General features: G+C 38.3%; 1 protein-coding gene across 1 annotated transcript; it reads right to left on the bottom strand.

Annotated features, from left to right (window-relative positions):
• Nucleotides 1-23,400: 23,400 nt before the first annotated feature.
• VIRMA (vir like m6A methyltransferase associated) lies at nucleotides 23,401-63,325 on the bottom strand. The gene is made up of 13 exons (XM_068983403.1): nucleotides 63,263-63,325; nucleotides 50,214-50,329; nucleotides 46,384-46,470; nucleotides 45,181-45,229; nucleotides 43,550-43,718; nucleotides 37,695-37,817; nucleotides 36,849-37,121; nucleotides 33,762-34,902; nucleotides 29,719-30,210; nucleotides 28,556-28,710; nucleotides 26,428-26,510; nucleotides 24,142-24,235; nucleotides 23,401-23,999 (listed from the first exon to the last, which is right to left on the bottom strand). The coding sequence occupies exons 1-13, from the start codon at nucleotides 63,323-63,325 to the stop codon at nucleotides 23,401-23,403; spliced, it is 3,444 nt and encodes a 1,147-aa protein (XP_068839504.1).
• Nucleotides 63,326-72,089: the final 8,764 nt, after the last annotated feature.

Genomic DNA, 72,089 nt, shown 5'->3' with positions numbered 1-72,089 from the left:
CCATCCTAACTAGTCTTTATACAAAAACAATTCCAAAGATGTTATGTATGGTCTAACAAGGTATAACTGTAATATCAAGTCTTTTCTTTTGTTCCTTTGGCTATTTTAAACATATACTTACTTCCAAAACTCCATAATAAAACCAGCTTGAAATGTATTAGCTGGATTATTCAAGAATTCCAACTGTGGAAAATTCTGAGAGATGGGAATACCAGACCACCTGACCTGCCTCTTGAGAAATCTGTATGCACGTCAGGAAGCAACAGTTAAAACTGGACACGGAACAACAGACTGGTTCCAAATAGGAAAAGGAGTACATCAAGGCTGTATACTGTCACCCTGCTTATTTAACTTATATGCAGAGTACATCATGAGAAACGCTGGACTGGAAGAAACACAAGCTGGAATCAAGATTGCTGGGAGAAATATCAATAACCTCAGATATGCAGATGACACCACCCTTACGGCACAAAGTGAAGAGGAGCTAAAAAGCCTCTTGATGAAAGTGAAAGAGGAGAGTGAAAAAGTTGGCTTAAAGCTCAACATTCAGAAAACGAAGATCATGGCATCCGGTCCCATTACTTCATGGGAAATAGACAGAGAAACAGTGGAAACAGTGTCAGACTTTATTTTTGGGGGCTCCAGAATCACTGCAGATGGTGACTGCAGCCATGAAATTAAAAGATGCTTACTCCTTGGAAGGAAAGTTATGACCAACCTAGATAGTATATTCAAAAGCAGAGATAGTACTTTGCCGACTAAGGTTTGTCTAGTCAAGGCTATGGTTTTTCCAGTGGTCATGTACGGATGTGAGAGTTGGACCGTGAAGAAGGCTGAGCACCGAAGAATGGATGCTTTTGAACTGTGGTGTTGGAGAAGACTCTTGAGAGTCCCTTGGACTGCAAGGAGATCCAACCAGTCCATTCTGAAGATCAACCCTGGGATTTCTTTGGAAGGAATGATGCTAAAGCTGAAACTCCAGTACTTTGGCCACCTCTGATGCTGGGAGGGATTGGGGGCAGGAGAAGGGGACGACCAAGGATGAGATGCCTGGATGGCATCACGGACTTGATGGACATGAGTCTGAGTGAACTCCAGGAGATGGTGATGAACTGGGAGGCTTGGCGTGCTGCGATTCATGGGGTCGCAAAGAGTTGGACACAACTGAGCGACTGGACTGAACTGAAGTGAACTGAACTGAAGTTGTTTCATGTTCATACACTCACCTATTTACTTTCTTAAAGACAAGAACAAAAACTTCACACACACAAACTTGCTTATGTGATTGTTTTCTCTACTAGATTATGAGCTTCTGGGGGGCAGAAACTGCATTTTATTCGTCCTTATATTCCCTAGACTGTACTAGGGAACATGGAACTCAGTAGACACTTAGAAAACATACTCTTGTTCCTACATTCTGAATCTCGATGTTTTTGCCATTTTTTTACACTAAGCAATAAAACTAAACTGGACCTCGTGCTGCTTCGCGCACCCTGATTACTACCAGCAACACTGCTTCTAAATAAAGCAGAGCAACATTTCAGGGCATTTTTTTCTTCTTCTTACAAAACAAGTATAAAATCATTCTGTCAACTCCTTGTGTTACTAATAGAGTATCTTATCCTCAAAGGTATTTCAAGTTTTTCATTAATTTCTAAACACTAAAACTTCTTCTAAAATCTCTTATGTAAAAAAGTAAACCATTCTAGCAAAGTATTCATAAAACTGCCGTTCATTTTTGAAGGTATGAGGTCCTACACACAAATCTAAATGTATATGACAAGAACCATCGCCCAGCACCTCTCTCCCCCTTTTCTTATTTTGGCTGCACTGGGCGTTCACTGATGCACACAGGCTTTCTCTACTTGTGGCCAGTGAGGGCTCCTCTCTAGCTGCAGTGCGCAGGCTTCTCACTGTGTGGGCCTCTCTGTTGCAGAGCATGGGCTCGAGAGCATAAGGGTTTCAGCAGTAGTGGAATATGAGCTTAGCTGCCCTGGGGCAAGGACTTAACTCATGTCCCCTACATTGGCCAGCAGATTCTTAACCACTGGACCACCAGGAATTCCAAGAAATACTATTTAAACAATTATTTTTACATATATTTGTGTCAGACATTAGGGACAAACTTCAATTTCTATCTAATGTGAAAAATGTGTATTTAGAGAAGATGAGTTTATTAGTTTCAGGATTAAAAGGGGTTTAGGGTATCTTGGGTTTTTGAGGCCATTAGTTATGAAAAGATTTCCATTATCTTTCATTTAAATATCTTTAGAATTGAGCTTTACTCCAGGGTTTTCCTGGCAAGCAAATTATCTATTCACTCACAGTTTTGACAAAACAGTGTGAGAAAGGGATGGAATGAGACTCATATACACTCCTTCATTGTTTAAGGGAACTCTGTATTTTATGCCAGATTATATAAACTCAGTATGTTATCTCTTGGGAAAAATATGACTATTTTCTCAAAGTGTAAATTTTATTTCTGTATATATAAATACAGATTTTATTAGATGTCTGACTCCCGAAATAACAGTATTAGGATGTGCCTTATTTTAGGTTCTAAAAAACTGCATAATAAAATAGTATGCTGCTAAGTCGCTTCAGTCGTGTCCGACTCTGTGTGACCCCACAGACGGCAGCCCACCAGGCTCCGCCATCCCTGAGATTCTCCAGGCAAGAACACTGGAGCGGGTTGCCATTTCCTTCTCCAATGCATGAAAGTGAAAAGTGAAAGTGAAGTCACTCAGTTGTGTCCGACTCTTAGCGACCCCATGGACTGCAGCCCACCAGGCTGCTCCTTCCATGGCATTTTCCAGGCAAGAGTACTGGAGTGGGTACCATTGCCGTCTCCGAATAAAATAGTACAAGTAGATATAAAGCTAAAACACAAAGCATGTATGTATTTCTGACTAGCATAAAGGAGAATGGCGTGTTTCTTTTTTGGAAGCCAAAAGGTTTCCAAAACTGTGCACTCAGTTACCCTAGGAAATTAACAGGTGTGCCATAGGACATTTTAAATTTCTGCGTAGAACACAGCTGTTAGACATGACACAAAATGGTAACTTGCGGTAGTTGACCTCTTCAGTATTAGACCGCATCCTTTCCATGACAGTATGTCTTTGCAAAACTGCATTTTCAGCGGCTGAGGTAAGTACTGTACAAAAAGCATAGTGGAACAGAATACTGGCAGTCTTTAAGCTGATTCTAAGGTTTGAGAAATTGTGTAGCAACCACAATTACTTGTGGTCACAACATAAATTCTTATTGTTTGGACCTAATAGCTTAATAAGTGGAATTATTAGACATTTCTTTTGGCCTAGGTATACTGTAATACAACTGAAACAGTAAAGGGCACCATAAGCTGATAAAGTATTGAGGACGTCTGTGGTATAACCGAGATATACACTAAAACAAAACTGTCATTTCACTGTTCATTTTTAACCTAGGAAATTTTCTAAACAGCCATTTAAGAAGAGGACAAAATATATACAAACATACATACAAAGTTTCGATTTTTATTGAAATCTTGTGTTAGGTATCAAACAAAATTTGCTTTCTTCAGATAAAAATATTCTCTCAGATGTATCCAGGTAACTGCTAAGCCTAAATTGGTCCTCAATGTCTTGTTTTTTACTGTCCTCATGAAATGTTCATATGCACTTAGGATGTTCCCAAGAATATTTATCGTGTAAAAGACCGTACGTGGCGACCTCTACCACTGCCTCCACTAACAAACTTTCCTCTCGACCCTCCACTGCCGCTATTTGCGCTTGCCCAGGAAGGCCCAAGCCCCCCACGACCTCTGGAAGCACGCTCACGAGGACTTGGGCGGTAGCCTGTAAAAGAAAGAATATGATTTTCAGTTGCAACATCCTTTCCTTTCCCATCATATAAATACGAACCCGGAACACCAAGCTCAGACCAAGACTACAGGTTGCTCCTTTTAATATTCAAGTGCAAGTTCTGTGACTGTGTTGAAGCTCACTTTAAATAGTTAAATTGTCTAAACGTTAAGAATTACATCTCAAATAAAGCTATTATTTTAAAAATGTGTATTTGGGACTTCCCTGGCAGTCCAGTGGTTAACAATCTGCGCTTCCACTGCAAGGGCACAGGTAGGGGAATTAAGATCTCCCGTGCCTTATGGTGTGGTCAAAAAAAAAAGTGCATTTGAAACCAAAAGCTACATCTGACCACAGAGTTTCAGACTTGATATAGGAATGTTTTAGAGGGGAAAAAAAAGGTTATATACTTACATACATAAGATAATCCTGTAACAGAAAAGAATACAGTTGACCCTTGAACAACTTGAGGGTTAATCCAGTATAATTTATGTTGGCCCTCTTACCCAGAGGTTCCTCTGCATCCTTATTTCAAACCATGAACCGTATTTATTGTTAAAAAAAATCTGCCTATAAAAATGGACAACCCTTGCAGTTCAAACCTGTGTTGTTCAAGAATCAACCTGTATACTCTAAGAAGAAATCTCAGTTTAGTCAACATGAAACCACTCAGATTATACACACAGTTCAGAATCTAAAATTTTGAGAATTTATATAGACTATGTACACTGGGCACTCACTCACAGACATAAAATTACATAGACTTCAGAATTATATGCCTACATTCTAAAATATTCTCTCCCAGAATGAGAATATATGAATTTCAACAATCTGGAAAGGATAATTCACCTCCCTCCTCCTCAGCAATACCAAGAAGGAAGAATGTGTACCTGTGGAACTAAGTGGTCGTAATGGTGGAAGAGGACCCCTGTTAAAATTGCTCTGGCCTCCACGACTTTCATTGTAAGTTCCTCGAGGAGTATTCTGAGCACTCCAACTGGAGCCTCTTGTTCCCTCCCGACGACTGTAGTTTCCTAAACATAGACAACACGATCAAAATGTACTTGTACCACAACTCAACTGGATTAAGGAAGATATGACATGTTTTTCTTAAATTTTCAAAAGCAATGGAAGAGAAAATATGGAATTTTGTACATGAAATACAGGTTACGAGTGGCAGCATTATAAGGAGAGGCTCTGGAACCAGACTGCCAGGGTTCAAATACTAGTTCTGCCTGTTATATTTTATGTGTCCTGGTTAGCTAACTGACAAGTTTTCTCTTCTGTTAACTGAGGGTACTAAAAGAATCTACTTCATGAGGTTGATGAGAGTATTATATGTCAAGTGTTTAAAATAGTTCCTAACACAGCTGTGTGTTTACTAGTACTGTAAATATCTATTCTCTTTGGCTCTCATCCTCTCAACTCAAAAGCATGAAAACTTGTCATCAACCCACTAGTAGAATACAATTTCTATAAGTTTATATTGTAGAAATTCAGCTTCTAAAATCTTGAAACACTGAAAATAGATTAAATATAATATTAGGAAGCACGTAGATAAAAGAATCAATGGTGAACTACACAGAACAATCGTAAGGGAACTGTTGGTAAGGACAACTGTGAAAATAATGTATGGATATTATTTAGAAAGGATACACACAATTCTCAATGCAAATAGGAAAAGAGGCAAGACTTTTTTAAGTTCAACAGCAGTTATGTAATTAATCAAAAGTTAACTTAAAAAAATATTTTTTTCACAGTGAACAACAAAATTCTGTAAAGCAATTATCCTTCAATTAAAAAAATAATTTCTAAAAAAAGATTTTTTTCTATCCAATAAAGTACTTTGCAAATGGCACCAATGGTCTAGAGTTAGCTTAATTATAGCAACAAAAAAATGCTTTATTTGAATCACTTCTATTCAATAGTCTAATACTGGTAGAACTCATTAGAAAACATATATTAAGCAGTTACCTTTAGCTTAGTCTCCAAAATTTACAAACAGCTTATGACACTTAAGAACATCAAAACAAACAATCCACTCAAAAAATGGGCAGAATACCTGGAGAGACATTTCTCCAAAGTGGACATACAGATGTCTGACAGGCATGGAGAGAAAGATGTTCAGCATCACTAGTTACTAGCAAAATGGAAATCAACACTACAGTGAGGTATCACCTCATACCAGTCAGAATGGCTGTCATCAAAAAATCCACAAACAACAAATGCTGGAGAGGGTGTGGAGAGAAGGGAACCCCGTACACAGCTGGCGGGAATGTAAACTGGTACAGCCACTGTGGAGAACAGCATGGAGGTTCCTTAAAAAATGGAAAACAGAGCTCCCATTGACCCCGCAATGCCATTCCTGGTCATATATCTGGAGAAAAACATGACCTGAAAGGACACATGCACCCAATGCTCACTGCAGCATTGTTTACAGTAGTCAAGACACGGAAGCCACCTAAATGGCCATCGACGGAGGACTGGATAAAGACGCGGTACGTATGTGTACGTGTGTGTGCGTGCAAAGTCACGTCCGGTTCTTTGCAACCCTATGGACTACAGCCCTCCAGGTTTCTCTGTCCGTGGAATTTTCCAAGCAAGAATACTGGAGTGGGTTGCCGTTTCCAACTCCAAGGGATCCTTCTGACCCAGGGATTGAATCTGTGTCTCCTGTATCTTCTGCATTGGCAGGCGGGTCTTTACCACCAGCGCCATCTGGGAAGCCCATACACATACACACACATATACACATACATGCATATATACACATGGTGTGCACATATATATACATACACATATACACATACACACACATACACACAATGGAATATTACCGCCATTAAAAGGAGTAAGATAATGCCATCTGCAGCAACATGGACGGAATTAGAGTGTCACACTGAGTAAGGTAAGTCAGACAGAGGAGAAATATCATATGACAGCGCTTATATGGGGAATCTAACAAGGAATGATACAAATGAACTTACTTACAAAACAGGAGACTCAGAAAACCAACTTATGGTTGCCAGGGGAAGTGACAGATAGGGATTCTGGGAAGGTCATGGACACACTGCTCTATTTGAAATGGATAACCAACAAAGACTTATTATACAGCACATGGAACTCTTCTCAATATTATGTGCCAGCCTGGATGGGAGAGGGGTTTGGGGGAGGATGGAAACATGTGTATGTATGGCTGAGCCCCTCTGCTATTCACCTGAAACTACCAAAACATGGTTAAACGGCTACACTTCAAAACAAAATAAAAAATTCAAAGTTAAAAAAAAAAAAAAAAAGTAGTTACCTTTGGAAGCAGGTGGTGTGAAAAACCTATTCTGACTGTGAAAAGCACCCCGTCCTCCCCGATTGCCTGAAAATCCACCACGCGACGAGATCTTCTGCGACACTTTGAGTGGCCGTTTTGGTGGTGGTATTCCATCTTGAGGGACCACTTCTTTACTTTCAGCTGCAACAAAGTCATCCACATGCATAGATGGTGGTCTGCTTGTGTTCTGTTTTCTCTGACGAAAAATATCATGGGGTCGTATACCCTGTCCAAATCCTCCCCTGCCCCTTCCTCTTGGTGGTGGCACAACATGAGCTCGCTTGGCAGGTTCAATGTATTCAGATTTTCCACTATTAAAACAAAAACATTCCATGAACACCTCTCTTTTACACATTTCCAGCGAAAACATAAGTCAATCTTTGCAATATTGAAAACTGCACTATCAAATATTTCTTATCCTAATTGTATTAAATTTGCAAATATCCCTACCACCTTCCAGGGAAACACAACAAAACGAGCTAAGAATGGTACTCAACATTTTACTGACATGACTAACAATTTTTAAGAAATAACCCAGTTTGCTCTTTTTCAAATCTTCTAAACTCTCATAAAGTATAATAATGTAACAAATGGACCAGGTATGTCCTGGCCAAATTATTATCTTTTAAAAAAATTCAAGATGATACTTATGACTCAAGTATTACATCAGTGTCCTTTTTCCTTTAATAGTCACGTGTTTTAAATTACACTAAAATAAATAAACTTACTTGATTCCAATCAAGATCTTCAGCAAAGTATATTTTACCTTGAAGTTATAAAGGTCTCGTGCTTGTGCTTCCCAAGTTTGAATCCTTTAGTCGTCTTGGTTCTTCCAGGAGATGACGGCTCTGACAGAAACGAGCGCTCTAATTCTGAGTGTAAGTCAAAGTCACTACAACATTTTTCAGAAAGCTCAATTAAGTCAACCTTTACCTGCAGTCATAAAAACGAAACAAAATGAAAAATGACCTTAAATGCAGCTGTTCATGCAGCATTATACTTTAAATGTAACTATTAATATAACATTTGAATATAGCAATTCCAATTTCCTATTAAATATATTTGATTCTCATAAGAAATTACAGGTCAGCCTCTTTCCTTCATCTTTTCAAAAAGCAACATCACTGGTAGTTTAAAAAAAAAAAGTCTTAGGAATTCAGCTGCTTTTAATTCAGGGGTTGGGAGTGGGAAATTAGCATTCTTACTCAAAGGAGGGCTATTAGTCTGAGATCTTTGCTCCCTGACAAAGAACTCAGGGTTTCTCTATATAAATTAACAATGGAGTATCTCCAGAACTGTTCCAAAAGAATCTGAAATAACATAGTCCACAAGCCTTGTACAGTCACCATGTTATAAAAGAATTCTGTACCACAGATCCCCAAGTTTTATGAATTTAATGAGGTTCCAACTGAAGTCAACTTTCAGAGGAATGAAAATTATGTTTAACTTAGGTTTTATCCAAATTAATTACACCTAAAATACCAAAGTTGTGGCTGCCATCATCCTCCCTAATACATCTATGAGAAGCACAAAACAGACTCCATTAAAATCTTTATTTATACTTTTACCTATTCAGTATCAAGGTAAAGAATGTCAATTCCCATTCGCACTATATTCCTGTAGCAAATGTCTTTTTTACATTTCCCCAAATTAACAGCAGATACCACAACCTATTCCTCTCCTTAAACCGAAATACAGAAATCAATTATAATTTTGTTGGATACTATTCTATATCCTACAAATATAAGAAACCAAAGTGCTTCAGAGTACTTATGCAAAAACATGATTTTCCCCTCATTCTCAAATATACAGACCATTAATTAGAAAGAGGCAAAATCAGTAGCATAAAAAAAATAGTCCTGGACACCATTAAGTGGGCATCTGACATAAAAACAGTGCAGTATAGTCCTGAGACAGACTTTTGACAGCCATATAATATGTCATCTATTTTAGTGCTAACATCATGCAAAGGAACAAAAAAATCAACAATCTTTCCCTAAATATTTAGTAATAAAATTATACCAAATCCAGATCTGTATCAATCTCCTCAGCCTGAAATGGAGTGAACCACATAGATTTCAATTGATCATCCATGACATCAGCTAGCACATACGCAGTTCTAGAATAGAAAAAGTATTTCTTAAAAAGCAGAATTCCAAAATCAAGTATTTTGGCTTAACTTTTAAGTAAAACCTGTGAACAACAGAATTAAAAATATTACCCTCTAAAATATTAGCAAAATTAGCACTTTTAAAAAGACTCCTTCAAAAAAACTACTTAAGAATTAAGTATCCTTAAAAACTAGCAACTTGGAAATTAATCCTTTTGTAACAAATTTTGATTTTTCAATAAAATAAAACAGAGACCTAGCTTTCTTTCCAAAAAGCCAAATTTATAACAGTATACCAATGTGCAATTTTTCTAAATTTAGAGAATAATTTCAACACATTAAACACTCATTACCTCTAGAAGGGCAGTCCTCCAAAGATCAAGAGCAATAGACTCTAGACCAGGGATCAGTAAACTATGACCCTATTCGGCCAACCTGCTTTTGTACAGCCTGCAACCTAGGAATGGGTTCCACATTTTTAAAGCTTTTTAAAGAAAAGAAACAAGCAAAAAGCTATAGAAGTGTGTGCAACAGAGACTGAGCTTGGCCTACAAAGACTAGATTTTTTTCTCACCAGCCCTCGTGTGCGTGCTGTGCCGTGTGCTCAGCTGTTCCCGACTCTGCGACCCCGTGGACTGGAGCCAGTCAGGCTCCTCTGTCCATGGAATTTTCCAGGCAAGAATGCTGGAGTGGGTTACCATTTCCTCCTCTAGGGAAATCTTCCTGACCCAGGGGTCAAACTCTGTCTCCAGCATCTCCTGCACTGGCAGGCAGACTCTCTACCACTGCGCCACCTGGGAAGCCCCTACAGAAAGTAATCTGCTGGCCTCTTCTAGATCCCAGACATTTGCATGTTTCCCACTATTACTCAACTACAAAACACTGCTTGTTTCACCTGTTGTTAAACAAATTCTGGAGAGATTCTGGAGCTGAAAGTACTGGTTCCACATCCTGGTCACCAAGAGGTAGAGGATCACCTGATGACTCTAGCATCTGCTTAAGTCCAACCACACTGTCCAACAGAGAATCCAGACTGTCATCATCTTTTGAATGCTCCTAGATACAAACAAAGGCAGAATAAGAAAATGCAGGTAAAACTTGAACATGTATGCCCATAATCTACTGACTCTTTAGTAGAAAAGGTGGTATTCCATTACTAAGAAATTTGGAACACCATCAAGAAATTAGCAATATTATACATACTAAAGTAAAACAAACACCAAAAACACTTGCCATTTTATTTCTAAGTAATGGTATCAGGGGGCACTCTGCATTCAAACAATAGATCATTCAAAAAGTACTGCCTTCATATACTCCTTAAAATTTATAATAGTATGGAGGACTTCACTCCAAATCATTAACTCAGAGTATAAACACCCAACTGAGAGTTCACTATTTTTAAAAGTCACTAGGAAAACTTGTACTAGTCAAATTGAGAAGAAAGTATGTCTTAGGAAGGAGCTGTTTTTGTTTCTGTTTTTGTTTTGTTTTGTTTTTCTTTTTTTTACCAAAACAAGCTTCTCTAGTTCAAGGAACAAATTTTCTGGACTTTCTTCTTTGCTTTGTAGAAGCTGTTTTAACTCTGCAGCATTAATACTCATCGTCCGTGCTGAATGAGCTCCCTCTACTTCCATGAGACCACTATCGTCTCCACAACATCCCTGTAAATGTCACACACAAGTTAAATTTGAGAGCAGAGAAATTTGCAAAAATGCTTCCAAAATTTCTCAGATATTTAAGATTGCGGCAATCTTCCCCTCAGTGTTTTGGTTTTTACATCAGTACAAACGGCTGGTTTTAAGAATTAGTCAGCTCAAAGCCGAAACAAGTTTTTCTTTACAACTCACAAAATAAACAAGTAAACACATTTCTCAACAAAAGTATCCAATGACAAATACACTGGCACTTGCAGGAAACAGAATATACTAATTGATACTCAAATTAATAAGAATGCCTGCTACAACAGCTAAAAAAATCTGAACTTCCTTTTCTGGAGACAAGGCAAACAACTAAAGAAAACAGTAACCATATATTTAAGACTATGTGCTGTCTACAGATGTCATAAAGTTATCATTTTCTGCTTTAAAAAATATGCCACATAATAAAGTGAATGTGGGAATGGTGAAAAAAATTCACCACACAAAGCAAATCTCAGTTCATAACAATAAATCCATCCATATTGTCATATATGAAAGAAAACTTAAGTAGTTTCAAATCTTTAGAACACAGCCCTATTTTAAACATCTCAGCATAAATATTGGTCCCACCATTTCCGATTCAGGACTTAGTATTTTTAAGTTAACAGTAACATTAAAATTTGTTTGTAGCTCTTACCATTTTTCCTTTAACTGGACACATTTCAGTGAAAACTAAATGAAAATTATTCTCCACAGATTTCCGCTCAAACTGATACAGTGCCTGAAACACACTTGCTCCTTTCAGTAAACACTAGACTAAGGAGTCATTTACATGACATTAAGGAAAAGGACATGCAATTTTAATGAGAAATTCAATAAACCATATGTCTACAAGGGTTTTACCTGCTCTGTTTGGAAGCGGTGATAAAGGGTATGTTGATGATGGTCTACCTTATACTTTATTTTTTTTAGATGTATGAATTAACAGACTAAATATATTTTACAGAAAGTAGTACATTAATGAGATTACAAATTATTAAGGCATCTATCTGACTTCTTTTCTCATTTATTCATACCACTTTAAACAGGTGGGAAGTTCAGTACAGCTGAATCAAAAAGTATTATATGTTAAATGTTGGCTGCTCAGTCATGTCCAACTCTTTTGTGACCCCATGGACTACAGCCCGCCAGGCTCCTCTGTCCATGGAATTCTGCAGGCAAGAATGGTGGAGAGGGTAGCCATTCCCTTCTCCAGGACATCTTCCTGACCCAGGGATCAAACCCAGGTCTCCCACATTGCAAGCAGATTCTTTACCGTCTGAGCCACCAGGGAAACATTATAATGATTGTTATTTTTCAAGGTCAGGAAAGGCAGAATAAAATAATCAAATTTTGAAAGAGAAAAACTATGAATGAATTAAAATATTTGGAATAAAATTAAAAAATAAAATATTTGGAAGGATGTAAAATTTCACCTCTCCCTCCTACCTTGCTTCTTCATTATTATAAACAGAAATTGAACAAAATAAAATGTTTTAAATTCTTATCTACTTGTTATTAAAAACAACCTTAGAAAACCTAGAATCAAATTTAGCTTAATTTGAAGATTGCTCTCTCTATATATATACACATACATTACTGTGAAAAGTAGTAAAATAATTTCTAAGGAGATTTTTTTTAAATGATGATCTACAAAGTGATTTCAGGAAAATGAAAATTCTGTCAAAATATGTGATACCACTTCAAATCTCCATAATCATTTGTCAAACTCTTTAGCTATTAAACTATAGAAGATACTATGCAATTACACTAGGAAAAAGCCAGTAAGACATGGTCTCTGACCTAAGTGACGTAACACTCAGGTAGTGGAAGAGGAAATGCTAAGTAGGCATATAAATGATCTATAAAAAGAAATCCAGTAACATGATGTGAAGTATACAGAAAGAAAAGTAATATTAACAGGCTTCGCAAATTGGGCTGTATTCAAATAGGTACTATAAGCAGATGACAGTTTGGCCAGGAGAAAGAGAGAAGGAGAGAGAAAACAGCAAACTAACAGAAGCGTGGCCAAGGAGACACATGTAAGTAGAGGAGATTATGGGTGGCGCCTCCCACTAAGGGAGAAGTGGTTGCAAAAGTAGCTTTTTGCCCTACAGTGAATAGTCCTGAATGCCATACTAAAAAGTCTGGAATCTATTCTATAGACACCAGAAGTTATTGGAGAGTAGAGTGATATGATCTGCTGTCTGCTTTAGGAAGTTATGAACTCATACAGAACTATTCAGAATGTACCAAAGAAGTAAATGCTTAGAAGGAAAAACTGGAAAGAGAGTTGATACAGCACTCTGCAAGAAAATATCAATAGACAGCTAAGAGTTATACAAAAACTGAACATAAATTCTGGACTGGGAAAGGACAATAAGTCAAACAAAAAATTCACTAGAGGGGCTCAAGAGCAGATTTGAGCTGGCAAAAAAAAAAAAGAATCTGTGAACTTGAACACAGTCAACTGAGATTATCCATTTTAAGAAACAGAAAGAAAAACATGAAGAACCATGAGCACAGCCTCAAAAGATGCTTGTGGAGATACTATCAAGAGTACCAAAACATGTATAATAAAGGGTCTCAGAAGAGGAAGAAAGAGTCAGAAAAAATATCTAAAGAAATGGTGACTAGAAACTTTTACAAATCTGATGAAAAACATTAATTTACACTTTCAAGACGCTCAACAAACTCCAAGTAGAACAAACTTAATCCACTCTTAACACATGATCAAGAGCTAAAAACAAAGAATCTTGAAAGCAGTAAGAGAGGTGACTCAACTAATAAAAGATTAACAAGTTATTTATTGTCAAAAACCATGGAAGCCACAACGCAGTAGGAAAACATATTCAAACAGCTGAAAGAATTAAGAATGATACCTAATAAATTCTACTCTTAACAATCTATTTTTTTTATAAATCAAAAACCCATACTTTTAGTGGGGTGAGGACATATGAAAAAAATAGTATTTAAGTTCCAAGTTCCAAATAACATCATTCCAAGATATTTTTGAACCCAAGTGATTTTTCTAACATATGCATGTTTGTAAATATGAGAAATACCAAATATATATATATACACTTACCATTGTATCAGAATTAAGAATTTGTCTCATAAATTCCAAAAATGAAGATGCAAGTTCACCTGTGTCTTTACTAAATGTGCTGACCACTCGTTTCAGTAAACTATGCAGAGCATTACTATTTTTCCTTAAAGAACTGTAAATAAAGAAAATAGAGAGGCAATGTTTTAAAATTTGAGCATATAAATCTGGCATGAGAAATGAACTATCTCAGTTCTGACAAACAAAATTTAGTAAATTAAAATGCTACATTTCAAGAAGAGTAAAAAAGTACTTTGGTTTATCTGTCATACAAACCATGTAACAAAGCATTTCTTTTTATAGTTGACATCTCCTTTTGAAGAAGATAGACTTCAAAAGGGTTGCCCTCATAGCTTCAGTGGTAAGGAATCCACCTGCAATGCAGGAGGCCCAGGTCTGCTCCCCGAGTCTAGAGGAGAGGCCTGACGGGCTACGGTCCATGTGGTCGCACAGAGCTGGACATGATAGGCATGCATGTACACAAACTTTAAAACCACAGAAAGAAAAAAACTCCCCCAAATAACAAAGCTACAAAACTTAGCAAATACATTCTCAGGTTCCTTTTAGAACACTTTTTTATAACCTGGGGATTTCTCTAACATAAGGAAGTTATAGCTGTCTTGAAAGCCTGCTGCTGCTGCTGCTGCTAAGTCGCTTCAGTCGTGTCCGACTCTGTGCGACCCCATAGACAGCAGCCCACCAGGTTCTAACATCCCTGGGATTCTCCAGGCAAGAGTACTGGAGTGGGTTGCCATCGCCTTCTCCGCTCGAAAGCCTAACTTATGTAGTAACTACAAAGGATGATTATCTTTATGACACTGTAATCTGACAGAAAGAAACCAAAGGTATAAAGTAAGCATCAGTACACTTTTTATGTAAATATTTTAGGCTTTACAGGGTTATACAGAACTCAATCTGCCCTCTATACAAAACAGGAGTCTCAGTCACAGCTACTCAATGGCCAATGTAGTGGGAAAGCACATAAATTTTGACTATGTTCCAATAAACGCTGGATTTGGCCTGTGGCCCACAATTTACCAACCTCTTATACAGAGAGGTTTCAGCGTAAGATATAATCATGCTATGTGTCCAAAATCATGACAATACATAGTCCTGCTAAAATTATGCATTTACATAGTTCTTAGTTGATCAAAATAAAAGTTCAAGACTTGGATAAAGCAATACAAAATGGAGAAAGATAGGACTTGTGCTCATGAGAACTTTATAAAAATAATGAAACGGACAAAGCACAACAAACGGAATGAGATTAAACAAAGAGATAGTACAATCAACGGAAAAAGCTTAGCTTAAAAATCGGATTATACCAATTACTAGCCTCTAACTTTAAGAGAATGAGCCTTATTTAGATGGTTTATCAAAAACTGGGGTCCACTGCATATCCTTTAGAATGTCTACTATTAAAAAGGAGGAAACTAGCAATACTAAAATCTGGAGTTTTGTCAATCAACTTGTAGCAAAGTTGTCTATAAAAGGGTGGCACACGACTGCTGGGGTGATGGCTTTGCATGGAAATGTGATAGTAGATACATGACAGTCAAAATCCACAGAACTGTATATCACAAAACATGGATGAGGTTACAAAGAAAGGGGGAAAGTTAGAATCCACCCTCTGATACTGTATTAGAATCAAAATACTGATTTTCCAGGCAAGTGTACTGGAGTGAGTTGCCATTTCCTTCTCCAGGAGATCTTCCTGACCCAGGGATTGAACCCGGGTCTCCTGCATTGTAGACAGATGCTTTACCATCTAAGCCACCAAGGAAGCCCTTTAAAATACATACACACAATAAATAGATGGGAAAAAAAAATGTTGACTTTTTTGGTAAATGCATGAGTTAGGACACATATATTTCCCAGCCCTAGTCAACGAGAAAAACCAAAATTAGTGATGTAAGTTGAACAACAAAATAAATAATGACATACTGTTCAATTAGTACACAACAAAAAAACTTAATGTCCACAAGTCTGTATGGATATAAATATCCACATAAGTAAATAAATGGGGAAAAGTAATGAATTCATCCTTACAGAGGATAATGAAGTGAAAAAGGAATAAGAAAAATAGGGTATCACTGTTAAAACACCATGGGCTTTCCCTGATGGCTCAGCTGGTAAAGAGTCCGCCTGCCGAAGGAGGAGACGTAGGAGACACCAGCTTGATCCCTGGGTCGGGAAGATCTCCTGGAGAAGGAAATAGCAATCCACTCCAGTATTCTTTCCTGGAAAAATCCATGGACAGAGGAGCCTGGCAGCCTTCAGTCCATGGGGTTGCAAAGAGTCAGATATGACTGAGCGTGCATGCATACACACACACACATTAAAACACCACGGTAATAACTGACATGTGCCAAGATTCACTGATGGACAGTAAAATGACTGGATGAAAATTTTAAGTAGAAATAGGACATTTACATAGTCTTCAAGTATATTATTCAAAATGTTTAGTATTTAAAAACAGAAAATTTGTAAGTTTGCTGTACAGAATCCTAGCAGACAGCATCTCAGTTTGGTGACCAAGGTTAGCATTATCAGTAAGGCAGATATATTTCCTGATATGATGTACTCAGAACATTACTAGAAAAACTGGTAAAATCTAAGCAAGTTCTGTATTTTGGTTAACAGTATTATGTCAAGTTTAGTTTCTTAATTTTGACAAATATTCAATGGTTATTCAAGACACCAACATAAGGACAGGGATAAGGGTAAGTTGGATGAAGGGTGTATCTGAGCTCTGTACTATTATTTTGTAATTTTTCTGAAAGTCTAAAATCATCTCAAAAAAAGTTTTTTTGAGTGAGGCCTGTCTTAGGACTAGAGGATATAGTGATCTATTTATTTAAAAAGCCAGATCACACTATACCTTTGCTCAAAACCTCATAATGGCTCTTGCGTGTATGTGTGTATGTTAGTCGCTCAGATGTGTCCAACTCTTTGTGATCCCACAGCCTGCCAGGTTCCTTTGTCCATGGGATTCCCCCGGCAAGAATACTAGGGTGGGTAGCCATTTCCTTCTCTAGGGAATCTTCCTGTCCCAGGGATCAAACCTGGATCTCCGGCATTGCAGGTGGATTCTTCACCATCTGAGTCACCAGGGAAGCCCACAATGGCCCTATTTATAAGTAACTCTAAAGGCCCCTGATGACCTGCCCTTCCCTCACCTACCCACTACCTCTCTGACCCGGGGCCCTGTCATTTTCCAACGTGCTTACTCACTTCAAGAGCCCCCACCATGGTCTGCAGGCCCTTTCTCAGACAAGCCAGGCATACCACACACAGTCGCTCTCCCCCAGCACGTTAACATGTCTCACTCACCTCCCTCAGCTCTTTGCTCAAGGACCACCTCCTCAGTGAGGACGTCCCTGATTACCTCCTCAGACTTCTAATGGCAACTCTCCCCCTCGCTTCGGCACTCGCCATTCCTTTGCTCTATTTTATGTTGTTTTATGACACACTGTGCATTTTATTTACATGCTGATCATCTGTCTACTTCTAATAGAATGAAAGTATCAAGACGACAGGGTTTTTTTTTTTTTTTTTTTAATTAAATCTCCAGCACCTAGAGCAGTGTCTGGCCCAGAGGAGGGCATTCAACAAATATCTATGAACTAAAGGACTCTAACATTCCTTCCTAATGCCTACCATGAACCAGGTTTCTAGGTGCTGGAGGGAGTACAGTCAAGAAAAGACAGTCCCTGTCCTTGTGCAGATTATATTCTATTGAGGGAGACAACCAAATAAGCAGTAAGTCTATATGATATAATGTCAAAGTACAAAGGGGTATAAGGAATGGGGACACACAGGATATGCATTTTAGGCAGGCATTTAGGCAGGAAATATATTGATACAGATACCTGAGTGAAGTAAAAAAATAAGTCCCAGAAGAAACTAGGGAAAAAGCATTTTAGGAAAGAAAAAAAAGGTCTAGAAATAGGAATGAGCCTGACAGGGAGCCAAAGAGAGGATAAAAGAGCTATGAGAAAAGTCAGACAAGAGTTGGACTGTATAAGAGCCCTAGGGATCAAGTTTGAATTTTATTTGCAGTTCAACGGAAAGCCAACAGAAGGATTTAAGCAAAATAATAATGACACATACCTTATTTTAAGTTTAAAAAGATCAATCTGAGCGCTAAGAAAATATTTTTTATGGGAACAATGCTAGAAGTAAGAAGAGAAGACTGGAGGCTCTTACAATGGGTCATTTAGGCAAATACAGTCGAGGGCACACTAATGGTGGAGGTGGAGAATGGCGATCAGATTCAGGATGTTCTGAAAACATAATGTGCCGGACTTCTCGACAGACTGGAGGCAGGGAGAAAGGAAAAGAGAAGCAGCAAGAATCTTTGCGTTTAACATTTACCAAGTTAAGCAAGACAGAAACGTGTCTGAGGCAAGAATATCAAGAGCTCTGCTTTGGTTCGGCTTGGGTGCCCATTAGATGGCTAAGTAGAGAAGTCAAATAGATACGTGAGTTACATGGAGCTCAGCAGAAAGATCCAAGCTGAAGAAACACAAAAAAATAGGTTACAATGACGTACATGAACCTAGCAGAGCCAACAACGTCACATAACATGCTGTGGAAACGGTATGCAAAGGGTATTTGTGAGAGCACCTAACCCAGAACCAAGGAAAGCTTTTTTTAAAAATTAAGTTTAATTGGATATGTAGTATATGAGTTTTAAAGGATATACAGTAAATATCTGGGCAATAGGAAAAAAAGACATTTAAGAAATAAAATATAAAGACTTCGGCGAAAGACTGGGAGGTGGCAGGGGGAGAAGCTGGATGTTCAGCAGGTACCATTAACTGAGAGAGAGTACAGGACAGGCTCAGCCGGGGGAAAGATGGGAAGCAGCACCAAGCACTCTACCTGCAACATATGTTTTCAACCAATGTTATAAGAACTGATGAGAGGCACACATAACATGTTGCCTAATCCTTTCGATCTCATAATCCTACATACTTCTACGAATCCCCAGGGAAACTATGTAGTAGCTGTCTATCTCCCTAGTGAACAAAAAGACGAGGGCATGGCTAGCAACGGGGAGCAGAAATTACACCTGAGAGTCTGAGCAGCATGAGATTTACATCATTTCAAATCCATTGCAGATCAGCCACTCCTCTAGAGAATAAAAGACACAGAATCAGCACCTTCAGCTTCAGAGTCCAGAATACCACACTACCATCATCTTTGAAGAACCAGAGGTGTCTATGCCAACCAAACAAGTATCTTCGAGCACTGAATTAATGACCCCGGAATGATAAGATCTCCTTCTCAATTTACATTACCTAAAGATTTTATTACTAGTACATTTCATTGCTAATGAATCTTTTCCACAAATTCAAAATTTCTCTACATGAAAGAAATCATGCCTTCCACCTTCTACAACATCTATGAATTAATTAATATGGGGGGATTAAAATACAAGAAAATAGTAAATTTTTACCACTTCCTGGTGGCTCAGTGGTTAAGAATCCACCTACCACCGCAGGAGACGCGGGGTCAATCCCTGGGTTGGGAAGATCTCCTGGAGAAGGAAATGGCAACCCATTCCAGTAATCTTGCCTAGGAAATCCCATGGACAGAGGAGCCTGGCGGGCTACAGTCCATGGGGCAGCAAAAGAGTCGGTCACGACTTAGCAATTAAGTAACAGAATTAAATTAGATAAAGCATTACCTTTTTAAATGAAATAATCCATAATCATGCTCTGCAAGAAACATCATTGTTCTGACACATGTCAGTAAACAGCTGTAACTGCTCTCAGAGTTAGCTACCACAGCCAGGAGACAGTCACAGATTGAGGCCATCAGTTCTTTGTTTGGTAGAGAATTGGAGAGTTGCTCCAGTTCAGAAACAGAACCTTCAGAAGAGTTTGGCAAAATTAGTGCAATGTCCTGTGAGGGAGGAGGGGAGTTGGGGAAAAAACAATTTTTTAAAATGATTGTCACTATCACTTAGAGCTTTTATTTCTGAAATACAGAGCAATTAATACTTAGTAGTTATCAAAATATTATAGTTATTATCCCACCCCAAACACAGATTGAAACACATTAAATACAAAGGAGTTGTTCTGCCCTGCTATAAAGGTTAATACAAGGACACACACCTGAAGAATCTGCTTCACAGTGTTTTTACGTTGTAAGACTGACACCTAACCACTTGGCAACGGATCCTGACTCACAGTATTCTTACTTTAAAAGAACATCTCTTTGAAAAATTTTTCCTTCTGGTTTATACTAAGTGTAGTTTCTATCTTCAAATGGTTAGGTTAGTACTTTGGGTATGAAAATATTTTAAATTATTATATTATTTATTCATCTGAATATTTTTAAATTTATAAAGAAAGCATTCAGAGAAATAAATTTTAATAAATATATCCATACTTGAATTTAAAACATCACAAAAAGAAATGGATGGAGCAAAAAAACATTTAGGCATAATCTTCCAATATTTTCCCCTCGTTTTTATATACATCTTAAATTCAAGGTTTTCAATGTCAGCAAGTTTACCTAACAATAACTAAAAACCCACACTACTGTTTTTAAAGTAAAGCAGACTTTACAGAAACATTTTTAGGTATGTGTTATTGCCTTTAACCACTTCAACACACTGGAAACCACTATTCAACTTGGGTTAAAACTATAAAACAAAGCTTGAATAGAAAGGAAATACAACTAGGTGAAGCCAGCCAAGAATGAAGTTAATGTGATCAGGGCAGCTAGGATGCTAAACTGTTACTCAGCACGATCATACAACTTAATATTAATTATAAAACAAATACCAGCTGATTGGACATTTTGAGGTATAAAGACTTAAAACAGCCTTTTTACCAGGTCCAAAACTATTTTCTACCAGATCTCCTTTTTGTGAAAACAAATCACACAAAAAATGTTCCTTCTTGACTTGAGTGTTAAATGTAACCAAATTGGATTTTTTTTTTTTAGTTAGAAAAAGGTAATCTTCTAATACGTGTGTGCTTAGTCACTCAGTCATGTCTGACTCTTTGCAACCCCAAGGACTGTAGCCCACCAGGCTCCTCTGTCCACGAGGATTCTCCAGGCAAGAATACTGGAGTGGGCTGCCATGCCCTCCTCCAAATCTTCTAATATGGGATCCTATTAAAAATACTCTGCCTGGAAAAATCACATTCGATTAATTAGATAGTAGGAGCATTTTGACAAGCTAAAATTCTATCAGGCATAGAAATCTACAATGATCCCTGCAACAATGGGCTTTAAAAGCTAAAGCAATTCTCATTAACTCATGGAACTACAAACTGGAAGTCAATAATAGGAACAGCAGGAAGAAGTACTACTACTTTTAGTCAACATCTATAAGCACAGTAGCCTGAAACACACTAAAACTGTAGTAGCCTGTGATGCCTTCCAAAGTTGTAAAGACTTCCCTGGCTTCCCAGTGGTTAAGACTCTGCACTTTCCTGGCTGGAGAGCTAAGATCCCCACATACCTTTACGCACGGCTAAAAAAAATTTTTTTAATTAAAAAAAAAAAAAAGCCCAAACAAAAAAATATAGTATTAATTCAACCAATCACAAAACTGCAATATTCAAGAATGAATTGGTACAGAATATAATTGGAAAGAAAATGAAACTACCAGATATAACCAACCCCAAAGAATACAATGGCACACAGAATAAATATCCAAAGACAGTATCTCATAAAGAAAATGAAAAAAACCTCTTCAGAGAAACATGTGATGTACAAGGTCAAAGAAAGTTATGTAGCACCCAATCATTTTACTGTTGGTTCAGTAGTCAAATATCCCCCCAAACAATAATATGAATAATGAAACAGATGAGATCTTTTTGTTAGCAGCCAAGAATTACATCAGGATATGTTTTTAAATAATATGTACACACACAAAAAATTTATAAAAATAACTATAAATACCTGATCACAGAGAGACTGCAAAATGGATGTGATATATTCAACACACTGCTGACGAATAACACTGTCTCCAGGAGACCGCACCAAAACCAACAGATCCTGGAATATCTCTGCATATCTTTCATCACCTTTAATAGTTCCACTAATTAGATGCAAAATAGCTAATTTACAAGCTTTGTGTGAAGCCAGAGCATCAAGAAGAGCAAGCAACCTGGTGGTTTGGCTAGTATACTGTTTTTCTTTATCTTCTGAAGTGCTGAAATAAAATCAACACATTTAGTAAACAAAATTCTTGATTTTAAGGTACTACTTAGTAATTTGCTTTTTCAACACATATTATACAAATCTTATGTAAAATAATTCATTCCTTGGGTATAACAACTCTGGAATTTTATAATTACTATAAAATTTTGTAAATTTGGGTTTTCAATAACATATTTTCTTAAATCAGAGTACTTCACAGTTCACTTTTTCAGCACCCCCAAACTTGAAATACTTCAAGGTATCTTGCACATAAAATAATAGCTTTCTAATCAAAATTTACCTTTATATATTCACATATACATGTGTCTGTGTTATATTTTATATGTACACATATTATCTGTGCATTCTAAAGCCTGGTTTCCAAAGTCTAAGTTAATTTTTTTTTCAAGTATTTGTGTCAAAAATACCTTGAGGAAAAAAATTTTTAGTGCAAAATGAAAATACCTTTGCAAGTCTTCTACAATCAAATCCAACACAGTTCTCATAATCAGAAGTGCAGTTGGTGAGGCAAGGTCACACAATTGAACACAAATACGCCGTAACATATGTTGAATGGGCTGGCAGGTTGTGCCAGAGAAAGAGCGAACTATTTCTTGGAGCAACTTTGCTTGAACATGAAGGTGCATGCTCCACAACTTTCGGGTGTTGAGTGCCACTGATATATCATGTGGCTCAATTACCTGTTAAAAAAGTATAATGTGTGTGTACGTAGATTTTTTTTTTAATATTTATTTACAATCACAAAAACTGTTCAGGAAGAACTATTATGCAAAGAACATCTTTACTGCATGCTTAAAACATTTAATTTTCTGTTGTACAATTAAACATTTGCTTGAATTCAACGCATCTAATAAAAAATCTTATTGTTCTCAGGTTAGCAGTCAGTAGAGCAGAGTCCATTGATGAAGCAACCTAGTTAATGGTGGGGGAAAAGGATTTAAAAACAACAAAAGTACAAGTATATGTAACAGCATAATAAAATTCACATTAACAAAAATTTATTTAAAATGTTACTCCCATGTTTCCTTAATGACCAACTTGCTTCAGTTTTTATCTCACCCTCATCCAGGTATTTTATGTCTTTCTTAGGGGAAGGAGATGAGGGGGTTTTGTTTTTGTTTTTTTTTTTTTTAAGAAAAACCACTGGTTTTTTAAAAAGTGTTATTGCCATCATGTATAAGATGCATGTTATATGGAAGTGATACCTGAGTTGTTTGCATGGGCAATGGTAGAGGCAGCAGCTCTGAAAGGAGTATGAGTCCAGAAAAAAATCCTTCAGGAACCTTCAATATCGAAGAAAGAACTTCTTTTAACATTAAAGACCAAGTATTGTTAGCTAGAGTCTCTTCTGAGATAGTGAGCTTTTCATTAACTCCTTGAGTAAAAGTCAGTAAGATATCAATGATATCATTCTGAATTTTCTGTTCATCACTATCCAAACGACCTGAGAGAGGGATAGAGCACAGGAGCATGTGTAAAGTCACAAGTGCTGAAGGAACACGCATGTCCTTAAACTCAAAGGATCCACCTCGCAGGAGTTCCGTTAACATAGTTTTAAGAAGAGTGAGTGTGCAGCGAGCCATCGAAATGGTAGTCACTCTGTGAAGGGTAGTCCCCATGTTGACATGGAGCCTCCATGGCTGAGTCAGAATACTGTTCAATTTTTGCAGCACCCGAATAAAGGTGTCCATTCCTTCAGCAGAAAAAAGCTGAATGACAGCAATATTCCATTTCAGGTCTTTCTGTTGACCTTTACATAAATAAGGGAGAAAAAAACAAAAAACTAATTACTTAAATATTAATCACTGGTTAAGATTTTTGAATATTTTATTTAATAAATGATATTTACAGCAGGCTTAAAAAATAGTTTTTAAGTATAGTAGCCACATTACCTTCAACAGGGGGTGGGGGACAGGCCACATTACAGAGAACACGCAAGGCAGTAGTAAGGCCAACTCCTTCTGGGGTCATCAAGTTATCAGTATTCTTCAAAAATAAAAACGAACAGAAACTTTAATTTCTTATTACCTATCAGACCCAGAGAAGGCATTGGTTAAAAATAGGAGTTTCAAGTTAAGTACTTACATCATTTTAAACTTCCACATGAATAAAGCTAATTAAGTTTTACAGGTTATGCAATCTTTGGCATATGTTGTATCATATGTGACATTATGTTTATAAAATGAATAACTGATGACACAAGTATATTAAAAAGTACTGACTAAAACAAAGGCTACATACAGACAGGTATGAAACTCTCTGTGTTAAGAATTTAAAATAGCTCCTTTTTGGATACTCTTTCTATATATCCATTTTTCCAAAAAGGAAGCAAGGATTCTGATTTTACAGAGCCCTGTGGGTACTAAAACCTCTTTAAAAATTGATGAAGCATCAGGGAGTGGTTTAATACTACATAACATACATTTCAAAAAACGCAAATACCACAGGAATCTAGTTATGATGGCCATTTGGGGCATGAAGAGAGAAAGAAGAAATACAGTTACCTATGTCCTTAGTACCTGCCCAGGCTATGTTTTCCTGGCAACAAACAGTTACACTTAAGCTGCTTTATTTTTGTAATTTTCAAAGAGCAGCATATAGATGGTTTAAAAAACTTGGAAGAAATACTACTTTAAAATGTTACCACTTCAGCCTTTAACCTCAGAGGAGAAACCTAAAAATAAGAAAACCCTTTTCCTCATGCTTCCCACCCTTGTGGCTCAGCTGGTAAAGAATCCGCCTGCAATGCGGGAGACCTGGATTCGATCCCTGGGTTTGGAAGATCCCCTGGAGAAGGGAAAGGCTATCCACTCCAGTATCCTGGCCTGGAGAATTCCATGGACTGCACAGTCCATGAGGTTGCAAAGAGTCGAACACGACCGAGCAACTTTCACTTTCCGTTTCCCCACCTTGGGTTATCTTTCCCTCTAACTTCTTCCTTGCTGCCTTTCAGTTATCCCACAAGTTAAGGCAGCAGAGAGTCACAGAGTGACGTTTCTGTCTTAGATCAGCTGTTTTTTAGCACACCTTAGAGAGTTATTTATAATAACCATACTTGAACAGGATAAGGATTTACATAAAAATTAAAACATTTAATTACAACATGCAATTCAAATTTCTAGCACTGAACTTTTTACTGGTTAAATACTTTAATCCAAGTCCTCTGGTATTTTACTGGATACTTAATATATTCTTCTAACTGCACACCCTAAATACCTGACCATCTAAATTTACAGGCTCCTAATGTACCTCTGCTAAATAAAAGACTCAATATAATGAAAAACTCTAGACCGTCTTTGAGGCATAAAATAAAGAACAGAAGAATATGATGGCATTATAGGAGGTAAAAGTACTCTTAGGGGGAGATGGAGGAGAAAGAGATAATTCAAGGTCCATTCTGCCCCTCTAGTTTAAAACTTCTTACGCATCATTTTAAAAGAAAAAAAGAAGGAAGAGCACCTTAAAAAAAAAGAGCACTTTTTTTTTAAAAGCACTTAAAAAGAAGAGCACTTTTAAAAGAAAGAAGAGCACCTTTAGTCCTTCATCCTATGACACACACTGGATCAACTAAGGGGCAAAGAAAACTTTTTAAACTTCCCCAACTAACCATGTTTTGATTATAACAAATTTGCATTATGAATTATCTGATTTGTATATGAATTTTTCAACTGTAATATTATGAACTATATGATTTTTCAACTCTCATGAATTACTTCAATTGTAGATTGAAGTAATTTAACCATCCCAAATGAACAAACAGAACTAGTCCTCATTCCAATTATCTAGAATTAACTCTTACCAATTTTCACCTAAAAAGTTTGAGGGAAATTCTTTTTCAGAAAGTTTAACTAAAACAATTATATATCACATTATCACAGCATTTAACTTTAAAACATTTTTGTAAATGCCACCAGAATGGTAGGTGATATTATTCTTATTTGAGAAGAAAAAAACCAGGACAGAATCTGGCAATAGGAAGCAATATTGTTGTGGGCATCTGTGTTCATGTATACACACAATTACATATCCATCTATACCCACTACCAATCTATACCCACAGGACTAGTAGATCAATCAAGTATACTTAACTACATTATCTATACAAGTGATTTAATACAACATTACGACATACTACCATACAATTCCATAAAATCAAGATACTTTTAAATTTTACTTACCTGTTTAACATATTCAATTAGGTTTGGGATGCAATTAATCTCAAATCTAAGGTTTTTCAGAGGTTCAAGCCACTTGCCAAGTTCTTAAAAATGAAAACAGTAATTTACAACATAATATTTTAAAATAAAAGCCTTACAAACAAGCCTTAATAACAAAGGAAGTGAAAATATTCTTTTCCAGAAAAAAGTCACATTTTCAGACTGCAAAATCCATGTTCATTTCAATGGAGTGAATTTTATATAGGAATTATGTGTCTAAATTATTTAAACAAGCCTTAAAATGAAATGTAAATGTCGTACTATACTGGTTTAGAAATAAGAAGGTATCACTCTTAGTTATTTGGCTTCTGAAAACTTAAATGTTTATACGATTAAACGGAACTATCTAACTAAACTGAATTTTTCTACAGCAATCAACTTACAACATTAAAACAATTATAAAATTAACTGCCGATAAACAAACAAAATAACATACTGCTTATTCACCTAATACTACCACTGATTCCCACACCCCAAAACAGCATACACAAAGGTATTCATTTCTAACAGGATCAAATCCATGGAGGAACATTTGCTGAGGGCCCTCTCCCATGACACAAATTTTAAATTTTGTCAATTTCCTAATCTGCCTTTACAAAATTAAAAGTGATCACTCTCACCCCCAAAACAGTAACAGGAAACTTTGTTTGTGGAAGAAATACATGAAATACACCATTTACTGCAACTGAACTGCCTAGAAGCTATGCCGTAAAAGTGAAGTCAAAAGTGTTAGTCACTCAATCATGTCTGACTCTTTGTGACCCCATGGGCTACGTGGAGTATTCCAGGCAAGAACACTGGAGTGAGTTGCCATTTCCTTCTCCAGGGGACCTTTCCAGCCCAGGGATAGAACCTGACAATCACCAAAAATGTTTTTCTAACAGCGTTCTAATGTAATAATTTCTAGAGACTTTATAAGAAGAACTGACGGAAACTGCAAATAGGAGTCATCTCTCCTTGGTACTACACTCCTTTTTAGGATTACAGCAGTTTACATCCAAGTATTTTTCCTATACACTTTTAAATTACCTCTTTCATGTATATAGAATATATATTGCTCAAATGAAAGATAAAAGGAATAATAAATTTAAGTGTACTCATCACCCAGAATATGTACTAAAGCATTAATAATACCTTTGAAGATGCTACATACCCTCTTTTTGTAAGGGCATACTTTGAGGGGGGAAAAAATCTATTTTCAATATGGAGAGCTGAGTTTAGTATCCAGCTTTTACTGGTAACACTTTAATCTTTTTAGGATTAATCCTAAACTTTAATCTTTTTAGGATTAAAAGGAAAAGAGGCCTGGGATTTCCCTAGCAGTCCAGGGGTTAACACTCCTCACTTCCACTGCAAAGGACACAGGTTCCATCCCTGGTCAGGGAACTAAGATCTAAGATCCCACATACCGTGCAGCATGGACAAAAGACAAAAAAGAGAAGTGGCCACATGCTATCATAACATTTACTGTGTTAAATTTTCTATTTGGCTAGTTTGAAAACCAAGAACAAAAATAAAATAATAAAAAACTATAATTAAATACCTTGAACTTTTCAAGACTACCCACTACAACAAGGTTCATCTTATTATAAACCTTATTATAAACTTCATAAACTTCATTCAATATACACTTAGAAAATAATATTCTTTCATCATTTTTCACTTGAGAATAGCACACATGTGTTAACCACAAATAGATTTCTAAGTAGTACTCAGAAAGAAGTACATATTCAAAGAAAACACACACACCTACAAACTGTACTTCTAAACTTCTGCACAAAACTGAACTTCTGAGTTCATCTTTAATTCTGTTTTGATTAGGAACTTCAACTACCCACAAATTTACATGACTTTCCAGAAAAAGATATTTTCAACAACTTCCTAAAAAAAATCTTTTTAAGAAAACCATATAAAATACCTCCATAAAGGGTGCTTTAACTTATACAGAAAGTTAACACGGGGTGTTACGAGGTATATTATCAAACATGATAAAGCCCCTGGTCCCAAATGGCAAATATGAGCTACAGATAGTCAACGGCTTTTTTTCTTCCTGTATCATAAATGCTTAAAATAAGTTCAAGTGCCATACCTTGCAATTTAGCATTATTTTCATCTGCTTTACAAAGCTTCAAGAGAGATGCTGCATGCTGCTCCAACATCTGGACGTCGCTGGAAGACTGAACCACCACCAAGATAAGTATGCAAGCGTAATTATAAGCGACTGACTTCTTAGACTTGGAATCACTGAAACAAAATAAGGTTTTAAAGGTTTTGGTATGCAAATAATTTTTAGGAACAATTTTTTAACTTTTTTTTTTCACTTGGTTTTAAGAAGATCAAGGAATTTTACCATGAAGCATTACCAACTTCCTGAAAACAGGAAATCACATTTTAGTTTAACCTCCAATTCACCTGAAACCACTACTTACAAGTATATTAGTAACAAAGCACATGCATCAAAATGGAATGTGGAATTCTCTTAAGAAATATGATCAGAACAATAAAATGTGAATAAGTACACTTCATCAGCAATGAAAGATTAGGAAATACACTTCATTAATCTCCTTTAAAATGTTTTTTCACTCTGGATGTATAGGGAAAAGTGTGATGAATCAACCTACCACCGTGATTATTCAGACTTCCACTACACAACTGTAAAGGTACAGCTAGGCACAGACGCACTCTTGTTCGCCTTTTACAGTCCTCCCAAGAGATCCGTCACTCAAGGGCTCATATCAAGACTCAGATGCAAAGGACACCACAGCTTTGTATAGCATGAACCAGGAGGAACGAGTTTGTCTTCTCATAGACTAAAACCCTCTGCCCAACAGGGCAAGGTCTTCAAAAACCACTATCATTTTCAAACTCCCTCATCCAGTCAAAACACTTCTAAAGTCAGAGCATCATGAAGAGCTTAGCAGGTGAGGGCAGAGACACCAAGATAGTCCTCATGACTCTTAAGCTGTATGTATTATTTCTGTGTCTTACGACTCCCCTCCACAAAAATCAGCAGGAGTACTACGGCTGCAATCTTTGTTAACTCTGTAGGGAAACTGAAGCAGCTCCTATTTCATTTCTTTATATCCACATCTTAGAGAGTTCATCATTCTAATCCTTGATTTACAAGTTATAGGCTATGTCAAAAAATTATAGTTTTTATTGTCAAAACAACACATTCTTTCAAGAATCTACCCCACTAGTGATGTAGTTTTCCAATAAAACAGGAAATTTAAGGAGTAAGCATAAAATTACCCTAAGGCTTCTTTGGAATAGTACTCCATTAGTGTAATAAGACTTTGGAGATTTTTCTCAAGACTGAAAACATGGCCAACAGCTGATCTTCCCACAGGATTAAAAGTAATCAAGTAAAGGTTGTGCAGCGTTCCCAACAGATCTGAGTGGTCAGTTTCTTCACTGGCTGTACAATGCTGAAAATGGCTGAACAGTTCTGTAATACACTGCAATGTCTGTGTTGAGTCCTGTAGCCATAAGGCAAACGCATCATCAATAACACCATCGGACTGGAGACCGTCTTCTTCATCTTGATCATAAAGATGACAAAGAGCTCGGATCAACAAATTTGTTGCTTCATATTCTGACATAAAAAAAAGAAGACCCTTTTGTGACTGTGCAAGAAACTTTAAAACATCTTTCGTGGCTTGCAGCACACCAGGATGCGCACTTGTCACTGGAATTGACAGGAGCAAAGTAACCAACTCCAGGAAGTGATGACTGTGAAGATACCTGCAGAAGAAGTAACAAGATATACGTTAAGTCAGAGCAAAACATTTCATTTACTCAGTTTTCATTAGACAGGTAGTGCTAAAAATTTTAATAGCAATAATCCTTATCCTCAGCAATATACTGCTTTACTTAAAAACATAATGTGAACAGCAAGTCTCTCCACAGGACCAAATGAAAGTGAAAGTTCTATAAGGCTTTTTCCTAGCATTCAAAAGATGTTTAATTAGTAACTGTTGACAAATTTTCTCTTTCCAGAATCAACCTTGACTTTAAATTCTGGGCCTTCTTTCCAGGTCACTTATGAAATGGCTCCTTCCTTTTTAACTATGGTCCTACTCAACTCATAGCATATCAGTATATCTGAATTCATGCATCTAGGAAGAATACAGTGCATATACTATAAAAAGCATTTGGTATATTCAGATTTACTACAGGTAGTATATCTGAACTGGTACTTCTAGGAAGAAAAAAAGGTCAAATTATCAATCTTCAGTACTTAATATAACAGTACTCTTTTATTACGTCCAAGAACCATTTTTTAGTACACACAGTTTTAGTAGATAAGGTATGAATTTACCTAAAACCCCTAATAGACACAACTGCTACTGATACAGAGTATTTTCATTGTCTTAATAATACTCTGTGTCCATCTATGCATCCCCCAACTAGCTCCTAATTCCTGGCAATCACTGATCTTTTTACTGTCTCCATAGTTTTGCCTTTTCCAGAATGTCACACAGTTGTAATCAAAAAGCATAAAATTGCCTTTTCAATCATATTTCTGCTTAAACTCAGGCTTCTATATCATGAGGAAAACACCTGCAGTAAATGCTTACCACAAAGGTAAACACTTCTACGCTCTTAAGAGCATCCTTAATCACCTTACGGAATGTTCAGAAAATAGTTAACATGGCAGGCCTCAGAATGCTTATTCTTAGAAAGGCTGGTCCTTGGCTGGCCTCTAGCGACTTGGATTTTGGGATAGTTTCCACCCACCAACTGATAAGAATACTCACTGCAAATAAACTGTTTATGCAAATAATATGGTTCATTCTGAATACCTGCTTTCTCTCTGGCGGTCTGAAATTCTGGGACATGCAAGATACTGGGTGCCTACATGGCTATCCCCCAATAGGAAGCTTGGATGCTGAGATTCTAATGAACTTCCTCAGTATGCAACATTTCACACATGTCACAATTTGTTGTCAGGGGACTTAAGGGGATCCTTTGTGCCTAAACTAGGAAAGGACTCCGGAAGCTTATGACTCATTTTCCCAGGCTTTGTCCCATGTATCTCTTCCCTTTGGGGATTGTGTTTTGTATCTTTTTGATGTAATAAATCCTGGTTGAGATTACAACACTGAGTCCTATGAGTCCAGCTACTCAATCTGGGGGTTACCTTGAAGACTCCAACATGGGACATTAGAGCCTTGCCATCACTTCAAACTAACCCTTCCAAAATGTAATTATTTCTCTTTTCAAAGTTCACTCTCCCTCCTAATTTATCAATTTCTGTCCATAAAATCACAGTTCCAGTAGTTACCCTAGTTAGAAACCTCAAAGCATTTTAGCTCCTTCTTACTTTCTCTTATCAGGTCCAGTTGCCAAGTCCAAGTAATGCTCCACCACAAACTCTCAATACTGGCACAGTATTCATCTTCCCATTTTCTGTAAATGCCACTATACTAGGCCCAGTATTCAGCACAATACTCACACCCTGGAATCTTCAGACAGGCTTGTCTACCTAACAACATCAATTTCTTTTTCATGGCAATACATCTCGTAACTATAATATAATCTTAGAACACTACTTCAATCATATCAGATCTGTTACTCTAAAATATTCAAGATCTTCCACATTCTAAAAACGAAATCCCCAGGAATTCCCTGGCCATCCAGCGGTTAGGATTCAGTGCTTTCACTGTCAGGGGCCTGGATTCAACCCCTGATCAGGGACCTAAAATCCCATGCACCAAGCAGCACAGCCAAAAAAAAAAAAAAAGAAAAAAAAAATCCAAATTCCTTAGCCCAGCATTCAAAACCCTTTATCTCCTAAAATCTGACACCCAAATGTACGATCTCCAATTATGGGAGAAGAAAAACCGACAATACTTTATAGGCCATTAATTACTGGTTTCCCCTCAACAACTATTTGGGAGCATCATCTCTTTTCTTATACTCAGTCACCCTTAGGGCATTACTTTAAGTCTTAATTTACCAAAAACATGACCAGTGAGAAGCACCTGTCTCCTCTACTGTCTCCATACTACAAAGATAACTGTATTTGTATACTCAAACATTTCTGATCTCTTGTTCAAAGCGAAACTGCTACACTTGTACTCTTGGCCTCATCTCCTACTAGACCTTGCTCTAGCAATTATCATCTTAAACTCCTGTATGAATTCAAGCTAAGGCAAATGTGAGTTTCAGCTAAAAACAGGAATGGATAGGTACAGATTTTAGAATGGACAGTATTGATTTTTTGTTAATACATTATGCTCCAAAGCCAGGCAAAAAAAATCACTGAAATAAGGAATAAAATAATAAAACTGCAATTTTTATATTTGTTAAAAAATTATTTAGAGGCAAAATGTCAAAAAAAAAGAAACTCTCAAAAATTAAAGCAAATTTTAAAAATCTGTGAGTACCTAAAAACAGCAAAACTGTATCAATAGATAACTAGAGGGTTAGAAGGGAGAAACAAGTGACAACTGAACCTTTAATATATCTTAACAAGGACTGTAAAATTAACTTAGTAAAGTATCAACTTCACTTACAATGTTTTAGAATCATAAGGTACAAAGAGGCTTACACAGAAAAGCTCTCTCCTTCCTATGCCATCCTCTTTGCTTCACCTTCCCAGAAGCAACCTGGTAATTTCTCCTTTATTCTTGCTCACAGATATGCTAATATAAGCACTATCGTTGGTTATTACTTATATCTTTAAGTTGCTATTACTACTTTTAAGTATTAACAAAATATAGCTCACATACAGTAACACACTTCTCACTATGACCTATCTTGAAATATCAAGGCATCGTTACCAAGACACACATTACCTATAGACAAATTTAAAACAAACAAACAAACAAGGGGCTTCCTTGGTGGCTCAGTGGTAACGAATCCACCTGCCAATGCAGGAGACACTTCAATCCCTGGTCCAGGAAGATCCCACATGCCACACAGCAACTAAGCCTGTGTACCACAACTATTAAGCCTGTGCTTTTGAGCCCAGGAACTGCAACTACCAAACCCACAAACTGCAACTACTGAAGTTCATGTGCCCTAGAGCTTGCGCTCTGCAATAAGAGAATCCACTGCAATGAAAAGCCCTCACACTGCAATGAAGAGTAGCCTCCATTCGTCCCCAACTAGAGAAAAGCCCGCACAGCAACTAAGACCCAGCATGGCCAAAATGTAAGTAAATAATAAATAAAATTATAAAATAAAAACAGTAAAACAAAGCTTTGAAGCTTAAAAAAAAAGGCAACCACATGAAACTGCCTCTAATAATTGGTGAAACATACTTTCCAAACCCAAAAATGTCTCACCTAAAGAGAACAGGGTATGGATCATCCCTCTCTGGTGGACCAGTAATACGTGCCATTGTTGGGAAAGACTTAACAGGAGGTTGGATCATTGTATGAGGTGCAGTTTCCATTAAATGAAAAACTTCCTCTAAGAGGTTAATCAGCTTTTCTATTTCTCCTTCACTTATATTTGAGGATTCCAGAAGATCCATATCCATAGAAGCCTCTACCTCGTTTTCATATTCTGGGTTTGTTCTCTCAACTCCAGCATCTGTATCATGATCAGGTTCACTGTGGTTAGGAACAGAAGAAGTCTTCTCTGCTAAATGGTCACCAAGTCTTTTAATCTCTGACAAAATTTCATAGAAATGGCATTTCTGAAGAATAGCTGAACCAGCAGTGACAACCCTCACAGTCTGATCTAAAAGTATGAGCTCCAGAAGTTTCTGATAGCCACTTTTTTCACTCTGCCTACTTCTCAAAAAAGCTTCCATTCCTTCTGTCATACTAATGACACTGTCCAAAGCTTTAAATGCATTTAATTTAAGGGAAGATGAGACATGATCAGCAAACAGGAGCTCAAATAAGCCACTGATCACTCCTGCTTGTAGCAGTCCCATGACTCCTTGGGTCCCACATTCTGCTAGTGAGGACACTAATTTGGTCCCAGCTTTGAGCTGTCGGACATTTAAGGCAATGGGTTGGCGAAGGGCTACTTGTAAATTTAAAGCTTGCATGGTCCAGTCTATCAACTGGCCAAGGGCATCTTGTTTTGTGTTTTTTAACTGCAAATAACTTAGTCCTTTTATTATTAAACTTGGAATTTCTTCTAAAGCTGTTACCCATTTTGCACCTCTATCTTCTTGATACAAATCCAACAGTTCAGTTAACTTCACTGAGGCTTCTACTGCCCCTGAGTTTTCTTTATCTGGACCTTGATCCTTCATCCTACTGATTTCGATTTCAAAGGTAGTCTTGTACGGACAGCTGAAGTGCAAGAGTGGTACCAGCTCCCTATCATATGGGTCATATGTCATAGGAGGGACTGAAGCTAAGTCTTCAGCAGTGTATTCGACATCGAAGTTTGGATACTTGAATGTTTCACGTTCCAAGTCAGCAATTCCATCTTCATCACTGGAAATCTGCTCATAACCATCATCCCCTGTAAATCAGTTTAAATAATACTTAGTTGTTACATCATTGTTGTTTAGTACAAAACAATCTGGTTAGTCAAAATAAATTATTTAGTAACATGGCAAAAAAATGAAAAGTAATGATTCTATCAACAATATTAACTTCTGCCTCAATATCTTATCAACAATTATTAACATTTTATAACTCCTAATAGAACAATTACAGAGAAACTTCATAAGCAAAGTCTTCTATTATATCTGTTCAGCTTTACAATAACTCTGCTATAAATCTTTTCCTCACAGAACTAAAATTAGAAATGTCTCAAAAAAATAAAAAAGAACCAAAAATACCTCTCAGGAGGGAAGAAATTAAGCTTGCCTTGTGAGAGAGTATTTTTAAGATGGAAAAAATGAATTGATGGGCCAAAATTATTAAATTAACTAAGACTGAATACCGTAATTACCAAGTTACACCAAATATTGTCAGGAAAAGCATTCTAGAATTTCATATTCCTTCACTTCTACTCCTCTGTGTTTACCTGTTACCCAGTTCCCAGTTCTGTATCATGTTTTTATGGAAAATGTTTATAAAAGTACCCATCTTCGCCAAAACAGAGTTTTCATATCATGACACATGCAGCTTTTCCCTCTATTCAGTAATAGAAGACTAGAGACAGAAAATGTTAGTTTTAAACACAATTGTTACCTGGCTGTGGTAAAACAGAGATGAGTAACAAGAGCCTAAGAAAGAAAAGGAAATGTTTCCACGGTACTCCTCCAGTAACAGCCCTCTATGGACATTCTTAAGCTCTAAACAACTTAGCCACAGCAATACACTCATATTTGAAAAGAAAGGGCCTAAAACCCGAGGACGGGGGAGCCTGGTGGGCTGCCGTCTATGGGGTCGCATAGAGTCGGACACAACTGAAGTGACTTAGCAGCAGCAGCAAAGAGACTTGATTCGAGACTAACCCCCAGATGTCTTTTGGTAAAAATCAAATTAACCAGCCTCATTCTCTTATCCTCTCTAAAAATGTCCTCTGATTAACAAAGCCTGCCTGAAATCTAACTACTACCAAATGCAGTAAATCTAAAATTTATTAGATTTATTGGTATCCTAGAAATGGGGTCAGTTAAAAGAGTTATCACTCAATAACTCAATTACTTGTATTTTGTAAAAGGGCCCCTATAATACTGAAATGGTTTTCATTCTCATGTAGAATGACTCTCCTCTTTAATATCTTATAGAACAAAGCAGATGATCTGTCATTTTACATAAATACTTTAACATTACACTCCATTTACTCGACAAATTAAGAGTCAATTAGCTTGAATAGCTCTTTTCGCTTTCAAAGGAAAAATAAGACCTAACTAAAAGACTGCATCAGGCTGCCTTATGTCCTTCTGTAATTAAGATTTTTTTCTCCTTGTGAATGTCTAATAATAATTAGATATTATTATTCAGCCAAAATATTGAGGTGACAGAAATCTTTGGGGATTCTAGGCAGCTTAAAACACCACTCCTCTGAAGACAGATCACCAAATCCCTAATCACCATGTATCTGCTGCATATCCTTGCTTCCCTGGGAAAAGCCAATGGTATCAAAGGGAAGCTGATACCACAGCAAGGCAAACAGAATCTCTCTCCCAGAAAACTGGAAATGGATCTGAGACACAGTCAGGCAGTTTAAATTGGTTGGTTAAAGAGAAGATATTAAAGATGTGGGGTAACTAGAGACATAATAGTTAGTTAAAAAAAAACAAACACCTAAATTCATTTTTCTAACTAAATAACAGATAAACAAAGCAAAGCAAAGATGGAAATCCTCAAGTCTAGTCAAGTCTCAAGGCCCAGCTGACTCTTGGGTTTCTTGAAAGCCACTTATGTCAGCTATAAATTTTTCTGCATTGCTAAAAGCTACATCAAGCTAGTTTCCAGCACTTAAAAGCAAGAAGTCCTAGCTAATTCACCCACCTTCACCTTCTTCATCTTCTTCACCTTCTTCCTCTTCATCCTCCTCTTCCTCCTCAGGGATACTATCTACTGTATGGCGATCATCTTCATCCTCATCCTCTTCTTCCTCTACATCCACATCATCTTCATCATCTTCTCCTTCTTCTTGCTGTTCCTCTTCTACCTCTCCTTCATCAGAATATTGACTTTCCTGGGGAACAGAATTCCGATCAGGAGAAATGGGTTCAAAGTAATCTTCTCTATGAGGAGCATCCTCTTCCTTGTCACCAGACACTGAAAAATTGATATTTAAGGCACAGATTATTTTAACTATTTAAATAATAAGAGGCAGAATGACTGGATATTGTAACTATTTAATGATATTTTGGATGATTTAGCTCATAAACACACTTTTAAAAAAAGTGGTAGAATTACTTGCTCTTAAAAAATATTAAGAGTAAACACTGCACAATTTTCTAGAGTGGGAATTAACAAAGTATGCTATTTTATGTTTTTACACAATAATCTTCTTTTTTAGCTATTAAGTAACTACAGATTTTTATCTCTTCCAATACATACAGGTTATTTTCACTGGTGCTTCTCTATACTATCATTATAGTACATTAACATTTTATTTTCAAAGCAATGTTGCTTCAGTTTCAAATGAATTAACTGATTTCTTTTTTAAACAAATTCACTTGCCAACAACAATAACAATAAAAAAAAACCACAAGAAAACACTGCTCAGAATAGGGGTGGGGGACATTCATCAAGATTTGATTACCAGCATCTGTTTTTTTTCCTCTAATAAAAAAGTACTATTATATTAACATTACTCAAGAGAGGAAAAAATATTATTATTTCTACCTGGCAACGGCAGGGGATCATCTTCGTCATCATCAGGGGGTGGGGGTCCTGGTGGAGTTCTTGGTCCCCTTGGCTGTGGTCTTGGAGGGCTTCCATTAAATTGATCTTCTTTCTCTCCATCAGCTGATTTTATTAGAAAAAGAAAAAGAACTTTAAAATTATTAAAGTTAGTAATATAAATACATGACAAAATTGCCATTGATCATTTGGGTTTTCATCCTCAGAATTTATTAACTTTTTTGTTCCTGATGTCTAACAGAAATTTTGCTAATCAGTTTATATTGGGAAAGTTAAAATTTCTGACATCCCATATACCAAAATATAATGTACAGAACTCTTAGGAATTATCCCAGAGAAATGGAGACTTATTTTCTTGCAGGAAGATGTACACAAATGCTCATAAATAACTTTATGTGCTAAAGTCAAAAACTAGAAACTTACCTAAATGTCCTTCAATCACTGAACAGTTAAATAATATATCCATACTATTTATTACTACTCAGCAACAATAAAGAATGATCTGATACACAGAGAAAGTAGATAAATTTCAAAGAAATTACAGTGAATGAAAAAAGCCAATCTTAAAAAGATCCCAACTTTATGATTCCATTTTGTAACATTTATGAAATAATACAATTACAGAGACAGAGAATAATGATTGCCAAAAATAGGTATAGGTGGGATGAGTGTGGCTAGAAAGGGGTAACACCAGGGAATACTGTGATAGTATAATCAAGTATCTTAATTGCAATGATGGGTATGCAAAAGTATACATGACATAAAATTACACACAGCTACACATATATACACACACACACATGCACAAGTACATATACAAACTGGTGAACGTGAACAAGCTCTGCAGACTATAACAATGCCAATATTTTCTTGATATTGTACTAGAGTTGTCAAAGATGTTAACTAGGGGAATCTGGGAGGAGTGCACAGGACTTCCCTACACATTTCTTTGCAGCCTTCTATAAATCTGTAACTATTTCAAAACAAAAAGTTAAAAACATGCACACATATATAAATGCAATATATGAGCTCAGGTGTCCATTTTAAAGCAAGTAAGAGTGAAGTCAGTCAGAGAGAGAAAGACAAACGTCGTATGATATTGCTTGCGTGTGGGATCTAAAAAAAACTACACAAATGAACTTATTTATAAAACAGAAACAGTTACATATGTAGAAAACAAACTTATGGCTACTGGAGGGAATGGAGCGGGGATAAACTGGGAGACTGGGATTGACACATACACACTAGTAAATATAAAACAAGTAACTAATAAGGACCTATCACAGCACAGGGAACTCTACTCAGTTCTCTGTATCAGCCTATATGGGAGAAGAATATAAAAAAGAGTGGAAACACGTATATATCTGGAACTAACACAACACTGTAAATAGAAATTATACTCCAGTACAATTTTCTTTAAAAGTCAGTAAATTTTTTTCCACTTCTCTTTATTTGATGTACAGCTGATTAACAATGCCATGTTAATTTTGCTGTACAGCAAAGTGACTCAGTTATACACATTCTTTTTTATATTCTTTCCCATTACGGTTTATCTCATATTGAATGTAATTCCTTGTGCTATACAGCGGAACCTTATTGTTTATCCATTCTATAGGTAATAGTTTGTATCTACCCCTAAACTCTCACTCCATTCCTCCCCAAACCTGCTTCCCCACTTGGCAACCACAGAGCTGCTCTCTGAATCTGTGAGTGTGTTTCTGCTTGGTAGATAGGTTCCTTTGTGTCAAGTTTTCATTCCAGATATAAGTGATATCATGTGGTATTTGTCTCTGACAAGTCAGTAGACTACACTGTGATAAGACTACAATAGAAAATATAAATGAAACTACAAGCTTAGGAAAGATAACATCAGCAAACCTTTAGCTAGACTCACTGAGGAAAAAAAAGAGAGAACTCAGGCAAAATCAAAAATGAAAGAGGAGATATTACAACTGATACCACTTAAATACAAAGGATCATAAGAACCTACTATAAACAATTATACACCAACAAATTAGACAACCTAGAAGAAATGGATACAGCCCTAGAAACATACAACCTACCAAGACTGAATCATGATTAAACAAAATATCTGAACAGACCAATTACTATAAGGAGATTGAATCACTAATCAAAAACCTCCCCAAAACAAAAGTCTAGAACCATATGGCTTTACTGATGAATTCTACCAAATGTTTAAAGAAGAATTAATACCAATTCTTCTCAAAGCTTTCTAAAACTCATTTGCAAGGCCAGCATGACTCTAATACCAAAACTAGACAAGGATGTCTCAAGAAAACAAACTTGTGTCTGTGTGCTCAGTCGCTCAGTTGTGTCTGACTCTTTGCGACCTCATGGACTGTGGCCCACCAGTCTTCTCTGTCCATGTAATTTTCCAGGCAAGGAATACTGGAGCAGGTTACCATTTCCTTCTCCAGGGGATCTTCCCAACCCAACAATAAAACCCGTGTTTCCTGCTTCCCAAGCAGATTCTTTATCACTGAGAAGCCCAAAAAGAAAGTTACATTCTCCAATTTAAAATAAATAAGTTAAAAATAAAAGAGAAAGGTACAGGTCAATATCCCTGATGAACATACATGCAAATATCCTCAATAAACTATCAGCAAGCCTAATTCTATAGCACACTAAAAGGATCATACACCATGATCCTGTGAGATTTATTCCAGGGATGCAAGGGAGGTTTAGCATCTGCCCATTAGTCAACGTGGTATGTTAACAAAATGAAGGATCAAAGTCATACGATCATCTCAACAGATACAGTAAAATAATTTGACAAAACTGAAATCAATTTAAGATAAACACTCCCAACAAAGCAGGCACCGAGGGACTGTACCACACCACGTGTGTGCTCTTAGCAGTTCAGCCGCCTCCAACTCTGTGACCTGATTTTTAGAAGTTCACTTTATGCCACTTTACATTTACAAAAACTTTATGTTAGCACCTGTTTTCACTAACCAAATAACCTTTGCAGTGAGCTGTTATAGAGGGATCATAACCCCAAAAAAGTCAGAGTGGTACCACCAAGCTCCTTCCCCAGCAACTACACTTAGCATCTCAGCATTAAGCCACCACAGCTTTGAATTATGTCTGTGAGCATCTGTGCTTTATCCCAATTGACGTTGTACATCCAGTAGCAAGATGTGTCCTACGGTAATTGTTTCTTCACTTTATATCATTCTGGCTTACAAAAGGTTTCACAGGAACACACTTTCAGAGAGCAGGGAAAACGTGTATAATATACAGAAAACCCTACAGATTCCACTGGACTTCCCAGGTGGCTCCATGGTAAAGAATTCACCTGCCAATGTAGGAGACACAGGTTCGATCCCTGGGTCGGGAAGATTCCCTAGAGAAGGAAATGGCAACCTACTCTAGTATTCTTGCCTGGAGAATCCCATGGACAGAGGAGTCTGGCAGGCTACAGTCCATGGAGTCACAAGAGTCGGATATATCTGAAGACTCCATCAAAAACCTATTAGAACAAACAAAAGGTACATGGAACGATGCTCAACATCATTAATTAACATGGAAATGCAAGTCAAAACCATAATGAGGTATCACTTCACACCTGTCAGAATTTGTTGCTTTTTTAGTCTCTAAGTTGTGTCCAACCCTTTGCTACCCCATGTACTGTAGCCCACCAGACTCTTCTGTCCATGGGATTTCCTAGGCACAGATACTGGAGTGGGTTGCCATTTTCTTCGCCAGGGGATCTTCCCAATCCAGGGATCAAACCCACATCTCCTGCTTGGCAGGTGGATTCTTTTACCACTAGGCCACCAGGGAGTGACTATTACCAAAAGACTAGAAATAACAACTGTTGGTGAAAATGTGGAGAAAAGGAAATCTTCGTGTACTGCTGGTGAGAAGGTAAACTGGTTCTGCTAATAAAAGAAAAACAGTATGAAGGTTCCTCAAAAAATTAAAAGTAGAGCCAACATAATGATCCAGCAATTCCATTTCTGAGTATTTACCCCAGAAAATAAAAATGTTAATTTGAAAAGGTATATGTGCTCCCATGTCCACTGCAGCATTATGCACAGTAGCCAAGAAACAAGGTAAACGTCTATCAACAGATGACAGGCTGAAGACAATGTGGAAGGTGTGTATGTGTTATTCCATACACATATTAGCACAATGGAATATTATTCAGCCATAAAAAATAAAGAAATCTTGCCATCTGCAACAACATGGACCTCAAGGGCATTATGCTCTGTGAAATAAAGCAGACCGAGAAAGCCAAATACTATATGATCTCTCTTAAATGTGCAAGATGAAAAAAGTAAGTTTAAAAAGAACACCAATAACAAGCTCATAGACACAGAGACTGGTTGGTGGTTTCCAGAGGGTGGGGGGTGGGGGTGGGGGTGGGTGAAATGGATAAACTGTTTTTGTTTTATAAAAATAAAATTTACAAAAAAGACCAAAGATACAAATACAAGTAAAATATACTTCTCTGCCCACAAAAAGCTCACAGTCTAGAAAAAAAGACAAATGAGCACAGAAGAATGAAGGCTACAAAGAAAAGTGAAATATTAACTGTGCTTAGCAGATAAGATCCAAGAAAAAAGATTAAACTATAGTGTGTGTCCATCATCAAAGACAAAGACCTCACACTACAGTATTATATAAGGATTAAGAAAAACAATGGTCATTTTATTTGTGCTCATAAAATGCTAACTGTAAAGCAAACTATTTTTCCCTATGACCTCAACTGTAATTTCAAAACGTATTCCCAAATCTCCTTAGTTCCACTAGTTCAATCTCCTTCTTACAATGAGTAATACCAAATGAGGAAAACAGACCCTGGAAAACATAAGCCTAACTGCCTGCTTTATACAAGGAAAAGTCAATGAAGTTTATCAGAAGGCTTATGCTTTGTTTTGTTTCAGGTGGGTGGGTGGGTTTGTGGGGGCGTTTTCTGGGAGCCATGCTTCATTGTATGTAGGATCTTACCTCCCCAATCAGAAACTGAACCCTTGCCACCTACACTGAAAGTGCAGAGTCTTAATCAGTGGACTGCCAGGGAAGTCCCTAGAGTTTTTATTTTCCCAAAAGGGGAAAATCTCCTTTAGCTAAGATTTAGACATATGAAGAAATCTGATCAAAGAAATGCCATTAACACATACCAAATTTATTGCCTATTATTTTTTTTAATAAACAATAAACATTTATTTCGTGTACTTCTGAAGGCCAAGGAGTCTGACATCTGATGCCAGCATGCTCGTGTTTTATGAGAGCTCTCTTCCTGGTGTGCAGACAACTGCCTTCTGGCATGTGTCCTCACATGCCAGAAAGAGGAAGCTCTGGCCCCTCTTCCTCTCTTTTTTTAAATACTATTTATTTGGCTTCACCAGGCCTTAATTGTGCCATGTGGGATCTTTAGTTGCAGCATGAGAACTCTTAGTTGTGGCTTGTGGGATCTAATTCCCTGACCAGGCATCCAACTCGGGTTCCCTGCACTGGGCACACACAGTCTTAGCCACTGGACCACCAAGGAAGTCCCATTCTCTTATTCTTTGAGAGATAATTTTCATAGTAAATCACAAATAACCATGGATTCTATTATCATTTATATATTTTAAAGAAACAAACAAAAAACCTCAGATTAAAAAAGCATTTTTGGAAAGTACAGGAAGAAAATAAAATGCAACCACTTCAGCAGAAAAAGAAACTCTTCTAAGAAAGAATGGAAGACTGACAGATAACTTGTCAAGCCTTAAACAAGGTTCAAAAGATACAAGAGTTCTTTGAGTTACCTTTCCCACTGTACTGAAAGACAGTTTCAATGATAAAACCAAATTTAAAATTCTCACCATGCTTTGGATTCCTTTTCACACTTGGCTGTGGCTGGGGAGGTGGTGGAGGTGGAGGTGGAGGTGGAGGGGAATCTCTGTCATGACTGATGACTCTGTCCACTGATCCATATATTGCCAGCGTCAGACAGTTGTACCAGCCTCTCAGCACCAAACCATCAGTATTCACCTGATTTGGTGGGAGGGGGATAGGAGAAGAGATATCTTTCAAATTAATGTTTTAATATGTCAGAAGTAAACTGGTATCAAATTACTCTGTGGGTTCAACTAATAGGCAAAGATCAATATTGGTGGAAATTCACCCTGAGGCACAACTTTTACATGGCCCTCTAGAGTTATCATATCTAAAACTGTCTCAAGACTATATCTCCTCAGTCCTAAACTTTAGGTCAATTCTATTCAAAAAGCATAACCAGATTCCTAACCAAGAGAAGAGAAATAAAAAGGAAATTAGAAGGGAGTTACTGCCAATTAATAAATTAAACCCAAATAGTTACACGGGTCATGAAGATACACAAAAGTACAAATTGTGTCCAGTCTCAAGAATTATAAAGCCCATAAAATTACATGGCATTCTTTTTATTAATAAATGTCCAACTCATACATGCAAATCAGGTATATTCTATGTACCCATCCCGCACTTAAAAAGTAAGGGTAACCAGGGGCATTAAACAAATTATTTTTGCAAAGACACTTCATCCTAAAAAGACCAAAGACTTTATCAAGGCCATTAACTCTCAATATTTCCTTACAAAATAATTTTACATTTTTCAGAGCTTATCTACCAACAACAGAAATATTAACAACAAATAAGAAAATGAGAGCGTTAGCAGGAAAACCCCGAAACCAAAGTCCCTGACTTCGGAGTTCTTCTCCCACTCTGTAACATTGAGTAAAGATGAAATAATAAGTGGTAATGGGATCCCTTCTAGAGAAAGAAATTATTATTCTCCTTGCTCATCTTAGCAAACTCCAGCAAAGGCACCAGAAGTAAGGCTCAAAGATTATACCCATGGACTGACAGACTCTGAACAGAAAAATCACTAGAAAGAAGATAGAGATAGAGAACATGATTTTCAGTCTAAACAAGGTGCAGAATATTAAGTACTCCTTCACCAAAAACAAACAGCAAGCTGAATAGTCCCATACTAGATCATCATTATAGTTAGACTTTGGCTCTTTCATGATTCAGATCTTTTAGATGCTTTTAGAATGGCATTTTGTATCAAGAAAAAAGACACACTTCTGATATGCAAAGAAGAAGTATGAAATATGAATTTTTAAAAAGACACCTTAATTAAGATACAACGGTGTTTAATAATTTACCTGCCCATCATCTTCAAAATTCACCCATCTAATGAAAAGAGGGAAAAGCAGATGCTGGCTTTTTCCTGACCCAAGTATGAAATTAGAATGAAGAGCTACATAGGTAAATAATAGCATTACAATATTTTTGCTCCATTTGAAAACAGCTTCTGGAATACAAAGGAATCAGACAAGAAATGATGAAATTCTGCAGAACTAGAACTAAATAAGCTAACATTCTGCATTACTGGGGTTATCTGGATCAAAAACTCTGAATGGAGGTGAGAACAATAGTAGTAAAGCTGAAAACTGACTTCCACGATTACCTTTGAGTTGGGTCTAAAGATGATGGAAGTATTCTCATCATATTCCAGGCTGTTAAAAGACGAGAAACAAAGACACAGGTTCAAACACTGAACATCACAGTTCATGAAGATTCAAATATTTCAATCAAACACTAGATTTTTATCTTAATAAACTACAAAGTTTGGGTTTAATTTACTCCCCACAAAATGATATCAAGTATAAAACAAACCCCCCAGGTTCTAGTTCAGTTGCTTTCAGGTGAGTGTAGATGTCAAGGTTTGTTTAAAAGCACCGCATGTAATTCTACCACACAGCCAGATCAGAGGTCCATAGCCCTATAGTCTTCAAAAAGAATGCATACCAGGATTAAAGCTTTTAAAAAGCACCTATTTTATCAGGTAGGTACCAACTTAAAAAAAACATTCTATATATTAAAAATTAGCTACATCAGATTACCTAGGCTCCCTTCATTTAAAAAAAAAGGTTAAATTATCAATGTAATTTAATAATAAATGAATGGAGAGTCAATGAAAGAATAAGCAAAGTCTAAAAAATTTACTTTCTGACAGGGATAGGAAAATCTCCATTTTTAAGCTGCCTTTAAAATTTTTTATTTTATAAATGAGTAAAACCATTTAATGGTTAATTAATCTGCAGATATGAAAACCACCAGTGTTAATTATACCTAGTCAGTATGCATTAAATTATTCAAAGTAGGGGTAGCTATTAATAAAATTCTCATTTTACAAAAATGTGGCTATGGAATTTTAAATTATGAAGCAGTGTGACATAAAAACCACAGATAAAATCTCTATGCATTTAAAGAGGGTTTTAAGAATCAAAAAGTAATATTTTCCAAATTAGAAGGTTATTACCAAATCATGTGATATGTATCAGAAATGCATACAGCAATAAAAATCAAACGAAAGATGGCTAATGTTTCACGCATTTAAAGTTTTATTTTATAAATAAACACAACTTGTTCTTAGGAGCGTGACATTTCCTTAATATTGTCAACTGTTAAAATTAAACCAATTTCTTGGGTCTACTATCATATATAGCCTTTTCTTCTACCAAAAGAATAAAAAGGTTTCGCTTACTAACTTATGAGTGTCTGGAGAGATTACCTAGTAAGTACATACCTTCCCAACCTATCGAAAGAATAAAAAGGTTTTGCTTACTAACTTATGAATGTCTGGTGAGATTACCCAGTAAGTACATACCTTCCCAGCCTATCGAAAACCGGGGCACTTGGTTTGCTGACATTGTTAAAGAATAAGTCTAACTGAAATGTATGCGGTGAGGTCTCCCTGTGAATGAAACAAAGGTGAAACATCAGCCTTTACAATAACCAGTTCCTAAACTAAAACAAAAAACAAAGTAAGTACAAATGTAAGAGCAAGTCTAGAATTAAGATAAAATATTCTCAATATTTAAATAAAACACAGAGTTAACTGCAATATTTCCTGTCATTTTATTCACAATCCAATTCTCAAATAGTCAACTATTCACTTTGAATATTACTGAGAAGTTTTTAGCCATCAAGTATCTTTTGCCTGCTGCTTGGACCATTTTAAAACACACAGACATTTAAATTTTTTTAAGCATTTTAATAGAAAATGCTAATTAATCAAGGTATATAGTTTTTTTATTCTTTATATCATTATTTTATTAGCAAAAAAGAATCAGGAGTTAACTTTAAGTTGTACATAATAATTACATTTAATTTCAGCTTAACCCATATTCATACAGGACTATAATAATTTGAACATCAGAGCCCTAAACTGTGACTTAAAGCTTAAACTCCAATTTGTATAGCATTAATTTACATAAATCTTTTTTTATAGACTTACCTAGTAGAGTTTAAAGCCTATTTAATTTGCATTAGAATGAAATCTTACTATATACCCTTGGCTGAAATTCCTTTGCCTTAACTAAAATCAGTTTTTAGACAACACATGCTTTGTTTATTCACAAAAAATCTAAATGGTAAAAAGTGTAATGCCCAAAGTACTATGGAAGAGATTCCCTTATGTATTTCTGGTAGAAATACAAACAGGTACAACCATTCTGAAAGACTATGGCAATACAACTCAGGAGACTGAGAAAATGTTCACACCATTTAATCTAAAAATACTTTTCATTACAAAGTGTTTCTATGGAAACACTGACATACAAAGTTTCTTTTTTTTTCAAGAGGAGATTCATTATACTAAAAATCTGAAAACTAAAAACCATCTAACAGCCCCCACTTTAGGAACTAGCCAAGTAAATGACAGTACAGTAATTTGTTAAGATTATGCAGTCATTAGAAATCATATTTTCAAATAAATTTAAATGCAGTGAAGTACTCCTGACATCATGTTAAATGAAATAAAGGAATACACAGAACAGTGTGCGCCTGGGTCAGAACAGCATCATGCACTCTATCTCGCCCTAATTCAACCGTATGTGCTCAACAACTCCAGTCTCTCTCCTCCTACCATTTGGCTTATAACCAGACCCTGGCCTCCAAAAGGAGAGGAAAATGGGTTGAAATGCAAATTATTTCCTCTGGAGGCAAAAAAGACTCATGTCCTGGTCGCTGAAATGAATCCACGTAATCTGACTTTACAAGATTTTCACCTTAAAAATTGTTGACTCTAAAACCTAATCTCACATAAGATATACCTATCCTCCCCCCAAAATATATACATATACATACATATATACATACACACATACAAATGCTTCACATCACCTGGGAAGCCCCCTCAAATGCTCACATATAAATTTAAAAACATAGGACATCAAAATACTAAGCTTCTCTCAGAATAGAGGGATTGTAAGGATTTTAATTTTACCTTACACAGTTCTGAATTTTGTAATGAGAGTATGATCATAAAGTGTGCTGCACAAATATATGACCTCTAACATTAACTTTCAACCTTGAGATTCCAGGCTTCCCAATATCTTATTGGGTCGGCCAGAAAGTTCTTCCAGGTTTTTCCATAAAATGTAGTAGAAAAACCTGAATGAACATTTTGGCCAAATCAATACATCTGTATTACTGAATTAGTACTTCATCTTATGGTTTATAACATATTGTGTATAACACTGATTCTGGTAACAATTTCATGTCTGGAATTATTAAAACATGAACAGTCATTTATTCCCAGCTAAGAAAAAGGAGAGAAGAGGGGAAATGTAATGCTCTTACCCACTGCAGCTAATGACAAGAGATCCATTTTGCCTGCTGTTACAGCCAGCCTCCAAAATAGACCCCAAAGACTCCCGCTTCCTGACAGTCACCCCCCTGTATAGTTCCCTCCCACACTGTACCAGCAGAATATGTAGTCAACAGAATATAGTAAAAGCAGTTATATGAAAGTATGTGACATATGCGATTTCTGATATTAAGTTACAAATACAGTGACTGTGGCTTCCTTCTTGGGCATGCTCTCTCACTCTCATTCTTGGATCACTCACCCTGGAAGAACCCATGCTGTGACACAGCGACCCACAGAAAGGATCTCCTGGCAAACAACTGAAGGTCTCCCGCCAACAGTCATGTGAGTGGGCTTCTAAAATTCCCCAGCCTCAGTCAAATCTTCTGAGACTGCAACCCGAGGCCTATAACTTGGTTATAACCTCATGAGGGAACCTGAGCCAAGCAAGCAGCACCCAAGTTCCTGACCCTCAGAAATAGTGGGCGATTAAGTTGCTAAATTTGCTGAGGTTTGTTACACAGCACCAGGTAACAATAGAGCCTTCTTGCCCCAAAGCAGTGCAATTAGAGAAGTCGGCTGGATACTCTATCATTACTCCATCTTTCGCATTCTACATTCTAGGAAAAGTAGAAAGAAACACAAGAAAACAGGAGTTTTTATTCCCTTACACATGGCAAAAAAGTTAACTATAATGATCTGTCATATAAACATTAATCATTATTATTGCTTTGTTTTTATGTTTTACCTTTGAATGACCTGAAAACACCTGAAGAATTTTATATCCACTCTACAAACAACAAACTACTTTTCACAACTATGAAGAAATGAGCCCTTAACTTTGAGTCTGTACTGTACCAGCCACTACTACATAGTTGGCTTAATTCTTTCATGTAACAGAAACTGAGCTATCAAAGCATGGACATGTCACAATGCGGCATTGATACCTAGGCTATAAGCTAAGAACCCACCGATATATTTATTACACATATTTATGCTTCCATAACGAAAATTTAGCTTTTATCTCCAATTCATGTAATTAAAATCAAAAGACGATGATGATTATTCACGTTATAACAAAAATCAAATTCCTCTGTTTTGTGTCAGTTGTTAAAGTTATCAACAACTCCACATTAGGGAGTTCCCTGGCAGTCCAGGGGTAAGGAACTTTCACTGCCATGACTTGGGTTCAATCCCTGGTCAAGGAACTAAGTTCCTGCAAGCCTCATAGCACAACCAAAAAAAAAGAATAATTTAAAAAAACAACTCCACATTAGGAACAATGTCTTACATTTGGTTTCTTTCCCACAGACCTTAAAAAAGAGAAATGATGCTCAAGTAACTACTTGCTCAGTACAACTAATGGCTAATGTGAAGCTACATATTTACAAAAAGACACATGTATCAGGCTAAGATGATCACCAATAAGGCATGAAAACTAACACTATAATATAAAAAATGTAACATAATAAAAGATATATTTCTCAATATTACAGATGCATTTATTTTCAAGAAAAACAGCACATTAAAAATACTCTGTCTACTATACTGTGCCACCCTACAATAGTTTGGAAAATATAAACCTATTTCTACCAATTAAAAAAAAAATAAATGAAGAAAGAAAAACTTAATCTAGTACTTAGGTCAAATAATTACTCTTTTCAAGTTTATAGTAATATATGGATTATACAGAAAACTTAAAAGTCAATTATAATGCAACATAACTAAAACTGAATAAAGTTTTATTTTTGTTAGTTTGTTTAACTTACAAAATATTTTTGCATTTGGAAGTATGTTTCTAGGTCATCTTTAGTCAAAAACACTTTTAAAAAAGAAAACTGACTCACCCATATGCTCTATTGTCAGGCAAGTTGCTATGGGCTCTTACTCCCGGGGGTATGACTCGAACTTCATTTATATAAACCACACATGGAAAACGAACCACATCTATATGAGAACTTTGCTTTAAGAAAAGAGAAGAATATACTGTAAGCAAAACACTTTGTCTAGTCAAAATGTATTCACCTTCAATTTGTTTCATTTAGAATGTCACAAATAATTTTTAAATAAACACTATCATTAAAACAGTGCTATTATATTATAAATGGTGTAAAAACCATTTTTAAAAATAGCCAATGAGGGACTTTCCTAGTGGTCCAGTGGTTAAGAATCTGCCTGCCAATGCAGGGGACATAGTTTGACCCCTGGTCCCGGATAACAATTCCACACGCTACGGAGCAACTAAGCTCATGTACCACCTCTACTAAGCCCACACTCTAGAGCCCGCCAGCCACAACTACTGAAGCCACACGCCCTAAAGCCCATGCCCTGCAACAAGGAAAGCCACCATGATGAGAAGCCCAGGCACTGCAACTAGGGAACAGCCCCCATTGGCCACCAACCACAGAAAGTCCAACGCAGCAACGAAGACCCAGCACAGCCAAAAGTTGAAAAAAAAAAAAAAAAAACAGCTGATGATAAAATGTACCTAGTTAAATCCCTCCCCTTGTATAACATTTTCTGCATCTGCTTCCCGGGTGTCTTGTCCGGGCCAATACAGACCAATAATCCCTACTGCAGGGGTCCCCAAGCCCAGGCCACAGCCTGGAAGGGGTCACACGGCAGGGCGTGAGTGGCAGGCAAGCAAACGAAGCGTCACCTGCAGTGACAGCAGCTCCCCCTCACTCACGCTGCCCCAAGCTCGCCTCCCGCCAGCTCACTGGTGGCATTCGATGTTCATAGAAGCGTGGATCCAACACACGTGAGGGACCGCGGTGGCACGCTCCTTATGAGAATCGTCCCCAGACCAGGACCCCCCACCCACAGTCATGCTGTCTCCCACAAAACCAGCCCCTGGTGCCAAAAAGGTTGGGGACTGCTGCTTTAGTGGAAACCTGTGGAGCCAGAGGCATTCAGAATCCTGACTTTAAAGATTTTTAGAAACTAATGATACAAATACTGCATATTACTTAACAGCCCAATAGTTTCTGCGACAGTTAACTTGTAACCAAAACATTAATACTTCTGCAGCAAACGTATAAACGTTCACACTAAGTAAACATTATAACAAGCATAAAGTCAGTTCAAAGCACAGCATATGGCCTGATGAATTCAGGGCAGATTTTTCCTGCCATTTTTTCAATTTCTGAATTATAGATGATAGATAGTGAATCTCTTAAATTAGCTTAGTTTACCAAACTTATATACTAACTAATATCAAGAGATCAAAGGAAGTCATTCAGGTACTGATTAGATAACGTAAACACTCTCAAATCTAAAAAAGAGGAAAAAATCCACAAACTTAAGAATTTTTCAGGACTTCCCTGGTGGTCCAGTGGCTAAGATTCTGAGCTCCCAATGCATGGGGCCTGGGTTCACTCCCTGGCTAGGGAACTAGACCCTACATGCAGCAACTAAAGAACCTGCGGGGCGCAACGAAGATCAAAGATCCCTCGGGCCACAACTAAGACCTGGTACAGCCAAATAAAGCAATAAATAAATATTTTTTAAAAAGAATTTATCATAATAACAAATGGATACCATAAATTTAGTGTACATTTATTTCTCTGTATCACTTGACACAAGATCAGACAAACTAGCTCTTGTGATTAATAATTTTAGAAGAAATTTTTCACATTGTTTTTGGACTATTATTTTATATCAAGTTTTCCTAGCAGTTCAGCTACAACCCCATGCTCTAGCCAGCCGCAACTACTGAAGCCCCCACGCCCTTGAGCTCATGCTCTGCAACAAGCAGCCAACCATCACTGCCTGGTGACTGAAATTTTTAACAAAAATGGTTCATATAATCTGCATCTAAAAGGACTGAGTCCTGAGTGCTCTTGAAGCTGCAAAGAATACTGTGTCTCTCAACAGACCAGAAGACTGGTCAAATGAGTCTTTCCTAAAATGGGACAGAGGATGACTTTCTAATTTTGCACTTTAAACTCAGAGATTGAGTATAACCAAATATGTAGATCTAGAAGTCTTAATATAATTTAACTATTCAAATGTACTTAATATTCGCAAAGATATACAAGAAACAAGATGAACATGAATTGAGGCTGACTGCTAGCTGTTTTCCAATACAACTCTCTTAAAGTTAGGCACAAGTGAACTGAGTCTCCTAGATTCTGGGAAGCCAGTGTGAACATGTGATTGCTAGATTCCATCAATGGGATGTAAGTGGAAATGATGTAGGCAACTCTGGGTTGTGTCCTTAAAGAGAAAGTCCTGACTTCAGAACCTCCTGTCCCTTCTTCTTCTATACTCTGCTGCTTTTTTAGAACACACGTTACAGTGAGCTGTCTTGGACAATGCAGGAGATACCCTAAGAATGAGAGAGAAAGACAACAGAAAAGCCTGTCCCTGACAATGCAGAGCTATCACGTTAGCCCTAGAATACTCACAATCAGATTGAAAGAGACAGTCTTATTTTATCTAACCCACCGTTATCCTGACTTGATGGCAGCAGCCGAAACTGTATCCTATTACAAATATACTGTAGGTATTCAATAAATACTACAGTAGACTTTTATAAAAGAAATAAGCATTCTGCCTCAAACTTTGGTTCTATGTTTCCTTCCTGTAAATAACTCCTTTATTTAAAAAATCTACTGTATAAAAGCTCCTTTGCTTATACAGTTAAAAATTATCATTAATATTTACAAAGGAAACATAGAACAAAACTTTATTCTATCCTCCTCCACCCTGCCCCTCTGTTATTTAATGAACGGTATTAGTAGTAGTTAGGGTATAGTCACTGTGGACCTAAAAAATGAACTTAAGGTTTTATAGCCTTTCAAAATCTATTTTGCTTGTAAGTAGAACAGTTTCTATATTAGTTGCTACCACTTTTATTCAATATTTATTTCTAAACATTTATTAAATGTTTATAATCTTTCAAGGTATGCTGCTGCTGCTGCTGCTAAGTCACTTCAGTCGTGTCCGACTTTGCGCGACCCCATAGACGGCAGCCCACCAGGCTCCCCCATCCCTGGGATTCTCCAGGCAAGAACACTGGAGTGGGTTGCCATTTCCTTCTCCAATGCATGAAAATGAAAAGTGAAAGTGAAGTCGCTCAGTCGTGTCCGACTGTTTGCGACCCCATGGACCGCAGCCCACCAGGCTTCTCTGCCCATGGGATTTTTCAGGCAAGAGTACTGGAGTGGGGTGCCATTGCCTTCTCCGTCAAGGTATGCTGCTGCTGCTGCTAAGTCGCTTCAGTAGTGTCCGACTCTATGCGACCCCATAGATGGCAGCCCACCAGGCTCCCCCATCCCTGGGATTCTCCAGGCAAGAACACTAGAGTGGGTTGCCATTTCCTTCTCCCAAGGTATGCTAGGTCCTGAGAATAAAAAGACAAGACCTACCATAAAGGTACAATCTATTGTGGTAAACAAACAGACAAATTACTATGATACAGACTCATACAGAAAACTTCAAATTGGAAGGAGTACTTACCTAAATGAGATTGTAGGTAAACATTTGTGAGGGGAAAAGAAGAATGTCAGGGACGGCTTCCCAAAAGAAGTACTACCTGATCTAAGTAAATTTTTAAGGAAAACAAGAATCAGTGGAACAGAGGGAGAAAGCTTAATAGGCAAAATGAGAAGCATGCACAAAAGGAATGCAAATAAGAACCGGGAAGCTTCAAGAAGTTACAGGCATAGTTCACAAAGACTGGAGGGCAAAATGTGGGAGAAAAGTAGGGCAGAGTAGCTTGTTGTTGTTCAATCACTAAGTTGTGTCCAACTCTGCCTTTCCGACCAGGCTTCCCGGTCCTTCACTGTCTCCTGAAGTTTGCTCAACCTCATGTCCATTGAGTCTGTGATACCATCCAACCATCTCATCCTCTGTCATCCCCTTCTTCTCCTGCCTTCCATCTTTCCCAGCATTGAGGTCTTTTCTAGTGATTTAGCTCTTCACATCACGTGGCCAAAGTACTGCAGCTTCAGCATCAGCATTAGTCTTTCCAGTGAATATTCAAGGTTGATTTCCTTTAGGATCGACTGGTTTGATCTTGCTGTACAAGGAGACTCTCAAGAGTCTTCTCTAGCACCACAATTAGAAACCACCAAATTTTCAACCCTTACCCTACTTTATATATTATGGTCCAACTCTCATATCCGTACATGACTACTGGAAAAACCATAGCTTTGACTAGATGGACTTCTGTAAGCAAAGTGATATCTCTGCTATTTAATATGCTAAGTTTGTCATGGCTTCTCTTCCAAGGAGCAAGTGTCTTCTAATTTTGTGGCTGCAGTCACCATCTTCAGTGATTCTGGAGCCCAAAAAAAGAATATCTGTCAGTTTCCGGTTTTTCCCCTCTCTATTTGCCATGATCTTAGTTTTTCAAATCTTAAGTTTTAAGCCAGTTTTTCACTCTTCTCTTTCACCTCCATCAAGTGGCTCTTTAGCTCCTCTTCACTTTCTGCCATTAGAGTGGTATCATTTACATATCTGAAGCTGTTGACCTTTCTCCTGGCAATTATGATACCAGCTTGGGATCATCCAGTCCACCACTTAGAATGATGTATAAGTTAAATAATCTTCCCTAGTGGCTCAGATGGTAAATAATCTGCCTGCAATGCAGGAGACTCGATCTGATCTGAGTTGGAAAGATGCCCTGGAGAAGGAAATGGTAACTCACTCCGGTATTCTTGCCTGGGAAATCTAATGGACAGAGAAGCCTGGCGGACTACAGTCCATGAGGTCACAGAGAGTAGGACACAACTGAGTAACCAGCAATTTCACTTTCATAAATTAAATAAGCAGGGTGACAATACACAGCCTTGATGTACTCCTTTCCCAATTCGGAACCAGTCTGTTGTTCCATGTCCAGTTCTAACTGTTGCTTCTTGACCTGCAGACAGGTTTCTCAGGAGACAGGTAAGGTGGTCTGGTATTCCCATCTTTCAGAATTTTCCATAGTTTGTTGTGATCCACACAGTCAAAGCCTTCAGCATAGTGAATGAAGCAGATTTTTTTTTTAATCCCCTTGCTTTTTCTATGATCCAATGGATGTTGGTGACATGATCTCTGGTTCCTCCACCTTTTCTAAATCCAGCATGTACATCTGAAGTTCTCGGTTCATGTACTACTAAAGATGAACTTGAAGGATTTTGAGCATTACCTTGTTAGCATGTGAAATGAGCATAAATGACAACAGTTTGAACATCCTTTGGCACTGTCTTTCTTTGGGATTGAAATGAAAACTGACCTTTTCCAGTCCTGTGGCCACTGCTGAGTTTTCCAAATCTGCTGGCATGCAGAGTACAGCACTTTAACAGCATCATCTTTTAGGATTTGAAATAGCTCAGCTGGAATTCCATCACCTTCACTAACTTTGCTTGTAGTGATGCTTCCTAAGGCCCACTTGACTTCACACTCCAGGATGTCTGGCTCTAGGTGAGTGACATCATTGTGGTTATCTGGGTCATTAAGATCTTTTCTGTATAGTTCTGTGTATTCTTGCCACCTCTTCATAATCTCTTCTGCCTCTGTCAGGTCTTTTCCATTTCAGTCCTTTATTGTGCCCATCTTTGCATGAAATGTTTCCTTGGTAGCTCCAATTTTCTTAAAAAGATCTCTAGTTTTTCCCATTCTACTGTTTTCCTCTATTTCTTTGCATTGTTCACTTAAGGCTTTCTTACCTCTCCTTGCTGTTCTCTGGAACCCTGCATTCAGTTGGCTGTATCTTTCCCTTTCTCCTTTACATTTCTCTAAAATTTCCATCCACTGCTAGGAAGTCAACTCCAAAAATCTGTACCTCCATTTAGACTTCTCTCCTGAGCTCCAGACCACTACATCCAAATGCCAGCTGGACATTTCCATTTGAATAAACCTCTGGCACCAAAAGCTCAACAAGTCTAAAACTAAACTGTCCTATATGAGTGACTGATTTTTTCTCATTCTCTCACACCTAAATAATTTCTTCATTTAAACATCAAGTTCTATTGATTAAACCTCTAAACAGCTCTGAAATCTATGTATTAGGTTGGTGCAAAAGTAACTGCAGTTTTTGCACTGTTGAAATTTGCTGCTTGATTTTGGAATACATTGTTAATGATGTGGGTATGTTATCGTTTTAATGTGCATTTCTGGTTTTTTCTTTTTGCTGACTTATTACTTGCTGTTTATTTTGTATTTATTTTAGACTATGGAAATGATGTTAGACAAAACACAAATTCAAGCAATTTTCTTACAAGTTCAAAATGGGTCGTAAAGCAGTGGGGACAAATTGTAACATCAACAACGCATTTGGCTCAGGAACTGCTAATGAACATACAGTGCAGTGATGTTTCAACAAGTTGTGCGAAGGAGACCAGAGCCTTGAAGATGAGGAGAACGGTGGTTGGCCATTGGAAGCTGACAACGACAACTGAGAGTCATCATCAAAGCTGATCCTCTTACAACTACACGAGAAGCTGCTAAAGAACTCAACATCAATCATTCTACGGCTGTTCAGCATTTGAAGCAGACTGGAAAGGTGAAAAAGCTCTTTAAGTGGACACCTCATGAGCTGATCAAAAATCAAAAAAATCGTCATTTTGAAGTCCCATCTTCTCTCACTATATGCAACAACAAGGAACCATTTCTTGATCAAATTGTGTTGTGCAATGAAAAGTGGATTGTATATGATAACCAGCGATGGCCAGCTCAGTGGTTGGACTGAGATGCTCCAAATCACTTCCCAAAGCCAACTCTGTACCAGAAAAAGGTCAAGGTCACTGTCTGGTGGTCTGCTGCCTGTCTGATCCACCACAGCTTTCTGAATCCTGACGAAATCATTACATCTGAGAAGTATGCTCAGCAAATCAATGAGATGCACTGAAAAACTGCCAATGCCTGCAGTCAGCATTGGTCAACAGAAAGGGCCCAATTCTCCACAACAACACCTGACTGTACTTTGCACAACCAACACCAAAAGTTGAATAAAGTTTTGCCTCATCTGCCATATTCACCTGACCTCTCACCAACCAACTACCAAGCATCTCAATTTTCTGCAAGGAAAAAGCTTCCACGACCAGTAGGACCCAGAAAATGCTTTCCAAGAGTTCACAGAATTGCAAAGCATGGATTTTTTTATGCTACAGGAATAAACGAAACTTAATTCTCATTGGCAAAAAAGTGTTGATTTTAATGGTTCCTATTTTGATTAATAAAGATCTGTTTGGGCCTAATTGTTAATAATAATTTAAAATTCACGGTCCAAAACCACAATTATATTTGCACCAACCTAATATTTCCCTTCTTTTCAGTGGTCACTTCTCTAATTCTATACACTAGGCCAAATTCCTTGGTCTTATAGACAAGTATTATCACTCCAAACGTACAGCCTCAAAATGCCCTGGTATTCCTCATCTGTATGTCCTCATCCATGCCACTGTCTCTGCTTAGAACTCTCCCACATTCCTCTCCCAACTCCATTCAGATGTCAACCTTCTCTTAAAAGCCAAGTCAGATCAAGTCTAGATGAGTGCTTATCAAACTAAGTTCAAATTGTTTTTGAAGAAATATTATATGTTTATTCATCCAATAAGCACTGTATAGCAGATCACACTTTTTAAAATTTATTAATTGGAGAATAACTGCTTTACAATGTTGTGTTGGTTTCTGCCGTACAACGACGTGAATCAGCTATAAGTATACATATATTCTCCCCCTCTTGAACCACATGGCCCCATCCTACCCCTCTAGGTTGTCACAGAGCACCAGGCTGAGGTCCCTGTGTTACAAAGCAACTTCCCACTAGCTAGTGAGAAGCTATTTCACATATGATAATGTATACATTCAATGCTACTCTCTCAATTCGTCTTCCCCCACTGTGTCCCCAAGTCTGTTCTCCATGTCTGCATCTCTATTCCTACCCTACAAATAAGTTTATCACTAGCATTTTTCTAGATGCCATATATATGCGTTAAAAATATATACTTGTTTTTCTCTTTCTGGCCTACAATGTTGGCCAGAGCCTCTGTTTAACAGGCTCTAGGTTCATCTACCTCAGTTCAACTGACTCAAATTCATTCCTTTTAATGGCTGAATAATATTCTATTGTATATATGTACCACAATTTCTTTGTCCAATCATCTTCAATGGACACCTAGGTTGCTTCCACATCCTGGCTATTGTAAATAGTGCCGCAATGAACTAATTGCTTCTTTTAATTCCAACTGAACTAATTGCTTCTTTTAACTTTCCTGTTACAGTGGCATTTCCAAAAGTCAAGAAACAAGTCTTCAGTTCAGTCACTCAGTCATGTCCGACTCTTTGCGACCCCATAAATCGCAGCATGCCAGGCCTCCCTGTCCATCACCAACTCCTGGAGTTCACTCAGACTCACGGCCATCGAGTCGGTGGTGCCATCCAGCCATCTCATACTCTGTCGCCCCCTTCTCTTCCTGCCCCCCATCCCTCCCAGCATCAGTCTTTTCCAACGAGTCAACTCTTCGCATGAGGTGACCAAAGCACTGGAGTTTCAGCTTTAGCATCATTCCTTCCAAAGAACACCCAGGGCTGATCTCCTTTAGAATGGACTGGTTGGACCTCCTTGCAGTCCAAGGGACTATCAAGAGTCTTCTTCAACACCACAGTTCAAAAGCATCAAGTCTTCGGCGCTCAGCCTTGTTCACAGTCCAACTCTCACATCCATACATGAATACTGGAAAAACTGTAGCCTTGACTAGATGGACCTTTGTTGGCAAAGTAATGTCTCTGCTTTTTAATATGCTATCTACGTTGGTCATAACTTTCCTTCCAAGGAGTAAGCGTCTTTTAATTTCATGGCTGCAATCACCATCTTCACAGTGCTTAGCATAATGAAAGAAAGACGTTTAACAGGTGCTTAATAAAAGTTGACTGAATTGTTTTTAAAGCTAAAAATATTACGGTGAAGTAGCAGGCACTTAAAATATCCAGAAGAGTACATATACCTAGGAAGACAGGTTGACAGTGGGAAATCACAGAAGGTTTATGACTAGAGAGGTAACAGGAAACTGAAGAACAGACTAGTTAGATTCCACAACTCAGCCACATTTATCTAAGGAAGAAGTACTTCTGTGTTGAAGCCTTTCTGTGACTAACAAGGCCCACCAATTCTCTAGTTCCACCATTTCTCTATAACTAGAATTCTCCAGTTATTGAGAATTTTTGGCTACTCTTACATGATGAGGTGCAATCCTGGCAATTCTTTTTTTTTTTTTAATATTTATTTACGTATTTATTTATTTTGGCTGTGTTGAGTCCTGGCTGCAGCTCTCAGGATCTCTCACAGCAGTGCATAGCCTCTCCAGCTGTGACATGAGGGCTCCAGAGCACACGGGCTCAGTAGTCTCGGCACACAGGCTTAGTTGCACCGAGGCATGTGGGATCTTAGTTACTGGACTAATGATCAAATGCTCATCCCCTGCATTGCAAGGTGGATTCTTAACCACTGGACCATCAGGGAAGTTTCCATCCTGTCAATTCTATAACCAAAATTGATCATGTACCTATTCCTTCCTTCTTAGTCCCAGTGGGACATAGCATTGCACAGCTTTAGAGTCAGGAAATGTGCATTGGCATGTCTTAATTCAGCTATGCCACATTAGGAAAGTCACCTAACTTTGCTAAGTCTCATGTTCAGTTTCCTTATCTATCAAATGGAGACAATTATCTTTCAAAAGGATGGGTGGATTAGAGATAATGTATTTAAAAGGACCGTATTTAAATTTTAAATGTATTTAAATTTGTATTACCAAAGGACTAGTCTTGCACAAAATAAACATTCAATAAATGCTAACAATGATTACTGGCCATCTATTAACTCAAGTTTTCATTATGTCTCACTTTTTCTTCTTGATTTGCCACCTCTGATTATTCTGAACCATTTTAGGCATGATTGATGTACCAATGTACTGAAGTACTTGCTGTTGCTTAGTCATGAAGCTGTGTCCAACTCTTTTGTGATCTCATGGACCGTAGCCCACCAAGCTCCTCTGTCCATGGGATTTTACCAGCAAGAATACTGGAGTGGTTTGCCATTTCCTTCTCCAGGGGATCCTTCCAATTGAACCCAAGTCACCTGAACTGCAGGCGGATTCTTTACCACTGAGTCACCTGGGAAGCCCACTAATGTACAAGTCTACCTTAATTTTACTAATCACATCATTTTCCTGCTCAAAAACTAATTATTTCTTACAAAATAAAGCCCATGCCCCTTTGCTGACCATTTAAGGAACTCCATGATATGGCTTCAAACTGTCCATCAGGGGCCACTACAAACTGCTACTTCAGCATACCTTCCCAAAGGAATGACTACTCCAGAATACCCTTCTTTCCTATCTACAACTGTGCAACATAGCCTCTCCAACATATCCACCAAAGATCAAGTTCAAATGCCACGTGCCTTGATGAAGTCTTCCCTGATACTCTCAAATGGAAAGTGATCTGTCCCTCCCCTGAAATCACACAGCCTTTATTTGTACCATCAAAGGGATCTAAATAAATATTGGCTGGAGTCCTAATATACCAGACACTGATGGCTATTTTGGAAATAAAGGAAAGAAATCTCAAGGCATTTCCATTCTGTCTCTTCAGGTGCTCATCATTATTTAACTTGAGTCGTAATTTTGTGGGTCTCATCTCCAATGCTAGTTATAAACTCCTTGAGGACAAACATCTACCCCCCAAAACCCCTACTCCTCCTTCAAGACTCAGTTCAAATGTGATCTCTACTAAGTCTTCCTCAATCATTGCCAAAAGGTATTTATTACCTTCTGGTAGTCCTATCCTCTCCATGGTCTTCAATGCTTGCTTAAGAATGAATGAAAACTACATTTCTAAATATATCTTAAGTGAATGGATGCTAACTTTCCTAAACTAGAACACTACTAAACTAATTCATCATACTCTTTTCTTTCATTTTTAACTGTTCTTTATTTCTATGTTCATGATAGGTTTGTTCTTATCCAACTACTGCCTCTACTGTGAGTTTTCTAAAGCATAGCTGGAACCATATTCAGAGACGTATGGTCTTTGAACAAACAGAGCTATTTGACCCACATGAAATGAAAGACCACTATCAATTCACTGTTAGTATGATATGCTAAGAGGCTTTCCAGGTGGCACTAGTTGTAAAGAGCCCACCTGCCAATGCAAGAGACATAAAAGACAGTTTCCACTCCTGAGTCAGGAAGATCCCCTCGAGGACATTGGCAACCCACTCTGGTATATTCTTGCCTGGAGAGTCTCATGGACAGAGAAGCCTGACAGGCTACAGTCTTATAGGGTCACAAAGAGTTGGACAGGACCGAGGCAACTTAGCATACACACAGCACATGATATGCTGTAAGACCAAAGTTGTCAAAGATTTTATTTTATCAAGCTCCAAAGTACATCTGCTACCCACAACCATCTCTATCTGAAGAAATAAAAGTTTTCCCTCAAGGTACAAGTGACTGTGCATGTGGGCATGCTAAGTCGCTTCAGCAGAGTTCGACTCTTTGTAACCCTGTGGACTGTGGCCAGCCAGGCTCCTCTGCCCATGGGATTCTGCAGGCAAGAATACTGCTGGAATGGGTTGCCATGCCCTCCTCCAAGCGACTCTTATGTCTTCTGCATTGGCAGGCAGGTTTTTTATCACTAGGCCCCTTGGGAAGTCCACAAACGACTCTACATATAGAATAAATAAGCTACAAGGATAAGGGCTTCCCAGGTGGCCGCAGTGGAAAAGAATCCGACTGCCAATACAGGAGACACAGCCGACGCAGGTTTGATCCCTGAATCAGAAAGATCCCCTGGAGGAGGAAATGGCAATCCACTCCAGTATTCTTGCCGGTAAAATCCCACAGACAGAGGAGCCTGGCGGTCTATAATCCATGGGGTCGCAGAGTAAGATACGGCGAAGCGCACACAAGGATATATTGTACAGCACTGGGAATACAGCCAATACTTTATAATATCTCTAAATGCAATATAATCTATAAAAATTGTAAAGCACTATGTTGTACTTTTGAAACTAATAATGTAAATCAACTATACCCCAATTTTGTAAAAAAAAGTTCTCTAAATTACGTCTACATTGAAAGAGAAATGTGAGCTCTGGAGTTTCTCTACGGACTTCATTACTGTTCGTTGTTGGCCGGTTTTCGGGAACTTTTGGTTAACTATTCAATTTACATATGGCAGAGCCAGTCATACATTCAAGGGCACTCAAGTTAATACAGAACGACTACAACAGCCCACTCTCACCCCTCAAGACAACACAATTGTCCTCTACAGTCTGACTACAAATTTCTCCTCTTCACAAGTATTCATGCAAGGGACGTTCTGTGTGAGTACTTCTTGTCCTTAGGTGTGAAATCTTTCCAAGAGATAAGTACTTATTAAAGTTTCAGAGCAAACTGGAGAACGCTGCAGTCTTCAGCCGAATGAGTGTCACACCTGGGTGGCATGACTCCCGTTAGAAAAGGGACCTAGGAGCATGAATTTGGAAACCAGAAAACCAACGTGACCCGCTGAGTTACCGACACTACTGTCAAACACAAACTGTCCGAGACCCCTTTCGAAACACCACTTGCAGTAAACCTGACACTCAGGATCCTTTTCAAGGCCCACAGCGGACCCGGGGGGACTGGTGGCAGGGTGAGGGGAAGCAAAGCCAAGTAGAGCAGCCAGCTTAACCAAAGACGACGCGGGGCCTCAAGCAACTCAGGGAAATGAGGAGGGGGTGGGGGAGCTCCCGCCACCCTCCGCAGACGCGGCGCCCACACCCAGGCTGAGAGGACAGTGTGCGATGAATTAAAGCGGCAATCGGTACAAGAAAAGTCGAGGAACGCCTAACGATTTTTTTTTTTTTTGTAAGGGTCCCCAAGTCGAAAAACAGGGTCGGAATCACGTCGCGAAGACGTACCTCGGCGCTCGGGTGCTTGAAAGTGTCTAAAAATAGCAGCTCCATCGCCGAGTCCACCGCCATGTTTGCCGCGGGCGGGGGAAGGGGGAGGACTTCCGGGGCAGCCCTCCAAGCTCGGCGACAGCGGCTGAGGAGAAGGAGCGACGACGGTACTTCCTGTGACCAGAGCGCTGGCGCCGGAAGCCTGGACCTATCGCTACGCGTCGCGCTGCCGGAAGTCGCCTGCCCAGCCTTCTTCGGGGCGGTGGGGAGCGCTCTCCGTGCGCCGAGAGATGGGGGGGCGGTTAGAAGTGGTGGGGGGAGGAGTGGTGGGGAGGAGTGGGCGGGGAGAGTACTACGGGGTCTCAGGTGGTCCAAACCGCGTCGTCCCACCGCGTTTCAGAGCCACGACGGCCTCGGGGTGGCCGAGTGCCGAGCGGGCTTCGCAGAGGCGGAGGAAAGTTAGGGAGCCCTCCCAAGTCAGTATACCCGGTCCCGGTGAACCGCCAGCAAGTAACTTTTCCAGCGCTGGCAGGAACAAGGTGCAGTCAGCGCGGGTGAAAACTAAGGCATTTTTCTTCTTAAAGATGAAACTGTCTCAAAACGAAGAGGTTTTTTGTTTTCGTTTTCTCATCTAGAAAACTGTCCGTTGTCAGTCATAATACCTAATCCACTGGCTTATTGTGGAATTTGTTAAAAAATAAATTTCAAAAAATTGTGAAACGTGAAATGCCATGAGCGGTTACCACGTAGAGTGAAAAGGAAGCCTCCCTGGCTCCCTGTTGATGAACACTGCAGCGACTGGAACTGTTCAGCAGTCTACAGTGGCGCCAGTGCTGGATAGAGCAATTAGGAATTATTTAGTAAAATCACTCGTGCTCACCCCACTTCTAGTTTCCCAGGTGGCTCAGTGGTAAAGAATCCACCTGTCAACAGAGGAAACGCCAGGGACTCCGGTTAGACCCCTGGGTCAGGAAGATCCTCTGGAACAGGAAATGGCAACCCACTCCAGTATTCTCGCCTGGAAAAATTCTATGGACAGAGGAGCCTGGTAGGCTGCAGTCCATCCGTGGCAGAGTCGGAGACTGACCATGCATACCCACACACCCCACTTTTAGGAAACTTCTTGCACATGTGCCCAGAGAAATACCTACAGATACAAGAGTATTCATGGCAACACTTTCTACTTTTAAAAAACTGCAAGCTTAATTGTCATTAATATGAAATAATCAAAAAGAAAAAAATAAGTAAATTCTGTTATATTTATGCCATGGGATATATAAAGCACAAAGAATGCTATGGGGCTGCTGCTAAGTCGATTCAGTCATGTCCGACTCTCTGCGACCCCATAGACAGCAACCCACCAGGCTCCTCGTCCCTGGGATTATCCAGGCAAGAATACTGGAGTGGGTTGCCATTTCCTTCTCCAATGCATGCATGCACACTAAGTCGCTTCAGCCATGTCCAACTCTGGGCGACCCTATGGACAGCAGCCCACCAGGCTCCTCTGTCCACAGAATTCTCTAGGCAAGAATACTGGTGTGGCTTGCCATTTCCTTCTCCAGAAAGAATGCTGTATTTAATGCTATATCCAGTGCTATATGTACTAACATCAGTTCAGTTCAGTTCAGTCACTCAGTCGTGTCCGACTCGTTGCGACCCCATGAATCACAACACGCCAGGCCTCCCTGTCCATCACCAACTCCCAGAGTTCACTCAGACTCACGGCCATCGAGTCAGTGATGCCATCCAGCCATCTCATCCTCAGTTGTCCCCTTCTCCTCCTGCCCCCAATCCCTCCCAGCATCAGAGTCTTTTCCAATGAATCAACTCTTCACATGAGGTGGCCAAAACATTAGAGCTTCAGCTTTAGCATCATTCCTTCCAAAGAAATCCCAGGGCTGATCTCCTTCAGAATGGACTGGTTGGATCTCCTTGCAGTCCAAGGGACTCTCAAGAGTCTTCTCCAACACCATAGTTCAAAAGCATCAGTTCTTCGGTTCTCAGCCTTGTTCACAGTCCAACTCTCACAACCATACATGACTACTGGAAATACCATAGCCTTGACTAGACGGACCTTAGTCGGCAAAGCAATGTCTCTGCTTTTGAATATGCTATCTAGGTTGGTCATAACTTTTCTTCCAAGGAGTAAGCATCTTTTAATTTCATGGCTGCAGTCACCATCTGCAGTGATTTTGGAGCCCCAAAAAGTAAAGTCTGACACTTTTTCCACTGTTTCCCCACCTATTTCCCATGAAATGATGGGACCAGATGCCATGATCTTCGTTTTCTGAATGTTGAGCTTTAAGCCAAACTTTTCACTCTCCTCTTTCACTTTCATCAAGAGGCTTTTTAGTTCCTCTTCACTTTCTGCCATAAGGGTGGTGTCATTTGCATACCTGGGGTTATTGATATTTCTCCCAGCAATCTTGATTCCAGCTTGTGTTTCTTCCAGTCCAGTGTTTCTCATGAGGTACTCTGCATAGAAGTTAAATAAGCAGGGTGACAATATACAGCCTTGACGTACTCCTTTTCCTATTTGGAACCAGTCTGTTGTTCCATGTCCAGTTCTAACTGTTGCTTCCTGACCTGCATACAGATTTCTCAAGAGGCAGGTTAGGTGGTCTGCTATTCCCATCTCTCTCAGAATTTTCCACAGTTTACTGTGATCCACACAGTCAAAGGCTTAGGCATAGTCAATAAAGCAGAAATAGATGTTTTTCTGGAACTCTCTTGCTTTTCCCATGATCCAGTGGATGTGGGCAATTTGATCTCTGGTTCCTCTGCCTTTTCTAAAACCAGCTTGAACACCAGGAAGTTCACGGTTCATGTATTGCTGAAGCCTGGCTTGGAGAATTTTGAGCATTACCTTACTAGCATGTGAGATGAGTACAATTGTGTGGTAGTTTGAGCATTCTTTGGCATTGCCTTTCTTTGGGATTGGAATGAAAACTGACCTTTTCCAGTCCTGTGGCCACTGCTGAGTTTTCCAAATTTGTTGGCATATTGAGTGCAGCACTTTCACAGCATCATCTGTCAGGATTTGAAATAGCTCAACTGGAATGCCATCACCTCCACTAGCTGTTTGTAGTGATGCTTTCTAAGGCCCACTTGACTTCACATTCCAGGATGTCTGGCTCTAGGTGAATGATCACACCATCGTGATTATCCGGGTCGTGAAGATCTTTTTTGTACAGTTCTTCCGTGTATTCCTGTCACCTCTTCTTAATATCTTCTGCTTCTGTAAGGTCCATACCATTTCTGTCCTTTATCGAGCCCATCTTTGCATGAAATGTTCCCTTGGTATCTCTGATTTTCTTGAAGAGATCTCTAGTCTTTCCCATTCTGTTCTTTTCCTCTATTTCTTTGCATTGATCGCTGAAGAAGGCTTTCTTATCTCTTTTTGCTACTCTCTGGAACTCTGCATTCAGATGCTTATATCTTTCCTTTTCTCCTTTGCTTTTCACTTCTCTTCTTTTCTCCGCTATTTGTAAGGCCTCCCCAGACAGCCATTTTGCTTTTTTGCATTTCTTTTCCATGGGGATGGTCTTGATCCCTGTCTCCTGTACAATGTCACGAACCTCATTCCATAGTTCATCAGGCACTCTATCTGTCAAATCTAGGCCCTTAAATCTATTTCTCACTTCCACTGTATAATCATAACGGATTTTATTTAGATCATACCTGAATGGTCTAGCGGTTTTCCCTACTTTCTTCAATTTAAGTCTGAATTTGGTAATAAGGAGTTCATGATCTGAGCCACAGTCAGCTCCTGGTCTTGTTTTTGTTGACTGTATAGAGCTTCTCCATCTTTGGCTGCAAAGAATATAATCAATCTGATTTCAATGTTGACCATCTGTGATGTCTATGTGTAGAGTCTTCTCTTGTGTTGTTGGAAGAGGGTGTTTGCTATGACCAGTGCATTTTCTTGGCAAAATTTTATTAGTCTTTACCCTGCTTCATTCTGCATTCCAAGGCCAAATTTGCCCCTTACTCCAGGTGTTTCTTGACTTCCTACTTTTGCATTCCAGTCTCCTATAATGAAAAGGACATCTTTTTTGGGTGTTAGTTCTAACAGGTCTTGTAGGTCTTCATAGAACCGTTTAACTTCAGCTTCTTCAGCATTACTGGTTGGGGCATAAACCATGATATTTAATGGTTTGCCTTGGAAACGAATAGAGATCATTCTGTCGTTTTTGAGATTGCATCCAAGTACTGCATTTCGGACTCTTTTGTTGACCATGATGGCTACTCCATTTCTTCTGAGGGATTCCTGCCCACAGTAGTAGATATAATGGTCATCTGAGTTAAATTCACCCATTCCAGTCCATTTTAGTTCGCTGATTGCTAGAATGTCGATGTTCACTCTTGCCGTCTCCTGTTTGACCACTTCCAATTTGCCTTGATTCATGGACCTGACTTTCCAGGTTCTTATGCAATATTGCTCTTTACAGCATCAGACCTTGCTTCTATCACCAGTCACATCCACATCTGGGTATTGTTTTTGCTTTGGCTCCATCCCTTCATTCTTTCTGGAGTTATTTCTCCACTGATCTCCAGTAGCATATTGGGCACCTACTGACCTGGGGAGTTCCTCTTTCAGTGTCCTATCATTTAGCCTTTTCATACTGTTCATAGGGTTCTGAAGGCAAGAATACTGAAGTGGCTTGCGATTCCCTTCTCCAGTGGACCACATTCTGTCAGACCTCTCCACCATGACCTGCCCGTCTTGTGTTACCCCACGGGTATGGGTTAGTTTCATTGAGCTAGACAAGGCTATGGTCCTAGTGTGATTAGATTGACTAGTTTTCTGTGAGTGTGGTTACAGTGTGTCTGCCCTCTGATGCCCTCTTGCAACACCTACCATCTTACTTGGGTTTCTCTTACCTTGGGCATGGGGTATCTCTTCACAGCTGCTCCAGCAAAGCACAGCCGCTGCTCCTTACCTTGGATGAAGGGTGTCTCCTCACCGCCGCCCTTCCTGACTTTCAATGTGGGATGGCTCCTCTAGGCCCTCCTGCACCCAGGCAGCCACTGCTCCTTGGAGTGTACTAACATGGATAATCTAAAAAATGGTTAAGCAAATACCCATTCACATGTAGAAAAGTATACAGCATTTAAATAGTTCTAAACATATAAAATAACAAATTTTTAGGAGCATATATATGTTACAAAATTAAAAAGAAAAGCACTGGAATGATAAACACTAAAATTTCAAGATAGCAGTGAACCACAGAGAGATGTAATTGATGAGCTTCATCAGCTTTGATATTTTATTTTTTAGGCTGGTGTTTTTTGATGTGTCTGAAATATTTAACAAGAAATTATTTTTTTAAGTTTTAAAAGTAAATCTCCTATCCACTCCCTTCCTCAGCCATCCAGTTTCCGCCTATAGCTCTTTTACTATTTGTTTCTTTCAGAGAGTCAATTGTTGCATTTATATGTATTACTTTTATATGTGCATCAACCCCTCCTAAGCTCTGCTTTAACTGTAACTAATATATTAATTGGGCTTCCCTGTGGCTAAGACGGTAAAGCGTCTACCTGCAATGCAGGATACCCGGGTTCAATCCCTGGGTTGGGAAGATCCCCTGGAGAAAGAAATGGCTACCCAATCCAGTATTCTTGCCTGGAAAATTCCAAGGACTGAGGAGACTGGTAAGCTACAGTCCATGGAGTCGCAAAGAGTCGGACAAGACTGAGCAACTTCACTTTCACTAATATATTAATTACTTTGCTGACAAAATCCGTCTACTCAAAGCTATGGCTTTTCCAGTAGTCATGTATGGATGTGAGAATTGAACCAAAGAAAGCTGAGCACTGAAGAATTGATGCTTTTGAATGGTGATGTTGGAGAAGACTCTCGAGAGTCCCTTGGACTTCAAGGAGATCCAACCAGTCCATTCTGAAGGAGATCAGTCCCAAATATTCATTGGAAGGACTGACACTGAGGCTGAAACTCCAATACTTTGGCCACCTGATGAGAAGAGCTGACTCATTGAAAAAGACCCTCATGCTGGGAAAGATTGAAGGCAGGAGAAGGGATGACAGATGTTAAAATGGTTGGACAGCATCACCAACTCGATGGATATGAGTTTGAGTAAGCTCCAGGGGTTGGTGATGGACAGGGAAGCCTGGTGTGCTGCAGTCCATGGGGTCACAAAGAGTCAGACACGACTGAGTGACTAAACTGAACTGAGTATATTAATACCTTATAATGGTTTTATTATTGGTATTTTTTACATAGTCTGGTTTTCTTAACTTTAATTCTCTTTTTGACCTAAGAGTAATGTGAGGTAGATTAAAAAATATAATAATATCTGGCGAATTGTCTGGCTGTCCAGTGGTTAGGACTCCACACTTTCACAACAAGGATGTGGATTCAATCCCTGGTTGAAAAACTAAAATCCCACAAGCAATATGGCCTAATAATAATAAATTATTTTTTATAACAGGCTTACTTTTATGGGAAATTGAGTAAGCAGTACAGAGTTCCTATCTATGGGCTTCCCTGGTGGCTCAGACGGTAAAGAATCCACCTGCAATGCGGGAGACCTGGGTTCATTCCCTCGGTTGTAAAGATCCCCTGGAGAAGGGAATGGCTACCCACTTCAGTATTCTTACCTGGAGAGTTCCTATCTCTGTATATCACCTCCGCACTAATCAAGGATTCCCCTATCACTAACCAGGACACCACAGCAGTGAAAGTGCTGAGTCCTAAACACTGGATACACTGGACCACCAGGGAATTCCCAGGACTGTACATTGATTACAATTGATGAGCCAGTATTGATACATTGTTATTAATTAAAGTCCATTGTTACCTTATGTTTCCATCTTTGTGTTGCAGGAATATACCACTGTGTGTATTTGAATTTATAGATTATCTCTGAAATAATTATGCAAGAAACATAATTATTTTTGCCTCCAGGGAGGGGAACTTGATGACCAAGAAATAGAACTGATTTCCTAATAAAAACTAAAAATTTTCAAGATGAATATGTATTAAGGAGTGTAAAAAAACTGGTATAAACAACTCTTCTGAGAACTTTTGTTTCATAGGACAAAGAAATGAGGTAATTGTTGGAGGGAAACGGAATCAGAGTATTTTTAGGGTGGAGTATAATATGAAGCACTGGAGAAACATTGATGGTGAAGAGAGAGGGGACAATGTATTGCATGGATGGGAGGGATGGTATCTGGTAGCCAAGCAGAAAGCAACCTTTGTTATTAATAGGATACCTGCTCCCTGGGAACTAGGGGTAAAAAGGAGTCCATGGGTTCACAACAGATGGGAGTAATAGTTTAGTATGGGGAAGCAAGAGAGTTCCTTTTTTATGATTTTTACTGTCTCGGTGTGATCATCAGCTACCACTGAGAGAGCATGAAAGGTATATAGGAGGTCAAAACAGTGAGATATATTAGCCAGACTTCTGGGAGAGCCCAGAATCCCTGATTGGCCATCCATCACTTCTCACAGTGTGAAGGATCCCAAATTCAGTTTTCCTCGCTCACTCTTTCACCTTGTCTGGCTTTGATGATTCAACAATTCCCATCTAGATATGGCTCCCTTAATCCAAAGGTGTTTTACATCTCTGTGCCCTTGCTTACATGTTTTCCTCTACTTTCAATATGACCTCCTCAATATGACTTTCAAAAACCTGTGTACAGTTGCAATAGCATCTAAAAGAATGAAATACCTAACAAATGAATTTTACCAATGAGGTGACTAGCTTGTACAATGGGAGATACAGAATATTGCTGAAAAAATTAAAGAGGACTTAAATAACTGGAAAAACATTCCGTGTTCATGGATTGGAAGACTTAATATTGTTAAGATGACATTACCCAAAGCGATCTAGAAATTCAATGCCATCCCTATCAAAGTCTAACAGGCTTTTTTCTCCTGAAGTGGAAAATCTGCTCCTCAAATTCATATGGAATTGCAAGGGGTACCAAATAGACAAAACAGTCTTTGGAAGAAAGAGCCAATTTTAAGGATATTCACTTCCTTATTTTAAAACTTACTGCAAAACTAGAGTAATTATAAATGTGGTAATGGCATAAGGATAAACATATAGACCAATGGAACAGAATTGAGTCAGAAATGAAAAGATGCTCAACAGCACTAACTTTTAAAGGAATAGAAATCAAAACTTCAATGAGGTACCACTTCACAACAGTCACAATGGCCGCGATTAAGAAGTCTACAAGTAACAAATGCTGGAGAGGGTGTGGAGAAAAGAGAATCCTATTACACTGTTCGTGGGAATGTAAATTAGTGTAGCCACTGTGGAAAACAGGATGGAGGTTCCTCAAAAAACTAAAAATAAAGTTGCCATATGATCCGGGAATCCCACTCCTGGGCATATACCCAGACAAAACTAATACGACGCAAAAAGATACACGCACCCCTATGTTCGTAGCAGTGCTATGTCCAACAAACAGGTGGAATATTGTTTAGTTTCTAAGTCGTATCTGACTGTTTTTGCAACCCCATGGACTGTAGCCTGGCAGGCTCCTCTGTCCATGGGGTTTCCAAGGCAAGAGTGATGAGAGGATCTTACCGATCCATGGATTGAACCTGTGTCTCCTACATTGGCAGGCAGGTTCTTTGCCACTGAGCCAGCACGGAAGCCCAGTATGGAATGTCACTCATCCATAAAAAAGAGTGAAATGATGCCATTTGAATTTGCCATTTGCAAAAACATGGCTGGACCTAAAAATTGTCACACTGAGTAAGTCAGAAAGAAAAATACCATATCACTTATATGTGAAATCTAAAATATGACACAAATCAATATATCTACCAAAAAAAAAAAAAAACCAGACTCCCTGATATAGAGAA

This window comes from Capricornis sumatraensis, chromosome 11 (genome assembly GCF_032405125.1).
Source record: "Capricornis sumatraensis isolate serow.1 chromosome 11, serow.2, whole genome shotgun sequence".
Classification (NCBI taxonomy): Eukaryota; Metazoa; Chordata; class Mammalia; order Artiodactyla; family Bovidae; genus Capricornis; species Capricornis sumatraensis.
This window is presented reverse-complemented; position numbering and strand designations above follow the sequence as displayed.

Excerpts from the sequence above, each read along its gene's own strand:
- VIRMA (XM_068983403.1), bottom strand. The coding sequence starts at position 63,325 with ATGGCGGTGGACTCGGCGATGGAGCTGCTATTTTTAGACACTTTCAAG. Across the intron at positions 45,230-46,383 it reads GTTTTCGATAGGCTGGGAAG|CCTGGAATATGATGAGAATA; the intron begins GTATGTACTTAC and ends GTCTTTTAACAG. Across the intron at positions 24,236-26,427 it reads TAATTGAATATGTTAAACAG|AATACTGATAACTTGATGAC; the intron begins GTAAGTAAAATT and ends TTATTTTTGAAG.